This window comes from Beta vulgaris, chromosome 1 (genome assembly GCF_026745355.1).
Source record: "Beta vulgaris subsp. vulgaris cultivar EL10 chromosome 1, EL10.2, whole genome shotgun sequence".
NCBI classification, from domain to species: Eukaryota; Viridiplantae; Streptophyta; class Magnoliopsida; order Caryophyllales; family Amaranthaceae; genus Beta; species Beta vulgaris.
Window position 1 is genome coordinate 63,862,252 of NC_079202.1, and position 71,427 is coordinate 63,933,678.

General features: G+C 35.8%; 6 protein-coding genes across 20 annotated transcripts; 4 read left to right on the forward strand and 2 right to left on the reverse strand.

Moving 5' to 3' along the window:
• The first annotated feature begins 15,117 nt into the window (after positions 1-15,117).
• LOC104887169 (uncharacterized) lies at positions 15,118-29,228 on the forward strand. Of its 13 annotated transcripts, XM_010672240.4 has the most exons (11): positions 15,121-15,507; positions 18,166-18,212; positions 18,315-18,437; positions 19,289-19,340; positions 20,249-20,385; positions 20,521-20,577; positions 20,702-20,794; positions 26,645-26,723; positions 26,822-26,946; positions 28,275-28,424; positions 28,650-29,228. In XM_010672240.4, the coding sequence occupies exons 5-11, from the start codon at positions 20,260-20,262 to the stop codon at positions 28,887-28,889; spliced, it is 870 nt and encodes a 289-aa protein (XP_010670542.2). In that variant the 5' UTR covers positions 15,121-15,507; positions 18,166-18,212; positions 18,315-18,437; positions 19,289-19,340; positions 20,249-20,259; the 3' UTR covers positions 28,890-29,228. The 13 variants fall into 13 exon arrangements, with proteins under 13 accessions (XP_048494782.1, XP_048494853.1, XP_010670762.2 ...); XM_048638825.2 differs by lacking the exon at positions 18,166-18,212 and having other exon boundaries at positions 15,118-15,503; positions 20,259-20,385; XM_010672175.4 differs by lacking the exon at positions 18,166-18,212.
• On the forward strand, positions 15,788-16,420 carry LOC104887081 (glycine-rich cell wall structural protein 2). The gene has a single exon (XM_010671695.3). It carries the CDS (start codon positions 15,788-15,790, stop codon positions 16,418-16,420), a length of 633 nt encoding a protein of 210 aa, XP_010669997.2.
• A 6,991-nt stretch (positions 29,229-36,219) lies between the features above and the next one.
• Positions 36,220-37,771, forward strand: LOC104886865 (30S ribosomal protein S13, chloroplastic). Its single transcript, XM_010671409.4, has 3 exons — positions 36,220-36,418; positions 36,506-36,730; positions 37,441-37,771. The coding sequence occupies exons 1-3, from the start codon at positions 36,311-36,313 to the stop codon at positions 37,621-37,623; spliced, it is 516 nt and encodes a 171-aa protein (XP_010669711.1). The 5' UTR covers positions 36,220-36,310; the 3' UTR covers positions 37,624-37,771.
• A 4,771-nt stretch (positions 37,772-42,542) lies between these two features.
• Positions 42,543-44,402, forward strand: LOC104886923 (30S ribosomal protein S13, chloroplastic). 3 transcript variants are annotated; one of them, XM_010671618.4, is made up of 4 exons: positions 42,543-42,886; positions 43,191-43,330; positions 43,417-43,641; positions 44,053-44,402. In XM_010671618.4, the coding sequence occupies exons 2-4, from the start codon at positions 43,223-43,225 to the stop codon at positions 44,233-44,235; spliced, it is 516 nt and encodes a 171-aa protein (XP_010669920.2). In that variant the 5' UTR covers positions 42,543-42,886; positions 43,191-43,222; the 3' UTR covers positions 44,236-44,402. The 3 variants fall into 3 exon arrangements, with proteins under 3 accessions (XP_010669920.2, XP_057252014.1, XP_010669867.2); XM_057396031.1 differs by having other exon boundaries at positions 42,544-42,886; positions 43,023-43,330; XM_010671565.4 differs by having other exon boundaries at positions 42,544-42,886; positions 43,178-43,330.
• Positions 44,403-50,089: 5,687 nt separating this feature from the next.
• On the reverse strand, positions 50,090-51,913 carry LOC125499337 (protein MEI2-like 6). Its single transcript, XM_048647843.2, has 4 exons — positions 51,265-51,913; positions 50,963-51,070; positions 50,725-50,860; positions 50,090-50,623 (listed from the first exon to the last, which is right to left on the reverse strand). Exons 1-4 carry the CDS (start codon positions 51,813-51,815, stop codon positions 50,423-50,425), a joined length of 996 nt encoding a protein of 331 aa, XP_048503800.2. The 5' UTR covers positions 51,816-51,913; the 3' UTR covers positions 50,090-50,422.
• A 5,199-nt stretch (positions 51,914-57,112) lies between these two features.
• Positions 57,113-58,605, reverse strand: LOC130590301 (protein MEI2-like 6). The gene is made up of 4 exons (XM_057392387.1): positions 57,970-58,605; positions 57,746-57,877; positions 57,431-57,634; positions 57,113-57,269 (listed from the first exon to the last, which is right to left on the reverse strand). The coding sequence occupies exons 1-4, from the start codon at positions 58,512-58,514 to the stop codon at positions 57,125-57,127; spliced, it is 1,026 nt and encodes a 341-aa protein (XP_057248370.1). The 5' UTR covers positions 58,515-58,605; the 3' UTR covers positions 57,113-57,124.
• Positions 58,606-71,427: the final 12,822 nt, after the last annotated feature.

The following is a 71,427-nucleotide window of genomic DNA, read 5'->3' on the forward strand; positions in this document are numbered from 1 at the left end:
TTAATTCGCTAATGTAAAAAAATAAAAAAGGTTGTGAGTAATTGTTAACATTAATTGTTTGTGAATGAATATTGAACAGAAAGAACAAAAATAATGAGTTGGTTTAATTAAATTAAAGAGTATCAAAGGTAGTGAATGTTCAGACTTTTCATGTGCACGTTATGTATGCCATCTTTTTTTATAAGGTATAAATATTTTGTTCATTTAATTTTTGATTGAAGTATTTGATGCATATACCATTTTAAACTTGTTTTAAATGACAAGTTGGAATGAGAATTTTTAAATGATTTGCTTTTGTATTTTTTTTCATTCCATTAATTAGATCATTAAGGGTATTTTAGTCGCTTCAAAAGAGGACACCACACCTCCTCCCTTGGCTTATATAATAGAGATTTGTTATTACCATTTAGATTGGGGAGAGGGCAGGTTTTGTTTTATTCTTATAAATGTCAATTGTTTCCCCCTTTTTGTCTTTTATTTGCCAAGTCAATTCACTTACTTGTACCTCATTACAAATTAAGTATCTAACCATTGCGCGTAAGCTTGATAAGTACTCCCTCTGTTCTTTGTTGGTTTACCCATTTTTTTGCACAAAGTTTAAGGAGAAATAATATTGTAGGATATAAAAAGAAAGAGAAACTTTTATTTTATGTTAAATTTGAATGTATGTGTGACGTAAAGTTAGTGGTCACATTCCAAAAATAAAAACAAAAGAAATGGATAAACTAAGAGCCTGCTCTCCCCAACATATTTTCAGCTCGGTTCAGTTTAAATATTAAATATTATTATTATGTTGGTCTAATTTATTTTACTAATTACTTTTATTATTATTAGTTATTTTTATATCATTATTATTAAGTATTATTATTATTATTATTTCTATATATTATTTTGTTTATTATAGCTTTACTCATTATTGTTACTATTATTATTAGGAGGAACATAGTTTAGGTCAAAAGCATAAATAAACCCACGTTTTTTAGCTCATAAACCATCCAAATCGCGTCAAAATGGTTTATGATACAATTTTGCGCTGTCCGACCCAATCATTATTTTTATTACTAAATATTATTATATTATTAAATCTAATTATTAAAATAGTAATATTAATTCACTTCTTAGATATTATTGTTATTATATAATCATCATCAAGTATTAATATATTAATACAAATAATTTAATATAATAATTATTAATTATCATTATTATCATTAATTATTATTATTATTAATTTATGATTATTAATATTATTTATTTATAACTATCATTTAAAATTATCCAAAATACTATTATTATTATTTCCTTATTAATTATTCATTATTATTACTTATCATTATAATAATTATTTAATATTTATATTCTTATTGTTTAAATATTATTTATATATTTATTACATTTAATTCAATTCAATTCAGTTTAATTTAATTCAATTCAATTTAATTTAATTCAGTTCAGTTTAGCTGTTTTATGCTGAAGTAAACATGCCCTAACAAGGGACATCCAAAAAAGGAATATGAGTACAGTAAACTAATAAAGAACGGAGGTATTAGCTAGTATCTTTCAAAAAAAATGTTTGACAAGTACCGTATCCGTTCATTTTTTATTGCAACAATGAAACTTTTACACCATTTGTCCACCATCTTTTCACTATCTATTGTGATTTTTAATTTAAAGAAAAATATATTCATGCGAGGTCTTGTTAGATTCGCGTTGATATATATACTTTTAGTGCTCGTTTTGTATACATGGAAATTTAAGTCTTGTAATGAAGTTTCATTTATTACTTCCCTATGTTAGGGAATTGTCTAAATTTGTTTGGTTGACATCAAGTAATTTGTAATTCATGTGGGAATTCTAATTGACCAAGGAGGAGTGGGTGATTAAATTCAATTTCCAAAGGAATTTCCATTGCACCCATTTTCTTAACTTCCTGTCAACCAAACAACTTTTCAAATGAGAAAATCATAGGAATTCTCATTGCCTACCTAAATTCCTGTCAACCAAACGAGCACTAAATTATATCAAAATTTTATAACTTTTACTCAAACGTAATTAAACATATTAATAGTTAAATTTGTGCATTAGCAAGCGTGAGAACTCAATTGTTTCAATAACAAATAACGAACGGAGCAGTACATGCAAAGTTGCAATGCTCGTAATGGGGGGGATTCAGGTTCACTTAATGGTACTATTATTAATGCCACTAATTAATTTTATTAGTTGATCTCAATCTGTTTTGCTTTATTTATTTATTTTAAATAAAAAGTTTGTTTAGATTAAATGATGTAGACTAATAATATTAAGTAACACATAGTATATTAATATGAAAAAATAAGACAGGTAATTTAAACTCAGCAATAATTCATATCTAATCAAGTAAAAATGATATATTATGCTATCAACAAACACTGTTACACTAAAATTTAATACTCATTTCCTTTTAGCAAAATTATATGTATATAGACATAGTACGTTAGTACTCCACAATAATAAGAAAAAGTTATTTGGTGCATCACTTGAAATCTAAGTGAATATTAAATTCCAAAGTCTTGGGAGAAGAATCGGTGATTAATTTGAGCAAATATCGTCACCCTCCTAATAAATCTAGCTACCTGTGGGCTGTGGTAGTCTAATCAAATATCCACTAGGTAGATGAATAATGAAATATACTACTTTAAATATTTAGAGACATAGAGTATTAGTCAGTGTTGCTTCAACAGGCAATAACTTGCAAGTGAGTTTTTTTTATTATTATTTTGAATCTTTCTTCATTGTGAAAGAGACACCGGTAAAAAAAAAAAAAAAACGCAAGAGTCGCAATGAAAATAGCTTTAAAAGTTGCGTTTTTGGTCCGCAGTCCTTGTCATAGCAACCCTTCGGCAAAAATGAAGGATTGCGATTTAGGCTTAACACCACAGCCCTTTCAATATGGAAGGGCTGCGATTTTGGGCCTAAATCGCATTCCTTCTTTGTACAAACGGTTGTGGTTTTGACCATAACCGCAACCCTTGCGACCCAAAAAAAAATATTATTTTGCATTTTTTTACTCCTAAATATATCAAAAAATGAGAATGTCACAAATTCTACAAATGAAATTTACAAACAAAATTATTTACAGAGCCTTGTGACCGCATTTTTTTGCATTACAAATTCTACAAACTAATCCCACAACATAAAACAGAGAACAAAAAAAAAAAACACAGCTCTAGATTAAATGATCAAATTAATCCCATAACAAAACGAAATTATAAATTAATGAATCAACAAGAACATCAAATAATTCCACAAAATAAAAAAACTTAAAATACGAGAAAAACAATCACAAGCGGCTTAACTAAACCTAAAATATCACGAGTACCAAATCGATTACAAAAAAAAATGATAAAAACTAAATCTCAACCAAACCCTAGATCTGGATGCAGCGACGGCGAAGGCAACTAACTTTAGATTCCAGTGACGAGACGACGAGTGTTGGTGCGCGCGACGAGAGAGAAACGAGAGTGCGAGTGGTGTGAGCGACGCATTGTGCGCGCGAGTAGAGACGAGGGAGGGTTGTGGTGGTTCAAAACGTGGGAGGGTTGAGCTGGTGGTTCGAAACGAGGGAGGGTTGGGCTGGTGGTTCGAAACGAGGGAGGGTCGGGCTGGTGGTTCGAAACAAGGGAGGGTTGCGGAGATTTGTGAGAGAGGAAAGAGAATGAGGGAGATAAAGGAGATTGTGAGATTTGTTAGTTCGGCAAACCCTAGCGCTCAATATTGAATATTCAAAATCCTGCCCACTAAATTCCTTTCAAAATAAAAAAAAGGCCATCGAAATAATGTTTTCGCGAGTGGTTTAAGGGTTGCGGTTAGCCCAAAAACCGCAACCCTTACACTGCAACCCTTGCGTTTTTTCCACTAGTCAGAGAATCTGTTTATTTAAATAAGACTATATAATAGCTTCATAATTGATTAATTTACCTCACCTTTCTGGTGAAAAAGTACACGAAAAAGAAGCGAGAGAGGGCATTCAATTGCATAGTGCATGGCACATCTATATATATATCTCGCTTGTGAGAGTTTCTAATTGTTGGACCCCATGTTTATTATGTACATGCGAGTTGTTCCATTAAAGAGAATAGAAAGTACTCCACCAGTCCACCACATAATAAAGTAGAGGAGTTACCTTTGGTCTTGTATATAGACCAAACTCGCTTCTTTCTTATTAGGTTGTACAAACCCATTTTTAATACTATCAAATTTAGTGGTTGTTTGGTATAAAGAAAACTATGTAGTCAATAAAAAATTTCCATCATTTTCAGTTTTGGTAGTTGTTTGGTTGATAGGAAGTGGGGAAAATGAGGGAAATGAGAATTCATGGGAATTTGAAATTCCCATAAAATGTAGGAATTTGAAATTCCCACAAAATGTAAGAATTTATTTACCTACCCTCCAATTGATCACTCACAATTCTTACCTGAATTTCTATGAATTACAACTTTTCTTATGACTACCAAACAATTTAAACTAATTCCTAGGGATTTTATAAATGAATCTATCTATTCTAATATATTAAAAGACGTTCATATACGAGGAACTATGCCACGTAGCGCTCTGTCTAAAGCATTTTACTCCATGTAATCCACATATAATAAAAAAAATCAAAAATTGCATAGTATAAGGTTTGATCCCATGACCTCAAGATTACACATGCTAAAGTCTTAAACAATAGACCAAGTGATACTTAGTGTTATCATTTTAAAGTATAATATTAATAAATGAAAATTTTTCTTATCCAAGATATAACACGGATGTAATAACTAGTTAATTTCTCACAAATTTTAAATTTCAATGGTAATTTAGTTCCGGTTGCAACTACATCAACCACTAAGAATAATGTAAGTGGTATTGAAGTAAAATTAATTTGATACCACGAGATGTGTAGGCAATTGAGCATAATTGGACCTCTCTCTTGCAAATTGCACCGAGGCTAAATTTGAACAAAACATGGCCCCGGTTAATTTAATTCAATAACTTCGTTTTGTATCATCGAGATATTTTCTATATCACTTAGATGGATATCTTCATCATCCATTGTTTTATATGTTTAGAACAATGTACGGTTTTTATTTTCATATATTATCTATTAAGCAAACCTCACTAATTAAGTATTAATCAGCTCCACTTGAAGTAATATACACCTTCACCTTCTTTGTTGCTCAGGTCAATGTTATTAAAAAACATAGCTTTTAAAGAACTAATCCTAAGTGCTTAACTTAATATGCCTGCCAGGTGTTTTGAACAAGTAGTAGTACCAAATTACCAATTAAAGAAACATAAGTTCCCACATTAGTAGGTAGTACTGACATTAATTATATAGATCATTAGATGTAATCAAAGAACTAATCCTAATTATACACATAGTGGTTTGATTGGCAATTTTAAGAACACGAACTCTGTGATCATGCCTGTGACTCTGCCATCTTTTTATTGGGGACACTTTACCATGTGTATTTGTGTCGTACAATAAACTTTTAGCAATTAGTACAATAATTTTGTGTAATCATGACAGTTTTATTATAGTCTTAATGTAAACTAATCATTGGGCTTAATTTATATACTTTAACATGTTGACTTTCACAAATACCAATATATATATACTTTCTCTGTTTAGAAATAGTTACACCATTTCGTGTTTTCAGGCCGATGTATGTTTTCAATCATTAATATCTTTGATTATTAATAAGTAAAAATTATTAAAAGTTGATATTAAGAAAATATATATTGAGACGCATCTAATAAGATCTTACAAGACTATATATTTTTTACAATATAAATCATCAAAGACAATCAAAGTGTAACATGTGAATAGTAGATACTATGCAAACGGTGCAACTATTTTTAAACGGAGTAAGTATATTGCATTTATTGTTAATATTCAACTGCTGAATGGTAAAATACTAAAACTTATAAAAAAATGATTTCTTGAAAATACATTTGAAGAGTACTAATCCGATGTTACTTGAAGTGATAAATGGAGGTAGTATTTAAAAATAAAAAAACTCCATTTACATTTTTTTTTACATAATAGGAAAAATAATATCAAAATTAATTTATTTAGATTTTTACAAGTCAAGTGGATAATCGGATCATTCCATGAATTTGAAAGGTTGGGATTCATATAACTACAATGGCATACGACTTTTTGTTGCTACTTAAAGAAGTTTCTTCTATATATTGGATCCATTGGTACGTTAATGCTAAATTTCATCAAAGATTATAATTTATACTGTTGATTTTATGTATTTGAATCTACTAATACTCATATAGTTTGAATTCGATGATGAGTATATGATTAAATTGTCTAAGGTGAAGAAGAAAAGTATAAACTATTGTACTAAAAGGTCCTGACTGCATCGTAAACCTAAAAGTATTTATTTACTCATTTTTTATTTACAGAGCTTCAAATGAGTAAATTAAAACATGAATAATGAGTAAAAGTAAGTATTGGATGTATTATGTACCCGAACATGTATGATATAGGCTTTAAAAAGAAAAGGAAATAGGAGGATCGATGTACATATATATTTTTTCCTAATAATTAAACCACATATATTTATTAAATTTGAAAATATCTTGAAGAGCAAAGGCAACCCTTTTCTTCTCTCCATACAAAATATCTCTAATTATGTTTGTTCGCTCTCCTGTGTATATAGATCGTTAAAAATAAGGATCGTGTTTGGCCTAATGATTGTGAGGTCCTCTTTTCACTTCTTGTAAGAAAGATTCTAATTTCCCCTTTCTTGTAACGAAATTCTCCTTATCTTTATATATACTTCTATATTGTTAAAATATGCAAGAGAAAAATCTTAAGAGTGGATAATCATCTAATAAAATTAGTGAGCAACTAAGATATTATAATACCAAGCTAAACATGGGCAGGTGGAAAGGCGATAACTCAAGTTTAATGTTGGGGTCGGGGTTCAATTATCCCCACTAGCTAGCTATGAGCACTTTGAGAGCACTTTGAGAGATGGGATCCCCTTAGAACTTACCCTTTATCCCCCTCGTCCCTCGTCCCAAAGTGTCTAGCCCACTAACCCTGATCGAGATGATCTATGAGAAGTTCCGACTCAATAAGCCCTTCATCGTATCAATCTAAACCAAAAAAACTAGTGGTCAAAAAGATATTATTGTAGTTGGCAGTTTGCACAAAAAAATCCTCCCTCGCCTCTTTTCTTTATTGCAAGGATTCCTCCTCTGTGATACTATCAAGAATTACAGGGTTGGCATGGTCCATTGCTATTTTAGGCCACCAAATTCCGATACACTTCCTCAAGAGTAGAGAACTCGCGTATCACAGTAAAAAGTGAGACATTGATAATTTCATATAGCTATAAACTATGAACATGTAGAATAGGATGGCAACTAAGTAATGGTATTATATAAAGTATATGTCGAAAAATGTCTCATATAGAGGAGTACAGTTAAAGTAAATAAATTCATTTTCAAACCAATTACCGACTAATGCATAAATATGTTTACGGTACTAGTAATTATAATTATCGCACACATTAGAGACTCTAATTACAATACTAAATAGGGTATTATCATATTACAAATATGTCCTTATCATCATAAGTAGATATTGAAGTATACCTCATTCACAATAATAATATTTCTTAGGATTTTCGCTTTAAGTTGATGAGAGCACTTATTATATGCACTAACATAATAACGTTGTTAATGCAACTGTTGCACTAGATATTTCTTACAATAGGATTTTCCCACTTATTTGACATACATAGTTGTCGTTGTTCCTTCTCTTCACCTGGACAATCAATAATTCAATACTATATAACTGTATATAAAAATTGATGTATATATATCTACCAAAAGAAAGTCATCCTAAGCTATCCAACACGTCGCATGACTACCACAAGTTCATTATAATAATATTAATACCTTACTAGCCTATAATTATTAGAGCCATAAAGTGAGATATTTGAAAAGGATTTTTAGAGCAACGTTTTTCATCATATAAAGCCATTAATGTGATATGTTTCTATTGTAATTTGGATTCTTTCGTCTTTCTCCATACTAGTAGGTTCATCACTACAGTGAGCAATGGTTCGACAATTTAGAAGCCAAAGAAATTAAGTAGGTGGACATGATGTGGGGGATAGCCGAATACAGTGACTGAGTGAATGATATATAGCTAAAAGGAGAACAAACAATCAAACATGTTTAATTACTTCATACTTCTATTTATTGGCCCACATATATCCTCTGTGGTGGGCCTGACCCTAAACATCACAATTGGGCCAACTCTTTTTTCTTTTCTCGATCCTTTTTCCATTAAAAAAGAAAAAAGAAAAAAGAAAAGAAAAAAGAGACCTCGCCTTTTGGCAGTCATGAAAGGGTTGGCTGTTCACTGTTGGTGTGACATTGTTGACTGTACTCTGTACATAACATACTAGTATTATACTACTTTTTCGGTTTCATTTTAATCTACACATAACACATATACATTTTTTACGCATGTCAATGTAAAATTTTGAGGATACATATCTTTAGTTTTGTATTTGTAAAAATTATAAAAAGTACATATTAATAATATATATTATGATGAATCTAACAAGATCCCACATGACTATATTTTCATCCACGTATAAATTACAAATGATGGTCAAAGTCAAAATTTGTGAATAGCGTAAAATATCAAAGTGTATAGATTAAAATGAAATGGAGAGAGTACACTACTTATTACTTACAAATTGGAGTACAATAAATTGTTTATTCTATTAAGTTAATGATATATGTGACCTTAGTAGGTTTGAATGGTCACTGTATGTTTAGTTTCACTTCAGTAGCTAGTTGCCAATTTAATTGCCATATTTGTGTTGCATGCATTCACACCCCATGCACATGCATGCAGTAGGAAATGATTTTAAGTACAGTTTTTGCTATAACTGTCATGTGCTTCACTAATCAGTACCTTATTTAAGGGAAAATTTTAACCATTGTGGGTAATTTTTAAGTATGTAACATGCTATTTCTGTTTGGTTTGCGTGTGTGATTTCTGATTTGTCATTCTTATCACGGACTTCATTGCCCCATTTATTCTTCTCTTAGTGGATGAGTTTTCATTGGTTCATTTAAAGGGTATAGATGTTATGTTCACCTTATCTTCGGTTCTTCTAAATAAGTCCAAATAACTTCAATTAAGTTCTGATAAGGACTTGAAAAGTCTAATAAATTTAGATAAAGTTAGTAAGTTTGAGTTTAATAACACTGTTAAGAATATAACCACATGCGAGTTAAGTATCCCACGTTGAAAATTAAAGAGAGAATGACTAACATATAGATTGGTGGGTTACTCCACCTATCACCAATTGGTTTTAGGATGGATCCCTACCAACCTTGCATGTCGAACAATAAAAATGTAAATGTGACAAGTATCAAGTAATAACAATAGTGAAACTGTACTCCAAAAATCCAAACTAGCAATAATTCTGATATCTTAAAGTATTTGCCCATGCTGGTTCATTGTTCCTTGGTACAGAGAAGTTCCATAGCTTAAATAAAGTCAACATAGATAGATATAGAATGAAAAGACACTAGAGTATAGACCAATTAACCTTGAAGACTCGAAGAGTCAGAGGAAAGATTATATCATATGTTCGGCAATCAACGCTTACACTTTGAAGTTTGGACTGTGCCTATATATGATGCTCTAAAAGTATGTAGAAACAACGTACTTTCTACAACACAAGGTATGAATATGCTCGTACTATATGGAAAGAAAAGACACATGACGTACGTAATTTTGATATATGGTTAACAAATTTTGGTTGATATGAAAAGCCAACTTCATTCGATGAGATTGACTATGTCACTCCCCAGCCCGATACCATAGAGTTCTACAATTAGGATGTTAAACTAACTAATAACCAAATGGTAAAAAGATGGTGCTACTTCTACAATTAAGTATTAGGCACACACACAATCATGGCCGTCTTGAAGATTTTGAGGCCCCGGTTCTAATATGAAAATTGGGTCCCTAAATTTATAAAAAATAAAGATGAAAGGTTAGAGTTCTAAAGATAGAAAGTTGAAAAGCTAAAGATAAATCATTGACAAATTTATTAAGGACGGAAAACAAGGGTGATTTCTTCATATGTGAAGTAAAATTTTCAAAATAATATATTTTGGGGCCTTTATAATTTTGGGGGCCCTGTGCTGTTGGGCTCTTTGCACACCCTCATCTACCCCTCTGCACACAATAATATCATTTTACGCGTTTATTGAGAGCGAGGGATAGCCTAGTGATTATTGGTTCATTAGAGCTTCCCTCTTGGTTCCAGGAGGTCCTGGGATCCATTCTCACCTTTAATTCCCCAACTTGTCAAACTTTCTTTTTACCTTATTAAAAATAAAAAATAAAAAAAATTGCGCATTTATTATAAAAAAAATTAGAACTAAGTATTGTTAAGGTAAAAAAATATATATTTACTCCTTAAAAAAATAATTAAAAACTACGCTCAATTTAAAGAAACTTTTTCCATTAGAATACGTAAACAAAGTTAACTTCCCTAATGGATTTTTTTTTTCTTTTATAACGTTGTATGTGTATCTAGCTTTTGATACAAATAGATTGCCTATGCTTTATTTAATTCTTTATACATCTTGACCTTTTGTATTGGAGTTTTGCTCCTCGTATTTTGGGATAATTGATATTAAAATTTGGCTTTAGTAGCATGCGCCTGATAAGTGCGTTTCTAACGCACTTTATGACCTTCTTTTGGCTTGTTTTAGCTCCCTTTTCCTCCTTTTCTTCCTTCTTTCTCCTCACTTTTCCCTTCTATTTCACTCACTTGATCATACTTGGTCATAGTGACATTTTGCTAGACTTTCGATCTATTTTGATCGAATTTCTAGCACATTTGCTTTCACCATGTTTGCTCGTGTTTCTATTGCAGGTATGACCCTTTTTTGGGGCCGAGAAATGCGAGGCATGGCACGAGGGAACAAGCTAGAGGCTGAGAGTTAGCCTGAGGTGCGTCTGGTGCGCCCGCACACGCTATTGGTGCGCCCGCACCATCAACCAACATTGCAGCACAAAACAGACGACATTGGTGCGCCCGCACCAAGTACAAGGTGCGCCCGGACCTGCGTCTGGTGCGCCCGGACCTGCGTCTGGTGCGCCCGCACCAACACTATGTGCGCCCGCACATTTTGACGGATGAATTCAAGCTGAGGCAGAAGCTTAGGTGCTCCCGCACCTTCACATTTGTGCGCCCGCACCTGAGCATGGTGCGCCCGCACCTACTTATGGTGCGCCCGCACCATGCGTTCCGGAAAAAAAAAAAGTTTCGATCATTAAAGCCTTTTTTTTCTTTTTGAGGGAAGACTTACGCTTTATTCTAGTTTTCACACAACTTTTTAGGGTTTTTTATTAGAGAGAAAACACTTGAGTTTTCATTGGTAATTGAGATTAGAGATCATAGTTTGTGATTCGATTTACATTCAAGGTACTTTTCATTCAATTCAATTCAAAGTTTCAGTTTTTATTATTTCATTCTCTTGGTGTTTGTTTATGTTCTTTATTATTTAAGATCTTCATTCTCTTAGTTTAACAATTGTGTTTTCATTAGTTTAATCATTTCTTAATCATGTTTAGCCTTAGATTAGTCATAGATTCATTGTTTAATTGCTTTAACTCCATGATTATGAGTAGTTTCATAATCTAGGGTTAGGGTGAAAGTATGAATTAGGGTTTTAAATTTGATGTTGATGTGATTGTATGATGGAGAAGCTTATGCATTGATCTTGGTGTTTTGAGACCTTAGGATAGATATTGATCACATTTATACTTTGGTATTTTGATTTCAAATGTTCTTAAATCGGATTTTGAACTCTTTTATCATCCCCAAAATAATTAATATTCTATACCAAGATATTGGATGGAAATTAAGAGATCCTTCATTAGGGGTTTTCCAAACTTATCGAATCTCTTAATCAATTAACTAAAGACCATTCGAGAGAGGATTTAGTTGATATGATTAAGTGATTACTCTTGAGGACCATTCGAGAGAGGACTCAAGTAATTTAGAGGGAAACTAAACCTTGCATAATCGTTTTGTTGCTTCGCAATCGCATTAACAATCATCATCCGTTCCTATTCATACTAGTAGCCTTAACTCTAGTGTCTTTTATTTGATATTTAAACTCATATTAGTTGCTTGTTCTTGTTATTAGTTAGTCTTAATTGATACCAAAACTCTTTCAAACCCCCAAAAAAACTTCTTCAATTAGGCAGTCTAGACTTGTTAGACTTTAACCAATCCCTGTTTCCCTGTGGATCGACCCTTGACTTGCCCTTACTATTCTCTTAGTAATTGCTTGTTAGGACTACAAATATTGTTTGGAAAGCGGTTCTTAGTGCCTTAACGACACACTAAAAACCTCTTATCAGCGCCTATAAATTTATGTTTGAAAATCTAAAAAGGCACAATTCTACAATATATAAATCCTTCAAAAATTAATAATTGATTTTATGGATTCTATAATTTAAAATTTAAACCCTTTAATATGACCCTTAATTCTCACTAATTTTTTGAAAAATAGTCCAAAAAGACTACATCAATTATCATATGGTTGCAACGTAAAATTTCAAATTAATTGGGAAGAATAAGTGTGGATTATGTTATACCTAGATAAGATCATGAATTTTTTTTCTTCTCAAAATAAAAAGTTATATAGAGATCAATTTACATAAACATTAGAGTTTTACTTTGTGATCAATTTATATATGTGTACACTCTCCTCAACCCCATATTGATAAATAATTCATATCAAAATTTAATACTCTTTTTTGAAAGGAGATGGAATATCATTCCTTTATCAAAATTCAATGTCTATAACTCTTTTTTTCCCCACTTCTCTCAAGTTTTTTATTTAATACTTCTAAATTCACATTGGTAAATAATTTAAGGCATTATTTGGATCAACAACTAGTTTTATATCTACAAGGTTAGAACCTAACTCATGTGGTAGAGCACTCTCCTTCGATTTCTGAGGTAATTCCCAATAATAATAAAAAAAAAGTAGTTTTATATCTACAGCGGTTAGGTAATTCCATGTTATAAGGATTTCATGATCTAATTTTTTTTTCTTACATTACTCCGATGACCCGTATGGCCCAATGTATCTTATCTCGATTAGTGATATTGGGCCTCATATTCCACACAATTTGGATAATACACAAACAGGGCTTTGCACTTGTGTTTTAGGCCTATAGCACCACTAATGATTTTGCACTTCTCATACAATATTATAAGATGGGCCAACATATTTGATTTCAACGCAAAACAAAATTGGCCAATGGGCTTACCAAGGTGTGTATAGTATTGATAAATAGGACGTTAGTTAATGATGTTTTAGTCCACCATTGCCTCGTAGAGAGATCATTTACTTGAATCAAATTATTCGGCGCAAGGGGCCATGAATGTAAGCATGACTGGTGCTTATCTGTCGAGCTAAGTCCGAACTCTTGTAAGCTTGGCTCCTGTTTATTTTATTTTATTTGAAATCAAGTTGAGCTCAAAATTTGATGAACTAAGTTGTAACTTAGCCAAGCTTTAATTTGAACAAGTGTTGATTGAGCCGTCATCGAACGGTTTAAGACAAACTTGACCTATTATTTTCTTTAGTCTATTCGTCTTCTTTATATCCCTTTTTTTACTATTTTTGTTTTTCGAGTTTATTTTTTGACAATAAAACTATTAACTTATTATTATGTAATATCTATAATATATATTTATACATACATAATACATAATTTCTATATATACAAAAAAGTAATCGGGTCTGTTCACGAGATTTTCAAGTCGAGATTGTCATAACGCAGCTCGGCTCGTTAAAAGTCTCGAGCCAAACTCGAGTCGAGCCACAACGAGACGCTCTTTGATCGGGCCGAGCTCAAATTGTTCTCGAATAGGTCAGGCTCATTATCACCTCTATTTGGAGAAGAAGTATTGTTAATCAAATACTTTTTTCAAAAAAATGAAAATAATAATTTAAGGTAATAGGACATTTACAACATAAATCAAAACTAATATATACATATCAAATTGGATCAAACAAAATTCTATTGTTCCAATCACGATTATTGATAAAGATCTAACAATTTTGCAAACACTATTTCACATCATTGTTTGACACAACTTTCTACAAGGGGTTTATTGATCTGTTGTACTTGTGTCGTATAAATTGATTTGATTAAACTGATTGTAGATCAAGAATTGACTTCTCTTTTCAAATCGCACAAATTTTCATCAACAATTCAATTAATAAAAGAAACACTAGAAACAAAAAGTCCCATACTATTAGTATAAGAGAGATAAAACTTAACATAGATAAATATAACTTAATACATGTATAGAATGATTCTCCACTAAAGAGAGACTGGAGGTTTACTATAACAAGACCTTAAAAAAGAATAAACGAGTCTTATCACGCCAAAAAAGTGATGGTACTAGATACCCCTTAGATCGAAAAAGAGAAGTAGGGTTTTTAGAGAGAAAAAAGAGAAAGCGACTATGACTATTAGGTAAACAATAAATTACTTATATATATACTATGGTATTATACTTTCTTTCTTTTTTATAATTGCACTCCTTAACACTACTCACACATTCTTTTTAATTCATCTTTATAGCTAATATGTGAAGAGAAAATACAAACATACAAATCTTACCAGATTCATTTCAAATAAAACTTTCAAAAGACATATCTTATATTAGTTTCACAAAAAAATTAATAAAGATATGAAAGGTTTAATTTGTGCAACTTTTTAAGGGAAAGTCAGGCAAACAATACATCAAAGTAAATACACTTTGGGGAAACGATCTCATACAAATTAATTTAGAATCATCCTGAGTATCTCATCTTGCCACTAAATAAGTAAGATGTGCAACCAAATTTATTTCGATTCAAACATGAAACATATCAATCGGCGCTCACGGGGATGACAATAGATCATGGACCCTCATTGTTGCGGATATGGGTCCTAAATTTCAGGACCCGGATCTTGCTGCCATATTGCGGATTCGGGTCTGGATTCGGCAGACCCTTTTTTTTTTTAAATTAAAAAAAACAGGTGGGTTGCTGGGCTTCTAAGTTCTAACTCTCTCTAAAGTCCAAACATTAAATGTTGCATTCACGCATCCCCTGCACGCCTCTTTTCACACTTCCCTAAACCGCCTGTTCAACGCTTCGCGCGCACAACTATCCAGCCACCGGCGTCCAACTGCACCACCATCCACGGTGGTCGAAGCTTCCAGAGCACCACCGTCCAACTGCAAGTGATTTCAAGCGAGGAACTTCCGGCGAGATATTTTTTATCTCTTTCCTGATTATGCTTTCAATTTATATCAAGTGAAAAACTCCCACATCTACTCTACAATAACAACAACAGCAGCAGCAACAACATAATCAACATTTCATCAAAAACTCCCAGCTAAGTAGGTATGTTTTAAAATTCCTTCTTGCTATTTGTGTTTCCCAGTATTGTTAAGTGCCCACTATGTGTTTGTTAAAATGCGTGAATGGATTTTACTAACATGTGGATTCTCGTTGTAATTGACTAAGTGGTTAATACTCATATCGTAATCCAAATTCAATAACTACATGCTTCTGCCCACTTAATTCGAATGAAACCATACACTTTGACTTTGATTTATAAATTTAACCTATGGGCTAATAATACTATTTAAGATAACACCCAAAGGCTTACCATTTGACAAAAATGATACTTTTTAGGATAAGCATTAACCCACTTACTAGGGCGGTTGTCTTTGGTTTGATATTGAGCGTGTTTTTCGTATTCACTTGCTCTTCATCTTCATCCAAACCCAGTTCTAAACCAACAACACCCCCTGGTATGGCTAATCACCAAGGCAATGATAACTCTGGTTCAGGAGGTCCAAACACGAGGTGGGGCCATGAAGCTGCCCCGGATGGCAGCTGGGAGTACAGCTGGAGAACTAGTTCAGTCCCTGGAGGCTCTAGCTTTGCTTATGGCTCAGCTTCGGCAAGATCGTCTGGTAGTGGTGGTGGTAGTAGTAGTGGGTTTGGGTTTAGTTCGGGTTCTGGAGGAGCGGGTGCTGGTTCAGGTTCTGGAGGAGCGGGTGCTGGTTCAGGTTCAGGTTCTAGAGGGGTGGGTGCTGGTTCAGGTCAAGGTCGAGCTCGAGATCGAGATCTCCTGCAGAATCAGCATATGTTTGGGCAACCTCATATGCATATGCCACCCTATGGGGCTGGGTTTTATTATGATATGCCATTTCCTGCTTTTCCTATGGGGCCAATGTTCGGACCATATGGCACGGATGATAATGGTGGACGTGGTAGAGGGGGTGGTAGTGCTGGGGCTAGTCGCTAGTTTAGTTACTAGTTCATGACTTCATAGGATGTATGTGCTGAAGTTGTATGAAAACTTTGATGCTTTGTGTATAGTATAAATAAGATGTCATGTTGGAACAATCATATGATATATGTACTATTTCTTTGTTTTCATTTTGGTTTATAATATGGTGTTGCAATCTCTTTCCCCATGAATTGAGGTTGGCTATATATATGTTCCCGTAAGAAGCGATTTGTTTGGTCTGTTATGTTCTTACATCTAAAAGTGGAAATTGTATACTGTTCACTACAATAGTGGAATGGGTGATAAAAGGTTGAAGTTTACAGTAGATAAGGAAAGCGCAACTTGAGCCCTTCATCTACAACCTGATCTCAACCGTTGAGAATTGACTGAAAACTTCCTCTTTTTCTGTCTTTCGTCTTTTGCGTTGTTTTTCTCTTCTCAGCCCTGAGTCTCTGACTCTCACTCCTTCCTCTATCTCTCCTCTTCAACTCCCTCCTAATCCTTCACTGAGATGATCTTAATTTTTATTGCTTTTTGTTAATTATATTTAGTGTCTTGCTTGCTAAACTTAACTGTTCATGACACTGGTATTGATACTGTACTAAAAGTGGAGTCTTCTAAATAGTTGGGTACTTGGGTTCACTTTTTAAAGGTAATGACGAGATAGTATACTGCATAAATGTTGGGTGACAGGATAGGACTGGATGTTGTTGATGTAACTCCTGCTGTTATCTTGCATTATACATCTTTCCAGCGAGGATTAAATGTTGGTTATTTCTTTGCACCAGGTTGCTTTGAAATCTTGGTCACTGCAATTGTAAAGGCTCTTTGAAATTCTTTGCGCATTTGTAAATTATTTCATGTTAATGAATTAGTGTCCCTTTTTGTGTTGGAATTCTGTGGATGCATACATCAAGCTAGGAAATTCTCTTCTTTATCAACTGACTAACTGAGTATTGCTAATCTTGGTCTTTGTATGTTAACTTAAATTTCAAATTGGGCACCTACTATGCTTTCTTTTGAAAAAATAGTTTATTGAAGTGAACGATTAATGGGTTTTGGTTGAAGAATGTCTTTTGTGTGAGGTATACACCTGCATCATACTTGTATTCTATTGTGACTCACGCCTTAAGTCTTATGAACGTAGTTAGGAAGACGGATGAAAGCATGAAAATGATCTCAATGATGTGGTTTAGTAATGATAAGAAAAGACGCCAATAGAGATATACAAAATGTGTCTTCCCTAAAAAAATGTGCGTTCAGCTTATTGACACCAATATGCCTCCACAAATGAGGTTCATGTCCTTTATAATAAGATCAAGAATCTAATCAGTCTATCTTTCTGTTTTATATCTTCTGTTAGCATTAAATGGGTAGTTGAAGGCCTAGATCAGTGTTATATAAGTTGCGGCATTAGAATGGATATGGGAACGTAATTGCTACCTGATCTTGTTGAAGTCCACAAGTACATCACTTTCATGTGTCAATCTGCCTTTTTTATTTTAGTTAGTGGGAGCCTGGGAGGTTTTGTGAGTTGGGAAATGTTGGCCTACATACACTCTCAAAGAAGGATGACTTTTGTTAGCTTTTCATTGCAATGGAAGAAGATAAAAAGAAGTAAGAGTCTAAGAGAATATTAACATTGTTTGGAGTTTAAAACTCTTATTTTTCCTGCCAAAGTTTTTTTTTTCCCCTTATTTTGTTTTTCTACTGCCAAAGTGGACTTACTCTAATGCCACATTCTTTTCTCTTCCCTCCAGGTTTTCATCTTCATCTCCATCTTTATCAGTGATAAATCCCCCTCATTGTCTCTCTCCTCTCTTCTTCAGTTTCTACCAGGCCCTCCGTCCTACTCTCCCCTCCATTCTCACTTTCTCACCATTTTTTCTCTCTTCTTTTTCTGTTTTAGCCTTTGGTTCAAGAAGCAATTCAAGTGCCCACTCAGCCATCGCCGGCCACTCAGTCTCACTTGCCAGCCTCCGGGTTCCAAACAAACCAAACCCACATTCCGCTCCAATCTCTCTGTCTTCAGGTATTCTTCTTCCATTTTTAGGTTGAGTAATTTTCGGTATTTAGATTTTTTTTTTTTTTTGATGTCTGATTTAATCGCATGTAAAAAGAATACAGAAATCGAAAATAGAAGGTCAAAGATATCATAACATCAAAAAGAGAAAGGGGGTGATTAATGTGGGAAAACCCTAAGTTACATTCTTGTCTCACAGATTTCAGCAACAATTGAGGTTTATCAACAATAAAATAATAGTCTTGGAATTGAAAATTTTGGAAATTGAAAAGCAGAAAAAGGAAAAAGGGGTAAATGAGAAGGTAAGCATTGAAGAAGACTATATCCTCATCTCCCTCTTCTTCTTCTTTATTCTGTTTCCCACCAAAATGATAAAGTTTGGAGCTTTATCAGATTCAGAGCAACGATGACACAGGGACACCTATCGACTGCTAACTGAACTGTAAAGTGTAAACTGTTTTCTGCTTTCTTTCTCCTTTTTTTTTTTAATTGCTTTCCTCTTTAGATTTTGAGATCAAACAAGTAAGGCCTTGGTATGGGTCCAAATGTTTTCAAAGTCCATAATCAGCCAAACATGTCTGATTTAGGGAATGTTTGCTGGGAGGGCATAGTATCTTTCGAAGAGTTCTTCGGCTTGGTTTAGGACAGGTTTGAGTCTATTCAAGTGGGATCACTTCTTCTAGATAATTCATCTATAATGATAGACTAACCGATATTAGTCACAATATTATGCAATTACGAAGTTTGATAATATTTCCATTAAAAGGAGGTTTACTGTTGTTTTTTTGTCAACTTATTTAGTGTTATGTAGTTGTATGTTGAGGTTATGCAATACTGAATGGTCATTGGTTGTATTGTAGATTTGCTGTTGTGTGACCAACCATTCCCAAATTTCTAGAACTGCCACTGACTGTAAGTTACTCTTCATTTTGACAATTTTTTCCCCTATTTTCAGATGTTTTTTATTGCTAAATTATTGGACATGTGGGAAAAAATCAGAGTAGATATTTGAAAAAATTGAAAAAGATGCAATCTTTGGGCATTTCTCCGTGATTTACAGAGAAATATCTGAAGATCTAAGCTTTGCTGGTTGTTGGTTATTTTTTTTATTTTTTTTTGAGTGATATCAATATGAGAAATGATAGGAACGTAAGCACTGAATGATTGTCTTCTAACAGAATACAGCAACTTTTCCCGTCACTTGTTGTTGCCTTTCTCTCCTTTCTTTTTGCGCCTTGAGTATGTCAATCTGACGGGTGGGGTTGCTTGATTCATCACGTAATACTTCTTATATTTTGTAAGGGAATAAGACTTCTATCCTATTATTATTCAAGTACTTTTCGATATCTGTAAGTAATTTTTCTTTTCTGACTACAATACTCAAGCTACATTTCATTTGGCTTCAATATCACATCTCTATAGTTTTACCTTTTGAACTGATAATTAACAAAAATGATCATAGATTCTAGACTCAAAAAGCATACTTTAGGTTGATGATTAGGATTCGGTTAATTTTTTATGAAGATGAAACAAACCCTTTTACCAGTTTACCACTATCACTCTGTAGGCAACCTCCTACATCAAACACCTCTTGTCAATTGATTCTTTCTGCTTTCCTACTCAAATTCAACTTTGAAATATTACACCAGAGCTTTCTACCATTTTCTGATTTCTTCACACTCACTATTGTAGCACTCTCACCCAAGGTTCAGTTTTACCTCCATTGTTCTCTCTCACTCCCTCTCTCTCTCCTACTATTCATATGTAATCATTATTTTTCAGTCCTGAGATGCTAAGCTTTCGTTGTAATTAAATTTCAGTTGTTTACAGCATGGTGGGACTGTCAATAGGAGAACAAAACTTCATACAAGGTGGTATTGCTCAAGATCTTCGCTGTGATGGTCGGAAACGTTTATGCTACCGACCAATTCATGTTGATACTGGGGTTATTCCACAGGTTTGGATTTTATATTTCTTAATGTGGAACATTTAAGAAATCAAAGCCTTGTAACTAAGAATATTGTCTTTATAATTTGGCCAATTGGTGAGCCTTCAAAATGAGAAATTGAGATGATTATTTGGTTTATGATAGGCAAATGGCTCAGCAAGAGTGAGGATTGGGGGAACAGATGTTATTGCGAGTGTCAAGGTATTCTAAAATTCATTCCCTTTTTTTTTTTGGGGGGGGGGGTTGGCGGTGGGCATGTCCGTTTTCTTAAAGAATAAAGTTCTCAACTTCTCATTGTTTTGTGTGTGTGTGTGATCACATGCAGGCTGAACTAGGTAGACCCAATTCGTCTCAACCTGATAAAGGAAAGGTCTCTATACATATTGATTGCAGTGCAACAGCTGCACCTATCTTTCAGGTAGCTTTTCTCTTTCTAGTTCTTTCTCTTAACCATGATGTGCTTGGACAGGCCATTTTTATTGGATAGTGTATTTGTTCACCTGAATATACTATTGATTTTACATGTTCTATTGCATTTATTGAAGTTTTGATGATTCATTCAGAGAGAATTGTAGACAGAAATAGAAGGGAAAGAAGATCTTATTTCAGAATGAATGAAGCTTTGTACAAGATAGCACTTTATATAGTGTCTTAACCAATACAAGAGGGTTTAATAACCGCTTTCTAACTAACTTGTAACTAACATTCTTTTGACAAACTTTGTTAACTGCTGGAACTGCTGGACACATCAGCATGATGATGATTGATAGAATGGTGATCATGATCATCATGATCACCGACACCCCCCCTCAAGCTAGGAGTGACTGCTCAGAAGGCATTCCTAGCTTGGAAACTAGCTTAGTATGATGGGCATAGGGTAAAGCTTTAGTCATAACATGAGCAATCTGTTTTGAAGTAGGAAGATGATGCAGCTCAATAAGGCCATCTAGAACCTTTTCTCTTGTAAAGTGGCAATCAATTCGATGTGTTTTGTGCGTTCATGGAAAACAAGATTTTTTCCAATATGAATAGCACTTTGATTGTCACGGTTTAAAATCACAGGTGCAAGATTGGAAAGACCCAACTCTTGAAGTAACCTGACCAGCCATGTAGTTTTTGATGATGCAGTGGTTACCATGGCCCTGTATTCAGCTTCACTTGAGCTTCTGGAAATAGTAGACTGCTTCTTAGATTTCCAGGATACTGGTCAGTTGCCTAGGAGGAGCACATAACCAGTAATAGAACGTCTAGCACTGGGACAAGAAGCCTCGAGGGTAAGTTGAGTAGTAGCTCGTAGCAATATGCCCTGCCCTTCGGTGAGAGATACATAAATGAGCACATGAGTGAGCTTTGACATGAGGCAAAAATGGATGATGCATAAACTGAGTGAGGGCCTGTATTGCATAGCTAAGATCAGGTCTTGCATGAGATGAAATTCAATTTCCCTACAAGACACCTCAGGATCATGATATGGATCACCAACATCACTATGTAACTTGAGTGTGCTGGGAAGAAGAGTTTTAGCACTCTTAGAAAGAGATAAAGGACGGTCTAGTAAAGCTCTCTTGTAAATTTCTTTGGAGTCATCAGAATTCCATGAGATAGATGACTGATTTTAATGCCCAAGAAAAAATTTAGCAAACCAAGATCCTTTATGCTAAAGGTGTGGTGGAGATGTTGTTTGAATGAAGTGATACCAGATTCATCAGAGCGTGTGAAAATTATGTCATCTACATAAAGAGCAACAATGATGACATGATTGTCCTTTCTTTGAATGAACAAAGAGTAATCATTCTTGGATTGAACATAACCAAGCAAGTGTAATTCTTCATTAAGCCTAGCAAACCACTGCCTTGAGGCTTGCTTCAAGCCATACAAGGATTTAACCAGTTTGCATACCAAATGTTCCGGATTGTGAAGCCCTTCAGGAGCTTTCATGTAGACCTCTTCATTAACCCTTCCATGAAGAAAAGCATTGTTGATGTCCAGTTGGTGCAAAGGCCAATGATGATGAGCAGCAAAGGACAATAAACATCTTACTGTTGCCATTTTTACAAATGGTGAGAATGTTTCCAAATAGTCCAGGCCATATCTTTGAGTAAAGCCCTTAGCCACACTAAATCATTTGCCTTTAATTTGACCTTTTATACCCATTTACACCGAATGGCCTTTTTACCCTTGGGAAGAGGCATCATGATCAGGTTTGATTAGCAACTAAGGCATCTAAGTTCTGTATCTGGGAGGTGTGTGTAATAAGAGCCTTAAGAGACAAAGGAAGAGCATTGAAACTGACAACATTACACTAATGATGTGTAATAGAGTCAGCTACACAGACATAGCTATCAAGATAGGCTGGTATAATGGAAGGTCTCGAGGAGTGTCTGGTAGGTATAGGATGAATAGTAGTTGTGGGAAAATGTTTAGAAGAAGAAGAAGGAGATGGGATAAGTGAAGATATTGATGAAGAAGAAACAGTAGTAGAAGGTGAAGTTAGAGTGAGAAAGGAAGATAAAGAAGTGGAATCAAGAGTTGAATCTGTGTCTAAAATGAAGGGTTCAGGAATGTCAAAAATAGTATCCATATCAAATGGAGTGTCAAGAGGTAGAAAATAGGAGATGGTGGTCTAGACGTACTTGTGTCATAGTGAAAAGGCAAATGTTTTTCATAAAACTGAACATCCCTGGAAATAGGATTTTATTTGTCTCTAAATCAAGAACTTTGTAGGCCTTTTGGTGAGGTGGATAGCCTAAAAAAACACAAGGTGAGGCTCTTGAATCAAATTTGAATCTAGTAGTTTTGAGGGTGAAAACATAACAGAGAGATCCAAACACCCTTAAATGAACTAGGCTTGGTTTAGTACCATTCAACTTTTCATAGGGAGTAGAATAGCTTGTAATTTTTAGTGGCATTCGATTGATTAAATGTGTAGCACACTAGGTTGCACGAAAATGGATACAGAAACGAGTATGGGTTCGGGTATAGGGACGGAAAACGACAAGATTTTCAAATTTTAGAAATAGGTACGCGTACCTGTAGAGAATACGTATCGTATCGGGAATGGATACAGATACGAGTACGTGACCTAAAAGAAGTACCCGTGCTACATAGGTAGCACATAATAAGCACTCTCCCCAAAATCTTACAAGAACTCTTGACTGAAAATATAAGGCCCTTGTTGTCTTTAAAAGATGTCTATGCTTCCTTTCAACCATACCATTTTGCTGTGGTGTGTCAGGACACGATCTTTGATGAGCAATACCACTGGTATGAAAGAACTTCAACATTTCTCCTTCAAAAAGTTCTTTTGCATTGTCTGTTCTAACACCCAAAACTTTGCTGTTGTATTGAGTATCTACCATAGCAAAGAAGTTAATCATAATAGCAACGGCATCATGCTTATGTTTCATCAAAAATGTCCATTTCTTTCTTGAACAATCATCTACAATAGTAAGAAAATAACTATAGCCATCATGTGTTTTGAGTTTATAAGGACCCCAAATATTTATGTGCAAGAGTTCAAAACATGAAGTAGCTCTAGATGTACTTGTAGGAAAAGATAGCCTAGGTTGCTTGGCTTTGTGACACACTTGACAGATTGTATCACAACCAACTGAGCTACTAAAACAAGGACGAAGAAAATGCCCTTTATTAAAGGGAAGATGGCCTACCCTTAGATGCCATAGCTTTGCATCCTCAACCTTGGCTTGTGTAACACTGGCCACAATATTCTGCTGACCATTTGCTGAACCATCATCCACTGCATATAAACCAAAAGACAAGCTACCAAGAACCAGGGAATTAGGTGAAGCTGGTCCCACAAGTAAACACTTGTCATGAGTAAAGGTTATTTCACAATTTAAATCCCTACACAATTTACACTTGTCACGAGCAAAGGATATTAAATTGAATTTGAAGCCAGATACATACAAAACATTCTCCAAGATTATACCATTGTCAAATTTCAAAGTTCCCACATGCTTTACCACAACTTGCTTCCCATCAGCAATAGTAATTGTATTAGGGTACTGTTTAAATTCTTGCAAACTATCAAATAACTCTATATTGGAGGAGTATGGTCGTAGCACCACTTCAACTATCCAATTAGAATTTGAACAAAACAGAAGACAAGTACCTGCGACATTCACAGTGGATTCCTGAGTGGAAGGAGAAAGTGATTGTGATTCTGCTGCCTCAGTTGAGTCCAGAGTCTGTGTTTTGAGAATCTTCATGAGATGATCATATCGATCTTCAGATATATGAGTGATTTGAGTTTCTGGTGCTGAAAAATCAGATTGATCTGCTGTGCCTTGCACTATAGCAGCAACTTTCTTGCCTTTCCCTTTATGAACAAAATTTGCAGGATAGCCATGTATCCTAAAACACTTGTCAATGGTATAACCGGTGTATTTGCAATGTTCACAATACAAGCCACTAGGCTTCTTGTCAGTTACCACCAGCTTATTTGCTCCTGACTGTAATATCATTTGAGAATTATTTCCGTGCTGCTTGTATCCTCCTCCATAACCACCAGTTCTTCTAGTGTCTACAACAATTGCCATGAGTTTATTCTTGCTTTCTATGTCTAATAAGCTGGATTGTCTTTGTTCTTCTTCTTGTATCAACAGTTTGTAAGCAACAGAGATAGCTGGTAAGGGTTGCATCATGAGAATATTTGATCTCACATCTGCATACTTGTTATGTATCTTCATGAGAAGAAACACAAGTCTCTCTTCTTGTTGTTGCTTAAAGAAAACCTTAGAGCATGTACAAGTTGCACTTGCACAAGTTGGTATAGGATTCATTTGATCCCATAGAGCTTTAATATGAGTAAAGAAATCAGCTATTGAGGTATTATCATCTTTGCTTTATCTCTGAAAGAGCTTGCTGCAAATTAAACAATTGAGGACCAAAGGTTTGTACATATCTTTCTTCTAGATCTAAATAAAACGCTTCTTGCTATAGATGTATCAAGAGACCTCAAGATGTAGGATATGATAATGGCATCACACTTCTTCCAAGCAGCAAAATTAGCATCAGTTGAAGATGGTGGAGTGATAGTTCCATCCACAAAACCTAGCTTGTTCTTAGTAGCAAGAGCAATTATCATGCTCCTTTGCCATTCACCAAAAGCATCACCATTATACTTCTCAGATCCAATAGGCAGAGAAGTGTTTTCAGAAGAATTGATAAAGTATGGACTAGTAGGATCTTGACAGGGATTTCAGGATTTTCAGGCATTTTCTTTAATTTGACGAAGAAACTGATGAATTGAATGAAATCAAAACTCAAATCTAGCTTTCAACAGATTTGATTGAGAATTCTTGTGAAAGATATTCACAGATTATAACTAAACTCGAACAATTATAGAGTTCAGAAGTAGGATTTATGAAATTTGATCAAATTCTTTAAGAATTTGATGATTTCAAAAACTGAAATGAATTCTTCAGATTAAGGAGAAGAATTACTTACAATCTTTTGCATGAAAGTATACTGAAACGATGATCAAGAAATGCGGAAATATCTGATCTTCTGATTTCGGCAATTGCGATGAGAAATTCAGAATAATTTGAGCAGGATTGGAACTTGCTCTGATACCATATTGAAGTTTTGATGATTCATTCAGAGAGAAATGTGGAGAGAAATAGAAGGGAGAGAAGATTATATTTCAGAATGAATGAATGAGCTGCTTAGTACAAGATAGCACTTTATATAGTGTCTTGAACAATACAAGAGGGTTTAATAACCGCTTTCTAACTAACTTGTAAGTAACATTCTTTTAACAAACTTTGTTAACTGGTGGAACTGCTGGACACATCAGCCTGATGATGATTAGACTAACATTCTTTTAACAGCATTGCTCAATTGACTAGCTGTCTTTATTCTGGGTTTTGTGCTTTTTTTTGGTTGGCATCATTAGACGTGTACGTGTGGGATGAACCAAATCCTCATTGAATTGGATTTTTCCATTAGATGGGGCTCGTACATGTTCTGCAGTACCCCCTGTAAATACTCCGTCTGTATGAAAAGTTCTTAATGTTAGTTGAGTACCAGGTTCCCCGATGTAAGACAGACATCCAAATAATCATTTGAAGTTCAACCTTCTAGTTCTATTTGTTTTTTGCGCCTTCTTGCTTAAGTTTCACTCTGTTCAAATGACTCTTGTACTATTTGTACTAGGAACAAGTGAACTTACTTATAGTTGTTTACTGTAATTGAATTATAATAGCAAGCAAATCAAATGGTTAATCTCAAGTTTCTTTTGTCACAGGGCAAAGGGGGTGAAGCATTATCAACAGAACTCGCAGCTGATCTTCAACGCTGTCTCCTAGGCGGTAAAAGTGGAGCAGGTAGAAAATTCTGTTAAAAGAAACATAAACTTGCTATTCTGATGTTTTATTTAGGTGAAAAAACTGTGTATCCACCCACAAATAACATTTTGTTTCAGGAGCGGGAATCGATCTTTCATCTCTCTCTATTGTGGAAGGGAAGGTCTGTTGGGATCTTTATATTGACGGCCTTGTGGTTAGTTGTGATGGGAATTTGCTGGATGTCTTAGGTGCAGCAATCAAGGTATTCCTTGTTTTTTTTAATCTCCTGACTGCCAACTTTGGTCTTATATATATGATGTCTGTAATGCGTGTTAGTTCGAAATTCAGGGACCTTGTTTTGTTGTTCCATAATCAACTTTAATTTTTGTTATGTAAACTTAACGATGAGGTAACAGGGGGGAAGAAACTACAAGAAAGAAATGTATTTATAACTTAAATTCCATCTAGAAGGATTGAACTTCATAGGTTCAGGCCAGATTTCGGGATCCAAGTGACAGGTTCTAGACAGATTTCACACAACAATAGAGCAGAAATTAACAAGCAAGATAGTCACTCAGATAGTAGTTGTATTGCAGATTAGTGTAGTCAACAATTACAACCCCTCACATTCGAGAGGTGAAGGTTCTCTCCCACTGCAACAACCGCACTCAATTTCTGGGTAGATTTTCCCTTCTACCTTCTAGCTATTTATTACAAAATATTTACTACTGAGTGGGCCTTAGTGGCCTGCCAAGTACAGGTGGCATAACAAACTAACAGATTCTTTCCCCCAATATTCTCTCCCACCAGGTACATCTCCCCTAGTGATCACCCCAGTAGATAAGTTCAGTTACTTATCATTTCCTGCTCTCTTCTTTCTTCTGCTGTACGTGTAGTAAATGGGAGGTTTGGGCTGGGCCTTAGCAGTTCAAACCATACCAAAACTTTCCATCCTTGAGGAATTGTATAACCTGAAATCATGACCAACTTTTATGCTAACTTTTATGCTAAAAGCACACAAAACCAAACTACTGATTGATTATTGAATGACTTGTAAAGAGCTGATGTCTGCATAATTTGTAAAATAGTGACTAATCTAGCTCTTTTGTAAATCAGAAGACATGGAGTGAATAGCAAAAGGTTAAAGATTTGATGTAGTACTGACCATTTATCCTCACATCTGAGATTGCCTCTCCGAAGACGACGAATGAGAATGTTAACCACCAAAGTGTTTCATCTAAATGTCATAAAGTAACTCCATCAATTAGCAATCTGATATTATTGAACTGTTACTAATATAACAGATTAGTCACAAATTTCAAGCCAACTTTGATATTTTGAGCTGCATTTTCTTGGGTTTATCTTCATATGGAAGCTTTGCATGTTAACTTGTATCCATACATGATGCATGAGTTGGAAACTAAAAGTTTGTTTATTTAAATGGGGAAGGAGGATTTATCGGTAGAGTGTCCTAAAATTTACGGGGACATTAGTGCTGCTGCTGTGGTTTTGGGACTGTTGGTCTTTAATTATCATTTTATTGCCGCTACATAATGTATTTGGTGGCCTAATAAGAATTTCTCCCTACAGGCTGCTCTGAGTAATACTGGCATTCCAAAAGTTAATGTCATCGCTGCTGATGCGACATCTGCTGGTGATCAGCCTGAAGTTGATGTTAGTGATGAAGAATTTCTACAATTTGACACTGCTGCTGTCCCTGTCATTGTTACGTTAACCAAGGTTTGGCTCCTCGTATTTCTTTTCTTCTTTTTAGGGGCAGTGGTTCATCGGCACCTTTCACCGTGACTTTGTTGTATGTACTACAAGGCATACATGGCATTAGTAATAACTTGTTTCATGTTGGCTAGTTTATCTACCATGTGGTTGGAATGCATTATGTTCAAGTCTCAACCTAGTCTCATAAGAACTGGATGTTTTTTAGTGACAACTCTCTACGTTACGCAGGTGGGAAAACACTACATAGTTGATGCAACTGAGGAGGAGGAATCTCAAATGAGTTCCGCGATGTCTATCTCTGTCAACAGGAAAGGCCTTATATGTGGTCTCAGCAAGCGTGGGGGTGCAGGTGTAGATCCGAGCATAGTCCTCGATATGATCTCAGTCGCAAAACATGTGACCGAGAATTTTATAAACAATTTAGACTCTGAGATTGCTGCTGCAGAAGCTCGTGAAGAAGAATCTTGAAAATCATTTAGCATGTCTTACGCTGAAGCTTAATTTGTTTCCAAAATTACTGGCTTTGACATAGGGTATTATAATCTAGGGTGTTCAGTCAATTAACTGTCATAACAGTTATAGGAATTCACTAATCTTTAACGTAACCGTTAAGAACCGGTTGTTCATTAGCGGTTAAGTTGTTTTTAACCCGGTTGAGTTGTATTGACTTTGTATTTTTTTATTTTTTTTTGAAGAATATACACTTATCAGACCCAGATATTGGATGTAATCCTCAAAAACTAAGAAACTCCACATATTTTGACCAATCTATACAAATATATCAAAAGGTGTGTGTGATAATGTATACACGTCATGTGTTATTTCTGTTACTCCATTAAAATTGTTCAATGTGTACGTAAGTTATGTCGATTAACAAAAGTAAAATTAGCTGGTAACAAGATTTGAACCCGTGACCTTTTATTATTATAACATGACACAATTACCATCTCAACCAACTTTTAATAATGTTTTAAGTGTCCACAATAAAAATTTGAATTACCATCTAGGAAAAGACATAATACAATAAGAAGCCATCAGAGAATCAACCCTCTTGGTAAAAATAAACTCGGAGGCCCATCGCTTTGCACTATGGAAAAAGAAAACCTCAACTTACAGAATTGTAGAAGTAGAAGTAAGGATGTGTACATCAATAAACATTAAAAAAAAAATTAAAAATCTATTTAGCATGGAAACTCTCATGAAGATCATGTTTTCCATTTTCGAAACTCAAGAGGACAAAATTTATTTGAAAGACCAGCGAGTTTCCTGCCTTAATGATCTTCAGTCACAAAATGATATTTTCCCAACTAAAAATCTCTATAGTCTATGCCCTATTATATAAATCTTTTGTCGGTAATAAACGAAACTACAACAGATTTCTATGCAACAATAGTTAATTAATCCTAAATTTTGAGTTTCACAAGAACTGACCAAATGAGGTGTTCAAAGGTTTTTTCGAGGCAACACAAATGTGTCAAGTACCTACGCAACGTTACAAGTCACATCGACTTTCCCGGGAACGTTTCAGGAGCAGATATGACCAGGCTATGAGAAGTCCAAAAATGTTCGAAAAATACCCAAAATTGAAGGTAATAATACACTCTTTCTGACTTATTCCGGGGCCCGAGCTCCGAACGCCACGAGATGCGTCCTAGGCACATGGGAGGTCATTGGAAAGGAGTCATGTGACTTGGAACGCATACATAAATGTTTGTATGTTCATTTTGAGACAATTTTGGGTTTCACGCGAAATAAACAAATGTGTTGTTCAGATGCAACATAAATGGTGCCAAGCACCCGCGCAACATCACAAGTCACATCAACTTTCGTAGGAATGTTTCGGGAGCAAATATGACCAGGCCATGAGAAGTCCAAAAATGTCCCAAACACAAACAAAATTGAAGGTTATAATACACGCTTTCGGACTTTCTCGGGACCCGACCCCCGAACACCATGGGATGCCGCATAGGCACATGGGAGGTCATTGGAAAGTAGTCATGTGGCTTGGAACGAATATGTGGATGTCTGTATGTTCATTTCGAGACAATTTTGGGTGAGAAATGAACAAATGGGGTGTTCAGATGCAACATAAATGGTGTCAAGCACCCGCGCAACATTACAAGTCACATCCGCTTTCCTAGGAAAGTTTCAGGAGTAAATATGACCAGACTCGAAAAACTCCAAAAATGTCCCAGAAATAGCCAAAATTAAAGGTTATAATACACGCTTTCAGACTTTTCCGGGGCACGAGCTATAAACGCCATAGGATGCCTCCTTGGAACATGGGATGTCATTGGAAAAGAGTCATGTGGCTTGGAACGAAAGTGGATGTCTTTACGTTCATTTCGAGTCAAATTTGGGTTTCACGAGAAATGAACAAATCGAATGTTTAAAGGCTTTTCGAGGCAATGCAAATGGTGTCAAGCATACGCGCAACATTACAAGTCACTTCGGAATTCCTAGGAATGTTTCGGGAGAAAATATGACAGAACCCGGAGAAGTCGAAAATTGTCCCAAAAAAATCGAAATTGAAGGTTATAATACACGCTTTCGGAATTTCTCGGGGCCCGAAGTCCGAACGCCACGGGATTCCCCCTAGGGCCGTGGGAGGTCATTGGTAAGGAGTTATGTGGCTCGGAACGAATATATGAATGTCTTTACGTTCATTTCGAAACAATTTTAGGTTTCACGAGAAATCAACAAATAGGGTATTCAAAGGCTTTTCTAGGCAACACAAATGGTGCCAAGCATCCGCGCAACATTACAGGTCGCGTGGACTTTCCTAGGAACGTTTCGGGAGAAAATTTGACCAGACTCGGAAAAGGCCAAAATTGTCCCAGAAACAGCCAAAATTAAAGGTTATAATACACGATTTCAGACTTTCCCGGGGCACGAGCTCAGAACGCCATAGGCTGCCTCCTTGGGACATGAGAGGTCATTGGAAAAGAGTCACGTGGCTTGGAACGAATAAGTTAATGCCTTTACGTTCATTTCGTGTCAAATTTGGGTTTCACAAGAAATGAACAAATATGGTGTTCAGAGGCTTTCTGAGGCAATGCAAATGGTGCCAAGCACCCGCACAACATTACAAGTCACAACGGCACTCCTATGAATGTTTCGGGAGAAAATATTACCGGACCCGGAGAACTCAATAAATATTCCGAAAACAACCCAAATTGAGGTTCGCGAACTCCACAGGATGCCTCCTAGGGCCGTGAGAGGTCATTGGTAAGGAATGATGTGGCTCGAAACGAATATATGAATGTTTTTACGTTCATTTCGAGGCAATTTTAGATTTCACGAGAAATCAACAAATAGGGTGTTCAAAGGCTTTTCGAGGCAACACAAATGGTGTCAAGCACCCGCGTAACATCACAACTCACGTCGATTTTCCTAGGAACGTTCGGAAGAAAATATGACCAGACCCGGAAAAGTCCAAAAATGTCCCATAAACAGCCAAAATTGAAGGTTATAATACACGCTTCAGACTTTCCCGGGACACGAGCTCTGGACGCCATAGGATGCCTCCTTGAGACATGGGAGGTCATTGAAAATGAGTCATGTGGCTTGGAATGAATAAGTTGATGCCTTTACGTTCATTTCGAGTTAACTTTGGGTTTCATGAGAATTGAGCAAATAGGGTGTTCAAAGGTTTTTGAGCCAATGCAAATGGTGTCAAGCACCCGCGCAACATTACAAGTTACATCGGCACTCCTATGAATGTTTCGGGAGAAAATATTACCGGACCCGGAGAAGTCCAATAATGTTCCGAAAACAGCCAAAATTGAAGGTTATAATACACGCTTTCGGACTTTCTCGGGGCCCAAGGTCCGAACGCCACGAGATGCCTCCTAGGACCGTGGGACGTCATTGGTAAGGAGTTATGTGGCTCGGAACGAATATATGAATGTCTTTACGTTCATTTCGAGGCAATTTTAGGTTTTCACGAGAAATAAACAAATAGGGTGTTGAGAGGCCTTTCGAGGCAACACAAATGGTGCCAAGCACCCGCGCAACATCACAAGTCACGTCGACTTTCCTAGGAACGTTTCGTGAGAAAATATGAACAGATCCGGAGAAGTCCAAAAATGTCGCAAAAACAGCCAAAATTGAAGGTTATAATACACACTTTTGGACTTTCCCGGGACACGAGCTCTGAACGCCATAGGATACCTCCTTGGGACATGGGAGGTCATTGAAAAAGAGTCATATGGCTTGGAACGAATAAGTTGATGCCTTTACGTTCATTTCGAGTCAAATTTGGGTTTCACGAAAAATGAACAAATAGGGTGTTCAGAGGCTTTCTGAGGCAATGCAAATGGTGCCAAGCACCCGCGCAACATTACAAGTCAAATCGGCGCTCCTATGAATCTTTCGGGAGAAATTATTACCGGACCCGGAGAAGTCCAAAAATGTTGCGAAAACAGCCAAAATTGAAGGTATACACGCTTTCGGACTTTCTCGGGGCCGAAAGTCATAACGCGACGGGATGCCTCCTAGGGCCTTAGGAGGTCATTGGTAAGGAGTGATGTGGCTCGGAACGAATATTTGAATGTCTTTACGTTCATTTCGAGGCAATTTTAGGTTTTCACGAGAAATAAATAAATAAGGTGTTCAGAGGCTTTTCGAGGCAACACAAATGGTGCCAAGCACCCGCGCAATATAACAAGTCACGTCGACTTTCCTAGGAACGTTTCGTGAGAAAATATGAACAGACCCAGAGAAGTCTGAAAATGTCGCAAAAACAGCCAAAATTGAAGGTTATAATACACACTTTTGGACTTTCCCGGGCCCGAGCTCCGAACGCCACGAGATGCCTCCTAGGGACATTGGAGGTCATTGGAAAAAAGTCATATGGCTTGGAACGAATAAGTTGATGCTTTTACGTTCATTTCGAGTCAAATTTGGGTTTCACGAGAAATGAACAGATAGGGTGTTTAGAGGCTTTCTGAGGCCATGCAAATGGTGCCAAGCACCCGTGCAACATTACAAGTCAAATCGGCGCTCCTATGAATCTTTCGGGAGAAAATATTACCGGACCCGGAGAAGTCCAAAAATATCCTGAAAACAGCCAAAATTGAAGGTTATAATACACGCTTTCGGACTTTCTCGGGGCCCAAAGTCATAACGCCAGGGGATGCCTCCTAGGGCCATGGGAGGTCATTGGTAAGGAGTGGTGTGTCTAGGAACGAATATAGGAATGTCTTTATGTTCATTTTGAGACAATTTTAGGTTTTCACGAGAAATAAACAAATAGGGTGTTCAGAGGCTTTTCGAGGCAACACAAATGGTGCCAAGCACCTGCGCAATATCACAAGTCACGTCGACTTTCCTAGGAACGTTTCGTGAGAAAATATGACCAGACCCGGAGAAGTCCAAAAATGTCGCAAAAACAGCCAAAATTGAAGGTCATTGGAGAAAATAATACACACTTTTGGACTTTCCCGGGGGCCTCGAGCTCCGAACGCCACAGGATGCCTCCTAGGGACATTGGAGGTCATTGGAGAGGAATCATGTGGCTTTGAACGAATATATAGATGTCTTTACGTTCATTGCGAGGTAATTAATTTTGGGTTTCACGAGAAATCAACAAATAGGTTGTTCAGAGGCTTTTCGAGGCAACACAAATAGTGCCAAGCACCCGTGCAACGTCACAAGTCACATCGACTTTCCTAGGAATGTTTCCGGAGGAAATATGACCAAGCTCGGATAAGTCCAAAAATGTCCCAGAAAACAGCAAAAATTGAAGGTTATAAGTAGTAAAAACTAAAGGTGAACCAATCCGGTTAAAATTTAGTTGAGAGCTAATACTACCTCCGTTCTTTTTCTATTACAACAATGTGTTTGGACACAATATTTGAGGATTTGGAACAAATGAGTAGTTTAGCATAAAAAGTAACTCTTTAATTAACTAGAGTAGGAGAAAAATCATCCTTATAAAATAAAAGCAATAATATAAAGCAAAGTGAGTATTTAATGATTGTTTTAATAAGATAAAGTAAGGGCAATATTATCAATTAAAGTTGCTTCTTATACCAAAATTGGAATTGTTACAATAGATGTGAAACTACCCAAAATAGTAATTAATTGTAATATAAAAATAACGGAGGAAGTATATTGTAACCTCATCTCATGTACGAATCTATAATATGTAAAATTTTGTGTATTATAGGAGCTTTAGTTCTTTACCATTTAATACTATTGTACATCATCTATTTTAAAATAAGTAAAATGTTGATGGAGACTGTGGAATTAAAGAAAGCAAAGAGATAGAAACAAAACAAATTGTGACCTATGTGCAGAAAGAGTTGGTCTTATAAGATACCATCTAATTTTAATTTAAAATTATGCTTTTTTTTTTAAGATGAAGGGGACTCACTTGAGGGGGATATGGGAAATTACTCAAACGAGTCCCTATGAGGTTTGATTCCTATACCTTCAGGATAACATATGGGAAGCGATACTACTCCACCACCTCAACCTCAATTAGAATAGTTTAAGCTATCCCAATTAACAAAAGTAAAATTAGCTTGCTACAAGATTTGAACCCGTGACCTCTTGCTATTTATCATGGCACAATTACCATCTCAACCGACTTGTAATCATGCTTTAAGTTGTCCACATTATTATATTTGTATTTTTTAAACGTTGAGTTTTCCTTAATATATTTTAGTGGGAATGGAAAAAAATGAATATCAAATTCGAAAACACAATACTAACCCGGGACAACGTCAGAGCCCAAATACTAGTTCAAAATAAAAAATGGGATTACCCCTTTGGCAGAATTGGGATAAAGTTGAGTGAAAAGATTCCAATTCAATAATAATTCATTATTAAAAGGATATTTATCTAAGGTACAATCTACTAAAATAAGAGCATTGGGTTCGGGGTGGGTGAATGTGGAAAATATTGGAAAATAAATATTTGAAAAGCTTTGTGCTATAACAGTGAAATAAAGATTAATAACTAAAAAAAAAACCCTAGCCCTCTCTCTTTTTTCTCTCTAAAATCCTAGCCTCCTCTGCCCCTTCTTCATCAGTTAGGGGCTGCCATGGATGATTTCATCTATGGTAAGCCCCTTTTCCGCTTTTATTTTCATTTTTTATTTCATTTTCTTGTTTTGTTGAGTAAATTAGTATCTCTTTTTGAGATTTCTTCAAACCCTATCATGGGGTTTTTAGTCTCTGTTGTGGAGATATCCTTCTCCCCTATGGGAGTTGTGAGTGTAGTTTTTTTATTTTTAGGTATGAGAAATTGTTCTTATTGGTTGAAGTTCGAGACTCAACATGAAGGTATTGGAATACACAATCACGTCAACACTATAACTATCAATTATGATAATTTTGTGTAATATACAAATAAATTACACTATTATTTCAAAATACGCTATATCATGTCAAGACACACTATATCATGCAACACTGTCATGCTAAAAAACCCAGCAAAACACTATCATGTTCAAACACACTATACTATTTCAAAATACACTATATATCATGTCAATATATAGTATATCATGCAAAATACTCGTGCCAAAAAACTCAGCAAAAATTCTATCATGTCAAAATACACGATATAGATAGAGAAATTATCAAAGGAGAGAGAAGTTATGGGGAGAGAGAAAGAGTAGAAGACTGAACTCGACAAGAATTGAAAGTTATAATCATTACAACTCAAGTGAGATGGATCGGATGCATACCAAGTTAGTGTGCATCGTGGTGATATTAGTTTTTTTTTAACTGTCCAGACATAACTTGGACTGGGCCACATCAACAGTAGACGATAAGGGTACCCATTACCAACATCTCTCTCTCAAAATTACCATTCAGAAGCAGATAAGAGAAGTTAGCCATAGTTCATCTTCTTCCTCTTTCTCTCTCCTCTCAAAAATGGCGCATACTCTCGCGACGCCAGTGACACCATCACTCTCTCTCATATGCAACACTATGTCCTCTCTTTCTCTCTCCTCTTCCTCCCTTTCTTTCCCTTCTTCCAAGGTTCATTCTTTATACTTTTTTCTTCAACTTATTAAGCTAATTACACCAATTGATTGATGAACTATAAATTGTTTTGGATATTTTCAGGTGGGTGGACTAACCATAAAATGTGTGCGTGTTGGTAATGTTGAAATCCCAAACAACAAGAGGGTTGAATACTCTCTTCAGTACATTCATGGCATTGGACGTTCAACAGCTCGTCAAATTCTGTGTGATTTGAGTTTTGAGAACAAACTTACTAAGGATTTATCTGAGGATGAGCTTATCCAAATTAGAGATAAAGTTTCTACCTATATGATAGAGGGTGACTTGGTAATTCTATTCTTCCTTTTCTTTCAATTTAGAGATAAATTGCTAGTACTTATTTTTGATAATTTCAGAAATGTGGAATTGTTTTAGAGAGAGCTTAAATGTAGAAGAAAGGAAATGAAGTGTTTATTATGATTAATCTCAGTGAATTACAGCATGATTGATATATATACAAGAGCTAAAAAGAGAGGAATGTAGGAATTACAATAGAGATTTCTAGAGGAAGTTAGTGAATTAACTAACTTATTTATAACAAACTTGTATAACTTAGTAAGCTCCAGTTGCTGAGGTAGCAGGAAGAATTTAAGCTTGAGTATCTTCAATAATTTTGGTGTTTTTCTTGCTCAAAAACCAAATTCTATTATCCATATCTATTAATTCAGGGTTTTTTGAGCTGGGTTTTCAGTTTTGGGTATTGTTTCATTGGGAGCAATGATGTAGCAGGAGAATTAAGATTAGTTTCTGAATTTTGGTCAATTTTTACTTTGGGTATTAATCAATTATGTTGTTTGATGGCATATATTTCATTCTTGCAGTTCGGACCCATTGATACATGTTTGATGGGAGATTGATGGATGAAATTTTGTGTTAAACATTTGAGTTATGAGTCTACAGTATGTTTTTTAAAAGATGGAGTGTATTGCTGTTGTTAATGGATTGTGATAGATTTGAGTGATGGTTGTTGATGATATGAATTTGGGATATATATGCAGAGGCGATTCAATCTATTAGCAATTAGGAGATTGAAGGAGATTCAATGCTACAGAGGGGTGAGGCATATTCAGAGCTTGCCTTGCCGCGGACAACGAACCAAGAACAACTGTAGGACTTTAAAGGCTAAAAAGAGTAAGAAAGTGCAAATTCCTGGCAAGAAGAAGGCCCCTGGTCCCAAATAGTTGAATTAGGTTTGCTCCCTTTTTCGTCCTGTAATTGAGTACAATATGCACATTCAGTTATTCTGTTTGTAGTTGTATTAATGCATTGCTTGTAATTTTGTAATCTTGATATCTCTAGCACTTATTACTTCAAAGTTATAGTACTTCATTTTTCCTGTGTTTTCCCCAAGTTGTGGCATAATAGTTAATACACACCGCTCAGGAAGGTCTGGTTTTAATCTTTGCGAAATCAGAAGTGATGCTCAATAATGATTTAAAAAGCTTATTTAGATATGTATGCACCAAGGTACATTTTGGTGACTCCATTAGTTGATGGAGAGTTCAGATGTAACTAGTAGGTCTCTAAGTTTGGGTTATACTCGATCTCTCAAAACGCCTGACCCACTCTGAGTTGCAGCATTATGCTTGTGTTGGCAAGCAGGGAGTCACATGTAGATTTTCTGTTGGCAATGTAGCTTCTATCCAATGTGGTGTTTTGGGGGAATGTGAGTCCATCGTGATATAAAGGTCTATCTGAACCCAGGATAACCAAGCTAGTTATCTAGCCAAGGGCAACAAATATGAGGATCGACACCTGAATGTCGGGGTGGATGGTTCAGGGAGGACCATCGTAGGAGTCAGCAAGTGGTGTATCTCATTGTTATCTACGCTCTTGGTGGCCACTGTATACTAACAGAATCCAATACATTCAAATTTTGCATCTAGCAATTAGCAAGTGATCCCAAATAGCATATTTTGATTATACTTACTGGTGACTGCAAGCTGAAGACCCCTCTATTTAGTTTTTCGGATCTTTCAGACGCAATCTCCCACGAAGCATTATTGTCCACAACAATAGAAGCCTCCTGTTTCATATGGTGTCTCATCGACCTTGTTCAAATACTCTTTTCAGCCTGACACCTCTTTGTGCTTTCTAGCAATGTCACCAGTCACCACTCACCAGCAAGCAGCACTAGGAGGTCTTTCGGGCAACTTAAAGCATAGTTCTATGATCTACTACAACAACTAAGTTGCTCTTAAACTTGATAGAAAAAGTAAATTAACTTTTAGATATAACATCAAGAATGTATATATATTTTAGTTGTGCCATAAAAATCATAGCTCACTTGGATCAAGTTTGGTATGGCAGTATGGTGAAGTGCTTAATCGATCTGCTTTTTTCCGACTCTAGTCTATTTTAACTTGGTTTAGCATGAAAACCGATTACTATTTATCTTAATTAATTTTTGGCATTTTTAAGCGTGGGTTGTATTATTCGAGTCCTCTTGGTCCTACCAAGTCTACTAATTATACCCTTGTAAAGAGCAATCTTGTGGCCCAATTCTATCGAGGATAATAAAACTTCAACTAATAGTTGCAAAGGTAAACTAATTGTAGCATTTTCTATCAATATTGAAAGTTGCATTGGATGTAAGATTCAATTAATGCTTCTCGGGGAATCATCATTTGTTCATTTCTCGTGAAACCCAAATGGTCTCGAAATGAACGTAAAGACATCCACATATTCGTTTTGAGCCACATAACTCTTTTCCAATGAACTACCATGTCCCTAGGAGAAATCCCGTGGCGTTCGGAGCTCGGATTCTGAGAAAGTCAAAAAGCGTGTATTATAACCTTCAATTTTGACTATTTTTGAAACATTTTTGGATTTTTTCGGGCCTAGTCATATTTTCTCCCGAAACTTTCCTTGGAAGGCCGATGTAACTTGTAACGTGTCGCGGGTGCTTGGCAAAATTTGCGTTGCCTCAAAAAGCCTCTGAACACCCCATTTGTTAATTTTTCGTGAAACCTAAAATTGCCTCGAAATTAACGTAAATGCATCCGTATATTCGCTCCGAGTCACATGACTCCTTTCTAATGACCTCCCACGTCCCTAGGAGGCATCTCGTGGCGTTCAGAACTCGGATTCTGAGAAAGTCAGAAAGCGTGTATTATAACCTTCAATTTTGGCTATTTTTGAGACATTTTTGGACTTTTTCGGGAATAGTCATATTTTCTTCCTAAACTTTCCTTGGAAGGCCGATGTAACTAGTAAAGTGTCGCGGGTGCCTGGCAAAATTTGCGTTGCCTCAAAAAGCCTCTCAACACCCCATTTGTTAATTTTTCGTGAAATCTAAAATTGCCTCGAAATGAACGTAAATGCATCACTATATTCGTTCCGAGTCACATGACTCCTTTCGAATGACCTCCCACGTCCATAGGAGGCATCTCGTGGCGTTCGGAGCTCGGACCCCAAGAAAGTCCGAAAGCGTGTATTATAACCTTTAATTTTGACTGTTTTTGAGACATTTTTGGACTTTTCAGGACATAGTCATATTTTCTCCCTTAACTTTCCTTGGAAGCCCGATGTAACTTGTAACGTGTCGCGGGTGCTTGGCAAAATTTGCGTTGCCTCAAAAAGCCTCTCAACACCCCATTTGTTAATTTTTCGTGAAACCTAAAATTGCCTCGAAATGAACGTGAATGGATCCGTATATCCGTTCCGAGTCACATGACTCATTTCTAATGACCTCCCACATCCATAGGAGGCATCTCGTGGCGTTCGGAGCTCGGACCCCAAGAAAGTCCGAAAGCGTGTATTATAACCTTCAATTTTGACTGTTTTTGAGACATTTTTGGACTTTTCCAGGCCTAGTCATATTTTTTCTCGAAACGTTCTTAGGAAAGCCAACGTGACTTGTAACGTTGCGCGGGTGCTTGCAAAAATTTGTGTTGCCTCAAAAACCTCTAAACACCCTATTTGTTCATTTCTCGTGAAACCTAAAATTGTCTCGAAATGAACGTAAATGCATCCATATATTCATTCCAAGCCACATGACTCCTTTTTAATGACCTCCCACGGCCCTAGGAGGCATCTTATGGCGTCGGAGCTTGGACCACGAGAAAGTTTGAAAGCGTGTATTATAACCTTCAATTTTGGCTGTTTTCGGAACATTTTTTGACTTCTCCGGGTGCGATAATATTTTCTCCCGAAAGATTCATATGAGTGCCGACGTGACTTGTAATGTTGCCCGTGGGCTTGGCATCATTTGCATTGCCTCGAAAACCCTCTAAATCCCTCATTTGTTCATTTCTCGTGAAATCCAAATTTGCTTCAAAATGAACGTAAAGGTATCTACATATTCGTTCCAAGCCACATGACTCATTTCTAATGACCTCCCATGTCCCTAGGAGGCATCTCGTGGCGTCCGTAGTTCGTTGCCTGAGAAATTCGGAAAGCTTGTATTATAACCTTCAATTTTGACTGTTTTTGGAACATTTTTGGATTTTTCCTGGTCTGATCATAGATTCTATTGTAGCACTAGTTATGGGAGAAAGCATGAGAAACACAATATTATATTTAGCAAACGAAATTGTTTGTTTTGTGGAAATGAGTTGTATTATTATCAAATATGAGTTAAATTGGGTTGAGTTTAAGTATGAGTAAGTCTTATGATAGAAGGCAAGTTATATATCATTGAGAAAGCTTTTATTAAATTTCAAGTTCTTGGAAGTACCAAAGTTTCACTTCTAGTCAAGTGTAGGCAAATATTTGCTAGTTTTTAAAGGACTTAATAAAAGTACCTTATTTGATCACCAAGTATGTTACGATAAAAACAAGTATACGTGTGTTCACATGTTTTTCTCTTCAATATACATGTTTCTAATCTATTAATCACATAAAGAGAGAGAAAGTTGGTAGTAACACTCGTAGTTAGGATCCTGTATGAGCAACGAACATAAGGGGAAGTTTCAACCGCGCGTGTTGTATACTTCTTCGTGGGATCTACATGACGATATAGATGACCTTGTTAGTTTAGCCTAAAGCGCCGAGATGGCAAAGGTTTTTGTTTTCATGGGAGGCCCTTGGAAAGCACATTTGGACTTGGAAGGGGCATGTGATACAGTTCAGAGGCCCTTGCCAAGGCAGTGCCAAGCGAGCCAAGGGAAGGCAAATATGGGAAAGGAGGCAAGGAATAAAGGTCCGAGAGACGCAGAGGAATTCTTTGGCACCCCGAGGCCGCTAGAAAGCTCTGTTACGAAAAAAGTTATCGGACCAAATAAGTCGAGAAATGGCTAGAAAATGGAGAAAACTGTGGAATATAGTCCACAGCTCTGGGCTCCCACATGACCCAGTGACCAGACTGACCACATGGTGCACACAACGGCCATGAAACGGGCATGCGATGCTATCCGGAGTCCCTTAAAAACCTAGCAATGGCGGTGCCAAGCGAGCTAAAGGATGGAAAAGTGGGAAGCGAAAGAATAACAAAGCACCCATAAGTATCCTAAGGAACTCCGAGGTAGAGATGAAAATTATTCATGGGTGAATAGATTTTTCATCCACCCGAGCCAGATTAATGGGTGAAAACCCGCAATGAGGCGGGTGGCGAATAGAGTAAATGGTGGTGCAGGTGTAGGTGCCAAACGAGCCAAGGGTAGGCACAAGTGGCCAACGAAAGAAGATGTGAGGCACTCGGGGGAATCCTTAGGCATCCCAAGGATCCTAGAAAGGCCTTGGACAAAGACAGTCGTCGGACCAGAGAAGTCGAAAATGTCCCGAAAAACTGTGGATTATAGTTAGTGGGGTCTGTAGTCCCACGCGCATATCAAATATAAATTTCCTACGCTCTTATAAATTAAATATAGTAAGGTTCGTCTTCATAGGGAGGTGGGGGACTCATTCACTATTTAACTTATGAAAATACCTAGACTACCCTAGATATTCGGAAACCAAATGAGGTGTGTTTTTTTTGTAATCTAAGAGCCACTATACAAACTCTGCGAGCTAAGTAAGGTTAAGACCGTAGGGGTGTTCAACGGATCGAGCCTTGTATACAATCTGGATCCGGGCCGTTTTTAAGAGGGTTGAGTGTGGATCGGCTTAAAAAGGGCCATATAGAATATACTAAGGGTTGGTTAAATGAGGGCAAAACTGAAATGAGAGCTTAAAATGGCTCCGTTTTTTGGAGGACTGACTGGTAAGCCACATTTCAGATTTCACTCAAGTCACGTTTGTTTTGCTCTCTCCTCTTCTTTTTTCCCCTCAGCTCCTTGTTCATCTAAAATGTCCCAAATTCCAAATTAAAAACCATAAATTTTCCCCCAAATTAAAATCTTCCACTGATGTAAAATTTCCTCAATTTTCTCTGAAATTTCGACTCATCATTCCCCGAATTCAGCGAAATCAATCTTCATCGGCTTGTTCGGCGAGGTTTGCTATGGAAATATTGTGCAGTAGTTTCCAACTGCTGCTACTTTGCATAATCTCAGCAAACATATGGTTAGTTTGAGCGTTCCTCAATTTTATGATGATTATCGTTTGATTGTATTTTTCATTTGTGCAATTGTGTGCTGCAAACTTCATATTCGTTTACTAGTACAACTAATTGACTTAATTACATGATTGTGTGCTGTAGATACTGTGCAGTAGAATGAATTTTGCTTAGTGAGTAGTGACCATAATTCGGGTTTGCAGGCGTCGATTGGGGAGAAAATTAATGGGTTTGTGTTAAAAACTGGAAAGTTTAGTGATTTATGTATTGGATGTTCACTGATTGATTTGTATGTGAAGGGAATGAATGAAGACAAGTCTCAGGTTTGATTAGCATTCAGAAAAATGGCGCATACTCTCCTGACACCAGTGGCACCATCACTCTCTCTCATATGCAACACTATGTCCTCTCTTTCTCTCTCCTCCTCCTCACTCTCTTTTCCTTCTTCCAAGGTTAATTCTTTATACTTTTTTCTTCAACTTATTAGGCTAATTACACCAATTGATTGATGAATTTTAAATTGTTTCAATATTTTCAGGTTGGTGGACTATGCATAAAATGTGTGCGTGTTGGTAATGTCGAAATTCCAAACAACAAGAGGGTTGAATACTCTCTTCAGTACATTCATGGCATTGGACGTTCTACAGCTCGTCAGATTCTGTATGATTTGAGTTTTGAGAACAAACTTACTAGAGATTTATCTGAGAATGAGCTTATCCAGATTAGAGACAAAGTTTCCACCTACATGATCGAGGGTGACTTGGTAATTTCATTCTTCCTCTTTATTCTCAACTGCTACTAATTTTGATGTTTCTTCTTGCTAAAATACCAAACTCAACGATCAATGTGTATTAATTATAGGGTTTTTTGACCTGGGTTTTGGGCATAGTTATATTGGGGTGATGATATAGGAGAATTAAGATTAGTTTCTGGGTTTTGGTCAATTTTTAGTTTTTTACTTTGGACAATTATCAATTATGTTGTTTGATGGCATAGAATCATTCTTGCAGTTCGAACCCATTGATAGATGTTTGATGGGAGATCTATAGATGAATAACCATATTTTGAGTTATCAGTATGTATCTAAAAAGATGGAGTGCATTGTTGTTGTTAATGGATTGTGATAGATTTGAGTGATGGTGGTTGATGATATGTATTTGGGGTATATATGCAGAGACGATTCAATCTTTTAGCGATCAGGAGATTGAAGGAGATTCAATGCTACAGAGGGGTGAGGCATATTCAGAGTTTGCCTTGCCGTGGACAACGAACCAAGAACAACTGTAGGACCTTAAAGGCCAAAAAGAGTAAGAAAGTGCAGATTCCTGGCAAGAAGAAAGCCCCTGGTCCCAAATAGTTGAATTAGGTTTGCTCCCTTTTCGTCCTGTAATTGAGTACAATATGCACATTCAGTTATTCTGTTTGTAGTTGTAATAATGAATTGCTTGTAATTTTGTAATCCTCATATCTCTGGCAATTATGGCTTCAAAGTTATAGCACTTCATGTTTCCTCTGTTTTTCTAAGTTGTGGCATAGATGGATGCATGGTATTTAAAGAGACCTATGGCTTAATAGTTAATACACACCGCTCAGGGAGGTGTGGTTTTAATCTTTGTGAAACCAAAAGTGATGATCAATAATGATTTTAGAAGCTTATATAATTATGTCGTGAAAGTAGATGATAGTATGCACTAAGGTACACTTCCCTTGATGACTCCATTAGTTGATGGAGGGTTAAGATGTAACTAGTAGGTATCTAAGATCGGGTTATAGTCTCTCAAAACACCTGAATGTCGGGGTGGATGGTTCAGACTTCGGGGAGGACCATTATAGGGGTCAGCAAGTGGTGTATCTCAGTGTTATATACGCTCTTGGAGGCCACTGTATAATAACAGAAGCCAATACACTCAAATTTTGTTTTGCATCTAGCAACTGTTCCCAAACTTAGTGCCTTGAAGGCTTGAATCTCACAATACAGCATATTGCGTCTATTTAGTTTTATGGATCTTTCAGACGCAATCTCCCATACTCCTACTAAGCATTAGTGTTCACATCAATCGATATCTTCCGTTTCATATGGTATCTCATCAACCCGGATCACATTGGCTCTTCAAGTTATTCAATTGACAATTAAATTTGTCCCAGCCTCACAGCCCTCTTTCGGCTTTCTAGCAATGTAACCAACAAGCAGCACTAGGTCTTTTGGAAAACTTAAAGGGGTCATTTTTCCGTCTATAGCCCCTAAAAGTGTCAAAGCCTTGGCAAGTCGATCAACATCTATGATTTACTACAACTAAGTTGCTCCAAACTTGATAGAAAAAGTAAATTAATTTTAGATATAACATCAAGAATCTATATTTCAGTTGTGCCATAAAAACCATAGCTCTTTCTGATCAAGTTCGATATGGCTATATGGTGAAGTGCTTAGTCAGTTTGTTTTCTCCAACTCTAGTTTATTTTAACTTGGTTTAGCATGAAAATCAATTACTATTTATCCCAATTAATTTAGGTCATTTTGTAAGCGTGAATTGTATTATTTCGAGTCCTCTTGGTCCGTCCAAGTCACTAATTACACCTTTATAAGGACCACCCTTGAGCCCAAGCACCGGTGTAATACTTCGTATTTTAGAAAATCCGTTTATCGTATTTCTTTTATTATAAAAGAAATATTGCATATGTAATATTATACTAATTCCTCTTTTATCCTCACTTTTTATTATTTCAATATTTATTTCTTTGAAAATAAAACAAAACTAGTAGCTTTTTTAGCCCATTGTTTATGGTTATTTGAACCCTATTTCTTTTAAACCCCGACATTTAATCTATGGACAAAAAAATTAAACCGATTGCAAATCTAGTTCCCACGGGGTTAACCCTAGGGCCGTTGGAGTCCTTTCGAATCCACACTATTGCCTTGTAAGGGGCATGTGATGCCATTCACGAGCCCTTTGGAGCCTAACTAAGGTGATGCTAAGCAAGCCAAGAGAAGGTACATGTGGACAATGATGGAAGGTTCGAGGCATCAAGGAACATCCCAAGGAACCCGAGGGCGCCTACCGAGCTCGACTACAAATTCACATAGAGTGCACGCGTGCCTTGAAAGGGGCAGGTGATGTACTAGAGCTTATGTGAGTCTAGTGAAGGAGATGATAAGCGAACCAAGGCAAAGGAAGCATAACCAACAGAGGAAAGTGAAGCACCCATGGGAATCCATGGGGCTTCGGGGACCCTAGGAAGGTCTGGACAAAAAATGTCGCTTGGCCCACAGAAGCCGAAAAATGATCCGAGAATTGGTAAAAGTGTGGTTTATAGTCCTTGGCTCCAGGAACCCACAGGTCTGGTACCAATTCCCATAGGGGTCCCCCTAACAGGCATGCAATGACATCTAAAGCCCCTACAAACCTAGCGAGCCAAGGAAGGCACATGTGGGGGATGAAGGAAGGAATGAGGCACCTGGGGCTAACCATAAGCACCGTGGGAACCCTAAGAAGGTGCGAGACGAACAAAATTGGCGAGCCAGGTGAAGTCGAAAAATGGCCTGAAAATGAGTAAAAGTGTGGATTATAGTCCACAACTCCCGGCGCCCACGGAGTCAAGGGCATTGTGACCATGGGGTGCACCCCAAGACCGCAGGAAGCCATTCGGAGGCACACTCGTGCCTTGAAACGGGTATGTGATGTCATGTGAATGACTTTATGACCGTAGCGAGCCAAAGGAAGGCACACATGGGGAACAAACGAAGTTTTGTGGCACTTGAGAGCATTCTTAGGCACCCAGGAGATTGGGGAAGATGGGTGACGGAAAAAAAGTCAACATGATCTTAAAAGTCGAAAAATCGCCCGACAACGTAAAAAGTTTAGATTATAGTCCAGGACTCTAGAGGTCCACGAGGCATGAGCACCGGTTCCCATGGCACCGCAAAGCCATGGAAGGCCCTTGGGGGCACACTTGTGCCTTGAAACTGGCATGTGTTAAATATGTGGAGGACATTTTGAGCCTAACGAGAGTGGTATCAAGCAAGCCGAGGTTAGGTAAATGTGGGAAACAAGGGAGGTCCAAGACTCCTAGAGGCATCTTTAACAATCCTTGGGCCCTATGAAGTTCTGGGACAAAAAAAGTCATCAATCACCCACAAAACCTAGTGACAGGTCCCATGGGTTGTACCCACATGGCCTTGGGAGGCACATTTGTTCCATGAAATATGTGGAGGACATTTTGAGCCTAACGAGAGTGGTATCAAGCAAGCCGAGGTTAGGTAAATGTGGGAAACAAGGAAGGTCCAAGACTCCTAGAGGCATCTTTAACAATCCTTGGGCCCTATGAAGTTCTGGGACAAAAAAAGTCATCAATCACCCACAAAACCTAGTGACGGGTCCCGTGGGTTGTACCCACATGGCCTTGGGAGGCACATTTGTTCCGTGATATAGGCATGCGAGAGTCTTCCAAGTCTAGAAAGGGTGGTATCAAACATGCCAAGCGAAGGCACAAGTGGGTAAAGAAAGGAAGGTTTGAAGCACCAGGAGGTGTACTTAAGCACCCTAAGGCCCTTAGGAAATTCCGAAATGAAAAAAAGTCGTTAAATTTAGAAATGTCGAATAATAGCCCGAAACGAAAATTTGTGGATTATACTCTCTTTGTTTGGCTTCATTCTCACTCTTATCGTTATCTTGTGCTTATGTATACTCTCTCTCTCCTCTCTCCTCTCCTCTCCTCTCCTCTCCTCTCCTCTCCTCTTTCAACCGTTCGTGTCTCTTCGCTTTTGCAGAGTTACTTTTCTCAACGAAAATTCTTAGAATATATAGCACAACTAAAATAAATTTTCATATTATTGGTAGCATTATTTTCGTAATACAAGTGAAAATATGCATATAACTTTTAACTAGTCATCCAAATTATATATAAAAAAAAGTAAAGTAAAGAATGCTTGACTTGGGTCAACACCAAAGCCATCTCCCTCAACTCTGAAAAAAGCACAACTACACTACACAACAAGCGGAGTTTTAGGTCTGAACCTGGTGCAGTACTGAGCCGGAGATATTAGGGTTTTAGTGCTAGAAGTAGCTTTTTAGGCTTCCACAAAGGTGATAACTCACCTTCCTGATCACCAATCACGAAGGTTTCTTCACTAACTTCTTATGTTACAATTTCGTTGCTGTCCTAAAGAAATAGACAAAGAAAGCCTATAAAATCTTTTCTTTTTGCTTTTTAGCTCCAACATACATGTAGATATACGCATTGGTTTCTTTAATTTCCATGCATAAAAAAACAGTAGTTCCAGAAAGAAGACTATTGTTATTCCCTAAACTATTAGGATGCACTGAAGTATAAGACAAACATATGCACTTATCCAATGAACTTTCACCGATCTTAAGCCTTAGAATAGATAAATCTCAGAATGAATCCCCAAGAAGGCAAGAAAATATAATGCCTAATCATGTAAATGTCATCGGGATCAAGAATAATTCAAGAAAAAGCTGAGTTTGTTTTATTGAACATCAATTTCTATAATATTGCCTCTCTCACTAATACTCCCTCCGTCTTTTTTTATTTGCTACAAGCACTTTTTCACAAAGACCAAGGAGGGAGTGGGGACCATTGACATAAATGGAATTAACAAAAAAGCAAATAGGTAAATTATGGGACCTATGTATTATATATGGAAACATTTACAAAATCAAGAAGGGAGTGATGGCAAATTTGTAAATAAAGTGTGAGACCTATGTACTATATATGGAAATGTTTGCAAATGTAGCAAATAAATTGAAACACCCCTAAATGGCAAAATGTAGCAAATAAAAAAAGACGGAGGGAGTAAAACGTAAAGTCAAAACCTAACTGTGGAAACCTGAAGCAACACTTTCCCTTAGGAATACTATCTCATAATACTACTTAAAGATGGCAATAGAAAAGGTTGCACTTTCCATGAAGAAACTTCAAAAAGCATAACTAATAACACTCATTGACACTTCAAAAAAAAAATGACACTCGTTGGAGCAACACCAAGAGGACTATTGCAAATAACATAACAACTCCTCCCTCGGTCCCAATTTAGTTATTACATTTGCTTTATCACAGTTTACGAGATACAACTTCAAACACCCATATCTTAAGTTACATATATGAAAAAATTATATATTTGGAAAACACAAATTGGGATGAATCAAACAAGATCTAACATGACTATGTTTTTTCTTATGCATATGGAGTAAAAGATAACCAAAGTTATAACGTGAATAGTGCCTACGGTCAAAATGTAACAACTAAATTGGGATGAAGTGCGTAACAAGTATATGAACCTTCAAACAACAAAAACACTTTTGATTAGAATGAATTCTTTATGCTCCCTTTATCTCAAAATCTTTTCCCCATTTTCATTTATATGGTCGCCAACATACATCCTTAATGGTTACTACCTTCCGTTACACATTATGTAAACAAAATCATAAAAAGTTATATTTTGAAAAAACACATACACATAGAAATGAATCTAACAAACTTGATGATACTATTTATCCTACATACTAGTACTAAATTCACAGTCAAAATAAATTAGTTTTGGAATTGAGATAGGGAGAAATTCCTAACAAGTGGCAATAAATCATATTGATTAACAGCTTTATACACTATGCCTCTTTTTCTAAACAAGGTAAGCTACTTTCTACATTCATGATACTCAAACTTTACAATTACTCCATCTTTCTTTCCAAGTACAAGTATTATTTCAACCAATAACCACTCAATACTATATAGCCTACATTATTCGGACTCTTCAATTTACCTCAAAAATATGTGTTTAAAGTTAAAATGGTATGTACACTTGGCGAGTCATTTAGGACCAAAATCATGGAAAATTATTTTCATGATATAGGAGATTTGATGTTGTGTACAACATGTGTATCTAGGTCCAACTCCCCTAAAAAAAAGTCCAAGTAGCAAAGCCTCTCCAAAAGAAAGTTTAAGTAGCACAGCATAAAACTATAACAATCAAACAAATATACAACAATCCCCTTCAAAAAAACAAATTACAATAACCAAAGCTCGTCAAGGATTTGCCATTCCAATTGACCTAAAAGAGTTTATTTTTGCGTTAATGTTTCTACCATGTCATGTAGTTGGACAAAAGATTTGAGTTGTTCAACCAGCTTTTACAAGAAGATTAAGGATGCAGCAACAACAATAGATGTAAGCTTCATATAGAACCATCACTAAAAGTACATGATTAGCATTACAAACTAGTGTACACAACATTTAGCAAATGTTACCAGTGCATATATGACACCATTTAATCTAATCTTAAACGAAATCCTTAAAACTAAAAATCAAGGGTTAGACTTAAACCCATGTTTCCATTTCACCCCTAGTCAGATACTCAGATCAATCTCAACCACAAGGGAGAGAACGAAAACACGGTTCTTCCACTTATTGAAGAAAAAGGAACAACCTAAGACAAATCTACTACACATCAGTACATGATCAATTAAAACACAACATGATAAAGTAATAAGCAGAAAGAACGAGTGTTAAGGAAAGATCAGTGACTTAGCCTAAACAGTTTTAACCCTCCACCTCTTGACACTTGAGTTAATAGTAGCGTCGTTGAAATAAAGCCATTCACCTATTGCAGTAATCTTGCAAACATCAGCATTAAAACCATTACGAGGCGGAGAGAGTTCCACCGGCAGATAGTCTTCCGACAGGCACCGGAATATAGAACGACGGAAATGTTGCTTATTCATCTCTAACCCCTAATTATTATTTCAATTATCATAAATTAAATCAAATTAGGGCCTTACTAAAATTAGCAACAACATTATAATCTAATAATAGAATAAAAGGTTTATTTCACCTGTAATTTAGCAGGAGTTATTTGTCTTGTTTTTGATGAATGTGTCCAGCCCTCTCCATTCCAGCATGAATGCAACTTAAAAGCACCTTCCTCAGTAGTAAAATTGACAAAAGCATACCCCAAATTTTGCTTATATCTGTTCAATTTTTTTTTTGCATAATGTACAGAATTTAGCACAAAAATTAGCCTATATAATAAAAATTGTTGACGAGTAAAAAAAAAAAAGGGTTAAACTTACTTAAAATCGAAAGGAAGGTATACAAAATTATATTGAGAAGAAGATGAGTTTGGATCTTGATTTTGTTGACGGCAATGTTGATCCAGCAGATCAATCAATTCTCTTCTACTGAAACATATTATAAACCAATCATTAAATACAAATATGCATAACGTGTCTCATTAATTACCATATTTGCATTTATTAACCAGAAGTCGAATTTAACGTAAGAACAAATTATTATGAGCATCCCATTTGTAGAAAAAAAAAGTACCAACTACAAATAATAAGACATGAAAGAAAAGTGAAGAATATAAAAAGACCTGAGAAAGTTGGGAATGTTTTTAACCATGACAGTAGTACAGTCAGCCAAGTGGGTGGATGAAGGTGGTGGAGGAAGACGAGGGTGTGAGTACTGGGACCCACTTCCACTTGCATGTCTTTCCGATTTCCTAGGTTTCACTTTCTGTTTAGGTTTCCACTCACTCCACTTTACTGTCCGAGGATTCTTCTGGAATGTTCTTCTCCGATAATAAGACCCTCTTGTCGGAGCTGATGAAGGCGGTGGTGGTAGAACATGGAGGTTTTCCGGCGTGTCAGCGACCATTGATGGAAAGTGGGGACCACCGAGAAACACGGTGGTTTGTGGGTAAAAGTAAGAGTAAAAAGGGTAAAAGTAAAAAAACATGGTTTGCTGTAAATGATAAGGAGTAAAAGAGGTTGAAGATGAAGGTGGGTATAGAAAATGGGGTAAAATGGGAAAAGTTGTATTGAGAGGAGATGTTGGAGAAGTAGAAGATGGAGTGCTAGATTGTTCAGAAGGAGTGTTGTTGCTGTTAATACTGGGAGTTGAGATGGGTTGCAAATCCACCATTGTTGGTGCTTGAAAGTTGAGGAGAGAGAATTAATGGTTTGTTTTTGGAGGATGAAGATGAAAGGAGATGAGAGAGAAAGACCGACAAAGGAGCAGAAGTAAAGTTTATGGGACAGGGTTTTATCTTGGCAGACCCTAACTTGTACACGTACTAAATTTAATCTTTATTTTGAGAGAAGTAAATTTGGTGATGGTTTGTTTTCCTCTGTTATAAAAACATTACTTCACCACTTATATTATCGAATCAAATTTCAGATAATTGTTCTGGTGGTGTCTATTTGTATCTAATAATATACAAAATGAGAAAAAAGATTGGTAATGTAGGAAACGCAACATCAAAAAAAACACTTGATTACACCAATTTTAGCCTCCAAAAGATATTGATAACTTCTCTTTTGAGAAAGAGATGTAATTACCAACACATTTTATATAAAAAATTATATATTACTGAATAGAATTTTAATCGTGTGATCTTGTCTTAGATTTTTCGAAAATTATTGCAACTTGTTTATATCTCCTAGTTAGTCTTGTTTTCTCCAATTTTTCGATCAATCTCATCTACTCCCTTCGTCCCAAAATGTAGTTCCGATTTTCATTTTGGATGCCCAAAATATAGTTCTCATTTCCATATTTAATTCCACATTTTTCTCGTAATTTATTTAGAAAAAACCGTGTCCCATCATTTATTTGCTTATTAAGTTTTGTTTTTTCCTTTATTTATTCAACCAAAATGTTTTTTTTTGTTTGACGACAAGGACAAACATACAGACTTTAAGTAACTACTTTACCTTGTCTAGCTGCAATCGCTAGCACATGGGCTGGATCAACTTTCGAACGACTAACCTTACGAATTACACAAAAACTAAACTTACTCCGGATGGCTTTAATGTCCTGTACTAGGGTGGAAATATCGAAGGGTTGATGTTGGATGTTGATTGATGCGCAAACAACCCAAATGTTACAATTAATGTTCTTTCACCAACTATTCTCCATTCTCTCTCCTAAAATCATTTTTTCCCATACAACATTTATTTAAATAAACAAAGAATCTTTATAATCTGTCTTAGATTCTACTTGCATAAATTACCGTGAAAAAAGGAAAATGATAACTATATTTTGGGACGGAGGGAGTACTTTATACTAATATTTGAATGCACTTTCTACCTTCTTTTTTCGGCTTTTTATTTTCTCTCTTATATATTTGTACTTCCTCTTTAATTCTTCTCCAAAATAAAGTGAATTAACTAAAAAAAATAAAGGGAGTACCATTTAATTTCTAAGAAATTTACATTTATAGCATCCACAATATATTCTTGTTATATAATTTTAACGACAAAGAGTAAGAAAAGTTTATACAAATTATATGTAATGATTTAAATTAAAATATTGTTACATCAAGATACAATATAAGGCTCCGAGCTAATGAGAATGAACATAAACTGATAAAGGGGTGTACGTCGGTTTAATTTGTACTAAGATGTTGCTTTTTTAAAGAAATGCAATACTTACAATTTCTTAGAAACATTTTTTTCTCTAGGTTATTGTGTTTTAAGTTTACAAGTTTGTTATAAAAAAAATATGAATTGGAATAAAAATGAGAGAATTTGTGATTTATTATAGTTTAGAGCCTAAAGTTTTATTTTCTATATCATTAAGGACTTGATCTAAATTTTATTGACGTCATTATAACTTATAACTTATATCCAATTTGAAGCCTTCACGCGATTTACGAAATTTTAGGTCCTTAAAGCAAAAGTACAAATCTCAGACTTTAAGCCCTTATTGTATAATTAACCCAATTATGAATTATATGAAAGGTCATTATTACTCTTAAAAACATATCTTGATATTTTTAGAAACAAAAAGAACTTGAATGAACACGATTAAGAACTTATTGTTCGTAGGATATCATATGATATAGTCGATTTACATTTGATATAATCAACTTGTATATAGTCAGTTTATGTATGATATATAAACACTTTTTATGTAGCCTATTTTTGTATGACATGGTCAATTTTTTAGTGATATAAATAATTGTTTGTGATACAATTAATTTTAATTTGATATAATTAATTTGGATTAACGAAAAATTATTATGAATCCTCAATCGACCCAAGACTTTGTATTTTAGAAAATGGTTTTTATCTAACACAATTCTTGATGCTAATAAAGAGAAAGAGCAAGCCACAACGAGGCGTAAAAAATGACCCAAGAAAAAGGGTCTGCTACTTTGGCGCAGAAGTTCAGATACCTGTATTACGCCTCCCCAAGATTAACTATCGTAATCATTAGCTAATAGCTATATGGATGAAGGTGTAATAATTAGTTTTATTTTTTCCATTGCACTATCCTGACTATGTTCACTTCACCTAATTTTTGCTTATTTCAGATCTAACTAGATCAGATCAGATCAAGAAAAATAAGTTCAGATCATATCAGTTTAGATCATGCTTATATTTAAAAATCATTATTGCTACTCCCTCCGTCTTTTTTTATTTGCTACAAGCACTTTTTCACGAAGAACAAGGAGGGAGTGGGGACCATTGACATAAATGGAATTAACAAAAAAGAAAATAGGTAAATTGTGGAACCTATGTATTATATATGGAAACATTTACAAAATCAAGAAGGGAGTGATGACAAATTTGTAAATAAAGTGTGGGACCTATGTACTATATATGGAAATATTTGCAAATGTAGCAAATAAATTGAAACACCCCTAAATGGCAAAATGTAGCAAATAAAAAAAGACGGAGGGAGTATTAAATATCATTCATTACATATTAGTAAAAATTATAATAATTAAATATTAATAAAGTATTCATTAAGACGAATCAAACAAGACCCCACATGACTATATTTTTTCTTATATATTGACCCCACGTGACTATATTTTTTCTTATATATTGACCCCACAATCATAAGGTAGAGCATCCGCTACTTGTTTTTTTTATATATAATTTTATATTTTTATTTATTCATTGGACCCAAAGAGAGGCACAAGGTGTGTACTTAAACAGTCCGAACTCCCAACTAATGAAGTAGTACAAATGAGATAATAAACTAGATACAATCCACTACTAATTCCACCAGAATTAGCAAATAAAAGATATTGAAGACATTTTTTAGCCAACAAGTCCACCTGGTTGGAACTTCTACCTTGATGAGTTATAACAAACGGTGGAGATCCAAGCCTCGCATTTCTAATGAAGTTTAGCTGGAAATTCAGATTCCATGGCCAACTGTTCTGATTGTTACAAAAATTGATAACGTCTGCTCTATTTAATTGTCCTTCCTTCTAACAAACAATAGTCTGATCTCTTAGAAGTAATGTTGCAACTCCCTGCAATTCATAACAATGTCACGGTAAAAATCAACTCAATCCAAGTTTCAGTTTGCATTGCTGATCATGTGACGAACAATGTCAATATTTATACTTCCTCCGTTTCTTTTTACTTGCAACGATTTGACTTTTACACTATTCACTAACTCTATTTAGTTTTTGTTTGGTGATTTACAGTTAAGGAAAAACATATTCATGTGGGATCTTATTAGATTCGTCTGAATGTATATTTTTCGAATATATACTTTTATAATTTTTATTTATCGATATTGATGGTTGAAATTATGCATTGACAAGCCTGAAAGTCAAACTGTTGCAAGTAAAAAGAAACAGAGGAATTATATAGTAATCTCACCATAAATGTATACATATACTCAATCAAAAATGCATATAACTTGATGGAGTAGTATTCATCTACTCTTTTGTGCTCTTTGAAGTCAATATATGAAATGCACTAATGCAGTGTAAAGGAGCTTTCAAGTGAGGAGGTTACCGTGAAATGGTTTACATAAATAAGGAAACGAGACACCCTTATTCTGCAGCTTTCGTATTTGCCATGTTATGACAAAGCACTGTTTCAGAAAATTTTTTGTTTGTCCTTGCTAGCTATTTTCTGCACCCACACTTTCTTCTTTATAACCAAATTGAAGATCTTAGATTGACTTTTTATAGCAAAGTCACTCTTACACTGTAGAAAAATCACCTACAATTTACAAAGCTACACTAAAGTCTCATTGTCATTTTGCACGCCCAAAGAAACGAATCTCTAACCTTAAACAGAAGCATTGATTAACATTGACCTATAAAAATGAAGGAATCCATCCAAAACTCCTCTGTTTATGTCCTTCATCATGTATCTCAAATTGGTTTACACATTTTAATTTTCTTGTAAAAATTTCACAAACTTATAGACCATTTAATTTTGCTAATAACGGGAATACTCACAAAAGTATTACTCCATCCGTTTCGTTTTAAATGCAACAAAAGATATAATTTATGAGATACAAAATATTCATTTGTTGCATTTAGGGTCCGTTTGGTAGAGTGTAAAACGTTTTCCTTGAAAACTATTTTCCTATTTTACATTGTTTGGTTTGGTGTAAAATATTAAAATGTAAAACTTGGGATGGAAAACCATTTTCCACCCCATTGAAAACATTTTCCCCCAAAATTGGGAGGAAAACATTTTCCACCACTCCTCTTTGTACATTCCTTTTACTACCTCTTTCATTTTCCTTGTTTTCCATCATTTTTCTTACATCGAACCAAACAACGGAAAACTAATTTTGGAATTGTGTTTTCCATTGTAAATTGTTTTCCATGAAAATCATTTTACACTGAAAATGTTTTACGCCCTACCAAACGGAGCCTTAAAACGTAATGAAAAAAATATCTTAAATCAACAATCACATATACTCGTTTATTATCTTAAAACATCCACCAAGAAGTTAAAAGTGATGATTTGTAACTGAACCTTATCCTAAGTACTGTATTATGCAAACATATATAATTTCTTTGATGAAAACAAAAGAACATACAAAAACACAAAGAAGAGTACAATAAAAGCATGGTTAAAGTCACATCATCAGAAAAAAAAAAACATAAAAACAAAGAGATAAAACAACGTAGTAAATAAATAAACTAGTAATGATAATTACAAATACAGTTTACACAGTGAATAGAATGGAGAAGGGATTTTGGTTACAACACTGCTACACTCCATCAGTCCCACTGCTTTCAGTTAACCATCGTACAGTACTCTTGACTATACTACAAACACTACTAGTACTACAGTCCTTACCATTCCCACTCCCAGATTATATGACACGTAAAATCTTATCAGGGTATATGTATATCAAAGAAATGATTTTTGCACTCCTAGCACATACATTATTCTTTCTCTTGGAGTGTTAAAATCATTTCTAAAAATTATACAATTTAACCCTCTCATCTCACATCTGAGCTAGAAAATACGAGTACCGACTGTGATAAGTTTAGTACGCTCGCCGTTGTTTCCATCTCGCGCAGGCGATATCTTAATCGGAAGATATTCGTCAGATTCACACTCGAATTTCGAACCCTCGAAGTGCTTTTTCAGCTGTGTTCCCTTTTTTTTTTTATTGCAGACAAAAAAAAAAAAAAATAGATCACACTGATTTCATGTTTATTTGGAAGAAAGTATTAAAGTAACATTTGTAGGTAAAAAGGATTATATGATATTTTACTAGTCGTACGCCTATATTGTGAATACTATATATATATTATATACCAGGTTAATCTTAACACAATTATTCTCCCTACACTTGTGAAGGATAGAAAGAGTACCTGAAATTTGGCAGGATGAAGTTCACATATCTTCTTGGTGCGAAAATAGCAATTCCCCCAATTCCATCCCTTCCATGAATTATAAAGTCTTGATGCTCCTTGCCAAGTTGTGAAATTGACAAACGCATATCCCAAATTCCCCTTCCTCCTACATTTTTTTTTTTTGAAAAGAAAATACTATAAATAAAATCTTAAAAAAAAGTTGAAATTTCTATAAGAATGATTTAGATTTTAGGGTAGTAATGGAACGATTACGCACTTAAAGTCAATAGGGAGGTACAGAAAATCAAACATCGAAAAAGGTTCAGATATATCAGTAGGAGAAGAGAGAGAAAGCTTCTCATTTTCATGGCGGCAGTGTTCATCTAGCAACCTCATCAGGTCCCTTCTACTGCATTTTTCCAAAAAATTAGAACTTTTAGAGAAATAAATAAAGACATACATGCATAAATAATAAGAAAAAAGAAGATGAATACTACATACCAAAGACGAACAGGGATGTTCCGGATCATCAAGGAAGTAGAACCGCCGAAAGGATAAACAGACAAAGGAGCAGGGTTTGGGTCAGGGTTAAGTAGTGCAGGAAGTTGACGCTTTTTTTTCTCAACCCATAAAAATCGATCACTTGACTTGTGAGATTTGCGGGTGATACGGTGAAGTTGCGGTGGTGCGGTGGTGGTGGTGGTGGTGGGAGGAGTAGGAGGAGAAGAAGGAGAAGTAGGAGAAGTGATAAGACCAAGACCATAATCAGCACGAGGTAAGATTATGTGATCAGATTTAGGGAAGTTAAAGGGAGGGAATGATTTGAAAGGTGGGAGAGGAGAGAGAATGTGGTGGTGGTGGTGAAAGTAGACCATCATTGGTGGTTGTTGTGGTGGTAGTGGTGGTGGAGGATAGTATCCATAAGGTAGTGGTGGTAGAGGAAAAGGAAATGTAATAGGAGTAGTAGGGTTGGAGATGTAAGAGGGTTTGAATTCTTCTGCATTAGGGTTTAGTGGACCCTTTGAAGCTTCAATAATGTTTTCCATTTTTTTGGTTTTTAAGGTTAAAGTGAGGAGTTGAGGACTGAGAGATGATGACAAGAAAGAAAGAGAATAAAGAGGTTGAACTGATTGTAAGATTGAGTTGAGTATAAGTGTGTATTTATAGTGGACATTTATAGATACAGTTTTATTTCGTCATTTCTTTTATTTTGGAAATATTTATTATATTTGAGTGTGCAATTCTGCATTTACTACCTTCTACTCTCAATAATCAAAATTATTATGCTTCTAAAGAAAAAACACTTTTTCTTTTTGTCAACAAGTTAATAAAAGTACATGGTTTCTCATTTGTTGTTTTGAGCTATGTCGAAGTGAACGTAGACCTAAAATTAAAAAACTGAACATAATAAAATTATAGTAATAATGTGTCCAAAGGTGCGGGCACACCTCATCAACTGGTGCGGACGCACCAACTTTTTTGCTTCGATCATACAGTTCAACTTAAAACGCTCATAACTCTTTCGTGTTAGATTCCCAAATCAGGCTTATGACCAATCTTTGGAAAGCTATCGAAACAACATTTCACCTCCAACTGGAATTACCTTCATCTGATTTTTGGTTTTTGAATGTTATGTCCATTTGAAATTCTTTGTATAATATTTTATTTTGTGCAATGTGCTCCTTTGTGATGCGAGCGGACATGAGGCATGGTGTAAGCACACCATTTCTCAACGTGAACTAAATTTTCATTGTTTTCTTTTGTCGACTCTACAACTCGTAGCCGTCTTAGGTAGTCCCACCTATATTTAAAACATGGTAAAATAGGGTGAAGCAAATTATACTAGCAATTCAATCAAAAGTGATCGAAAATCTAGCAAAATGTCACTATGATCAAGTGAGTGAAATAGAGAAAAAAAGAGAGAATATAGAGGATCAAACCAGGCTAAAAGGAGCCCGTAAAGTGCGTTAGAAACACACTTATCAAGTATCATGTTGAATAACTAGGTTTTTAACAACTTGCTTGGTATTTTCATAGTAAATAATAAAAGAAAGAGGAATAAAAGGAGGAAAGAAAAAAGAAAGAAAGATAAGAGAAATTACCTTTTTCATTGTTTAATTGATGGAAATAGTCAAAAGAAACCCAATGAGAAAGAGTATCTAAATTTGAAGCATGAATTGAAGACAAAGATTGACAGATCTTCAATAGTTAGATGCATCTAACAAAGTTTATATACATAACAAATAATATTTGTGTTTGGGTAAATATAACAATACTTAGATTCATATAACAATATTTGTGTTTTGAGGAGGACTTGCAAATTTGGGCTCCCAGTAAAGCGAGTCAATTCTCAGTTAAATCTGTTTCCTTTGAGTTAGATAAATCCTCTTGCTCATCAAACCCATAAACTTTCAAATGCCTCTGACGAGGCCTTATTCCCTACAGAATTGAAGTGTTCTCATGGTTGGTCCTTATAGAGAGAATCAACTCCAAAGAAAATCTGATGCGCAAAGGAATCGTAGCACAATATGAGGCTTTGTGTGTTTTTTGCAACTCACATATCGAATCGGTAAATCACTTATTTCTTCACTGTGAATTTTCTCGTCTCCTATGGTATTGGTGGATTGATATGTGGAGTCTCCAATGGATTTTCCCTCTTCGCATTAAAGAAGCTTTTTTTCAATGGAGACCCCAAAAAAAGCATGGTCTATTCTTTGAAAATGTGTGGAGTGCCATCTTCTTCATAATCATTTGGTCAATCTGGAAGGAAATAAATGCTTGTGTATTTGGCGGAAAATCATCTTCTCAATTTAAAATTCGGGATCTGATTCTCCTCCGATTAGGGTGGTGGATTAAGGGTTGGAATGACCCGTTTCCTTTCTCGGCTGATGAAATTGTTCGAAATCCATGTTGTCTCCAATGGCAGCCTATTGACATTCTCAAGTCAAAAAATCCGTTGCATTATGTAATCTCGCCAAAATCATGGGAGCCTCCACCCATTGGATGGGTCAAATGGAATGTGGATGCCTCATTTGATAACCGTCTAAGCCACACAGCAGTTGGAGGTGTTTTAAGAGGAGCAGATCAGCGCTTCATGGCTCTTTTCTCAAGCCCAATATCGAAGATGGAGATTAACTCTGCTGAAATATTCGCAATCCTCCGCGCAATTAAAATTTCTCTCAGTAGTGAGTCAATCAAAGGATCAAGCATCATCATCGAATCAGATTCGGCCAATGCGGTTAAATGGTGCCTCGAAGAGTCTGGGGGGCCTTGGAACTTAGCCTTCCCGCTAAACTTCATCAGAAACTCTAGGAAGGCATGGCCTAACTTATCAATAATTCACAAAGGAAGAGAGACCAATCAAGTAGCATATTGCCTTGCAAAACAAGGGCTTCGTCGTGATGCGGAATTCATAGCATGGCTTTAGTCTAGTCTCTTTGATCCAAAATCTGATGTATGATGTAGTCTCACTATTTCAATTCATGTTTAAATGGATTCACTGTAAGCCCCTAGTTGATGATTATTAATAAAAACCTCTAAATTATCAAAAAAAAATATAACAATATTTGTGCATAACTATTTTTGAAGTCTATGTTTTTGTATTATTAATATCTTTAATTATAAAATTATAAACAATTTAATTATGTATTAGTAAAAATTAAATAAATTTGATTTTTCAACTATAGATAATGAAACGAATCAAAGGCTTTACATGACTATGTCTTATCTTATAAAGTGAAATGATTTTTTAGGATTTTTTTTTTTTGCCAATAAATAGTTTCCAATTTAGAAGTGGAAATTGTATTAAGATATAGAGGGAGTAATTAATAGTACTTGCAAGTTCTAAGTATTACCAAAAGCAAAACTTTAATGTTTTAACTATTCTTTTACTTGCAACATTGAGTTATGGCACAAAAATTTAGGAGACTAATGATTTAATATAGAGATAGTAAAGGACTCACATGTGCTAAAGACTGAAATAAATAATAATTTGTCAAAAATATCAAAATTGCAAGTAATATGCAACTTTATAAAATAGAAAACATTGCAATTAAGAAAATACTTATTTATCTGATTAGGCAAACTACCATTTTTTTTGTATTTTAACAACAAGAAGTCAAATAAAGTACTCCTTTTGTACAAAATTAGTGAGTGTCTCGGGCGATGCTCCAGATTATTTCTTTTTGTAATTTTTTGTCTTGTGAGAAAAAATTGAATTACGTCTAGTTTTATTAATTAAGTAAGAGTTTATGTCTACAATGTCTACTATCATTACCATTAATGTGTTAGGTATCCAACTACTTGTGTAGTCTTTTAATGAGATATAATTACAAGACCTTATTATATTTATTTTGAAATATTAAACAATGATGTTATGTTGGTTGGATTAATGGTTAAGTTTTCATTTTATGTTTCAAAGGTTACGTGTTTGATACCTTCTAACCACATGACATATTTTTTTTAGTTGAGAGATTTGACATGAAAATAGAGTATTTGCATTAGAACCTTAGAGGAGAGTGTCACATGGCACTTAGACATTCTTATGAACGCCTTTTAATATATTAGCATAGATATAGATATACAACATGATTTACAAAAATTTGCTTAAGCCTTTGACAACATATATCTATTATAATATAAGAAATAAAAAATTAAAATCATACCATTTGATTGGTCTTGAAAAACAATACATAGGAGAATGATATTTTTAAGCCAAAATGAAAAAGCTGATTGGAGCAACTTTTTAGATTGGCTTTTGGCTTGTTAGCCCCAAAACTCTCTAATAAACAACCAACAACCACAATTAATTTTGCCAAACACTTTTGCAAACACCTGGCTTAAACAACCAACTTAAAAAGCCAATACATGCCGTCAATGCTCCAAGTCAGTCAAATACTCCCTCCGTCCCAATTTATTTGCTACATTTGCAACTATTTCCATATATAGTACATAGGTCCCACACTTTATTTACAAATTTGCCATCACTCCCGCTTTGGTTTTTGTAAATATTTCCATATATTGTACATAGGTCCCACAATTGCTTTTTTGTTAATTCTTGTTATGGCAATGGTCCCCACTCCCTCCTTGGTCTTTGTGATAAAGCAAATGTAGCAAATAATTTGGGAGAGAGGGAGTAAGCCAACTAAACCTGTCAAAAACCAACTAAACTAGTCAAGAGTCAACAGTTAACCGTCAATTGCCAAACAACTCAAAAGAAATACTCCATCCGTCCCAAAATATAGTTCTCATTTCCATTTTGGGTGTCCCAAAATATAGTTCCCATTTCCATATTTAGTTCCACATTTTTTCGTAATTTGTCTAAAAAAATCGTGTCCCATCATTTATTTGCTTCTTGAATTTTGTTTTTTCTTTTATTTATTCCACCAAAATGTTACAATTAATGCTCTTTCACCAATTATCTCCATTCTCTCTCCTAAAATCATCTTTTCCCATATAATATTTATTTAAAATAAACAAAAAAATCTTTACTATCCCAACTTGCATAAATTACCTTGAAAAAAGGGAAATGACAACTAAATTTTAGGACGGAGGAAGTAGAACGACTTCTTTTACCTTCCTTTTCCCTATAAACAATGAATAGTTCAACCGCATGTACTACTCTAATTGAAATGAATGAAGTATAATAAAACATGAAAATAATCATTTTACATATTTTTTTCTCTTGGGATGAAAGCATGAAACAGTAAAAATAGCATCATCACTGATCAATTGGAAAAGAGAGGTAAAAAAAAAAAAGGAGATAAGAGAGTGTGAGCAATGATGACAAATATGGAAAAGAGGAGAAATGAAGTACATCCTCATTTAATGCCTTGCCTCCCAAAGAAGACAAACAATCTTTCTCTGGCGGCGCGCATCTTATGACAGAGATGTGGGGATTTTAATCTTCAAGGAATGGGCCATGGGGGAAAAACTGAAAAACCCAACCCAATACGAACCTCTTCTTTCCTTCACACTTCCTAGTTCCTCGTTGTAGATTTCATGGTTTATTTTTGTGGTGAAAATTTCTGAAATTTTTTAGGAATTTTTGGTTTTGGTGCAAGCTTGGTTAATATGAGAAGACAAAAGTTAATGGATGTCTTGGAGGCGCTAGATAACAAATATATTGTAGTACGTAATTACTCATATATATATGTAAAAAACAATATAATAATATATAATTTGTATTGAAATTATATATTATTCTATTATTTTGTATAGATATGAGTAATTAAGTAGAACATTATATTTCTTATCTAGCGCACCGGGACGTCCGTTAGCGGGATCGAAAAAGGCAAATGCATAAATTTTTTTTTGAACTAAATTAATGTGAGGTGTTTGGTTGGCAATATATTAATTGTGCAAACTGAATGAAGTCGCTTACAGATGATTGGTACGTAGAGTTTCTCATAACCAAACCAAACAACTTTTGTTACTTTTAGGAATTGAAATTTCAATGGAAAAATAATTTTCTAGGAGATGTTGTATTGTTTGTTCTTTCTAGTTGGAATATTAACACTAGTATTTACAATTAGAGAAATTTTTTTAAATTTATTTTCAATATATAAGAAAAAAATTTATAGTGATTTGTGTTGTTTGATGATTCGACTCAATGTCATGAAAGATATATAAGTTTAAAGAAGCGCGTTGATGAAGGTGTGCAATTAAAGTTAACAATGTTTAAACTTAAATATATTAGTAGCGCGTTGGTAATCGTTATAAGCGCGTTGATAATAGTATTCTACTAGTAATAAATCTCTATTAATATATTAAAAAACATTCTTAAGAACGTATATATGTCACGTGTCATCATCTCTCATTCAATAACATTCTATCTACGTCTTTCTCATAAAGTAAAAAAAAACATTTTTTGAGGCGATTTTTTTTTTTGATCATTTCAATAATAATATCCATAAGGGAATATTACAGTACTGTGTCAAGCCACAGCTCATTCAGACATTATGCTAGTGACATTTACAATGCTAATCTCTATCAAACTCCATTCTAATTCCCATGGGATTAGTGAAACCATACCACAAATTCAGAGGAGCGAAAGAGGCCCATATTTGCTATCATTTGGGCCGATGACAAAGATCTTGAATGAGGAGTTTGGATCGAAAATTTGAGACCCTTAGTGGGAGCAGTTCTAATGAAATTGAGTATGAAGGCCAGATTCCAGGGCCCTCCTGATGAGTTGGTGCACCATTCTACTGCATTGTGGGATCCAGATTCAATTCTCAATTGATGGTCTTTGAATTTCGAGTTGTTGAGTGAGATTTGGATTGCTCTGTGAATAGCAAGCACTTCTGCTGCGCAACCTTCCATAGGAGGTATTGGGCATGAGAAGAGACATTGAATATCTCCCTTTTCATTAAGGAGGAAACCTCCAATGAAAGATCTGGATTGGTTCAAACTTGAAGATACATCCACTGTCCATAACAGTTGGGGAGAGATTGAAGAGGAAGATTGGTGGAATTTTCTGGGTCCAGAGGTCTGGTGTGAGAAATTCCCTAGTAAGCATCTGGGATGCCTTATTACTTCATTTGGAGCATAGGGGAAGGGTTCCTTCCATTTCTTTATCCACCAACATAGACGAAGAAGTATCAAATTCTGAATCTCATGAGCTGAATTCTCTGAGTTGTTGAAGACTCTATTATTTCTCTCTTTCCAAAGAGACCAAATAATCACTTGAAAGGAAGCAATCCATACTTTCTTGAAAAATTTGTTCTTGCTTGGGAAGAACCATTGACTAAAAGCCAGTTCTAGTGAGTGGGGCCATACCCATGAAAGATTCCAAAGAGCGCACCACCAGTTCCAAATTGATTGCGAGAAGGAGCAGTGGAGTAATAAATGGGAAACATCCTCGTGTTCAAGTGAGCAGAGAGGGCAGAATATCTCTGATGGTGGAATGATGTTGAGATTTGCCAATTTCTTTTTCGTGTTTAATTTCTCTAGGAGTGCCAGCCATGAGAATACTTCTATGCGGTATGGAACCAACCCTTTCCATAGTTTCCCAGAGGCGCTTTTTAGAATGGGCATATCATGTTTAGAGAGTTCAGCATAGATGGACTTTACTGAGAAGATACCTGATTTATTTAGGGACCAAACCAGTTTATCTTGTTGATCCTCTCCGATTATTACTCGCACTAATTGAGCGTGGAGATTTTGCCAATCCAGAAGATCTCTAGATCTCAATTGTCGGGCCCAGGGGATCACCCATATCCATGTTGAGTTGTTCCTGATTCGCATAGATGAAACTGAGGCAAGGGGAAGCAGTGCAATTCGGAACAACCTGGGAAACTTCAGTTTTAAGGCTTCATCATCAAGCCATATATCATGCCAGAACAATGTATCTCTCCCATTCCCCAATTGCTTCCTAGTTCCTTTTTTTAACAGAGCAGACGAATCAGGATGTTTGAGAACAAGGTTGCAGATGCCCTTCCACGGCCCGCCATTTTTTAGGGGTGCCAAATCTGCCATGATGAAAGATGGAGGGTAGTTGTATTTTATTTGGATTATTTGCTTCCACAGAGAGTCAGATTCGTGGACCAATCTCCACACCCACTTGAATAAAAGACTCATGTTTCTCTTGAACAGATTGCTGACGTTGAGGCCTCCCATGCTTTTAGAGAGTTGCACCACCTCCCATTTGACCAGTGCCAGCGCTTTTTTATCCATACTGCCACCCCAAAGGAAGTTCCTTTGTATGGTAGTTATTCTATCGATCACCCCCTGTGGAAGAGGATAAAGGGACATATAGTAGATAGGTAGGTTAGAAAGAGATGCTTTAATCATGGTGAGTCTACCTCCCAGAGAGAGCAGTTTGCTTTTCCATGTTGCGAGTTTTTTGGACATTTTAGCAATCAGAGGCTCCCATGTAGCTAACCGAGAGATTTGACCTCCAATGGGGAGGTCGAGATATAAGAGTGGGAATTGACCCACTTTGCAGCAAAGGAGTCTGGCAAAATCTCGAAGCTTGTTATCCGCTACGTTGATGCCTAGAAGTTCACTTTTGTGAAAATTAATCTGCAAACCAGAAGCTAGTTGAAATAATATTAATATCATTTTAATATTTTTGAGAGAGTGAGAATCAGGATGAGAGAAAAGTACTGTATCATCTGCGAATTGCAGATGTGAGAGAGATGGGCCGATCCTAGAGATGTCAATACCAGACCAGAGATGCAATGATATGGCTTTTTTTATCATAAGATTCATCACTTCAACCACAAGAACAAAGAGGAAGGGAGAGAGGGGGTCTCCCTGCCTGAGGCCCCTCTGGAGTTTGAAGGCCATTGTAGGGCTGCCATTTATTAGAATTGAGGCCGCGGCTGAAGACACACATGAAGATATCCAGGAAATCCAGATGGTTGGAAATCCCATTTGTTCAAGAGTCCATGATAGGAAGTTCCAAGAGACACAGTCGAATGCCTTGTGGAAGTCCAACTTGAGAAGGAGGGCTGATGATTTTTCTTTTTTACATGTGTCAAGGAGTTCTCCAGCAATGAGAACACTATCTAGTATTTGTCTACCCTCAATGAAGGATGATTGATGAGGGCCTACTAGATAGTTCATTACTCGCTTGAGTCTTCCAGTCAAAATCTTTGCTATAATTTTATAAATACATCCGACCATACTAATTGGTCTGTAGTCCTTGAATCCAGAAGGACTTTCTACTTTTGCAATTAGGGCAATGAATGCAACGTTGCTCCCTTTAGGTAAGGACCCCGAACTCCAGAATTCCTGAATGACAGTATACACATCGTGTTTTATGGTTTCCCATGAGGATTTGATGAAATTGAAATTGAAGCCATCGGGCCCCGGAGATTTTGAGGGATTACATGAAGCCATGGCTTGGTCAATCTCTGCGTGGGAAATAGGTTCTATCAGTTCCGCTGCTTGAGACTCGGAAAGTTTTTTGAAGTCCAGCCCATCAAAGACGGGCCTATTTGAGAACTCCTCTTGAAAGAGTTTCGAGAAGTAATTCACTGCTTCCTTCTTGATGTCAGTAGGTTTTTCTACTTTCTTCCCCTCGATATTCAGAGATATGATGTTGTTTCTGTTTCTCCTGATTGATGCATATGTGTGAAAGAATTTAGAATTCATGTCTCCATGTTTCAACCACTGAATCCTAGAATTCTGAGCCCAGTAGATTTCCCTCTTTTTAAGCCAGTTCCAGAGGTCTAGTTGAGCAGAAGATCTTTGTTTCACCTCTTCTTCATCAAGGGGGCGGATATTGGCTAGGTTGTCTAGGTTGTGGATTTCTGTTTCAAAGTGAGCAATTCTAGAGTCAATATTACCAAAATCATTGGAGTTCCATGTTTTTAGCCCATGTTTAACCTTCTTCAATTTTCCCATAAGGGATAGCCCTACTGCATTCTTCCAGGATTGGTTAATAATTTCCAGGCAACCTTTGTGAGTAAGCCAGGCGTCCTGAAAGCGAAAGGGTCTAGGTCCCCAATCAATACTACAGGATTTCAAGATGATGGGGCAATGGTCTGAGATATTTCTTGGAAGGATTGAAGAATTGAGAAGGGGGAATTTGGTTATCCATTCAGACTGGACAAAGAATCTGTCCAGCTTGCTCATGGAAGAGCCTCTAAACCATGTGAATTTGCCATCTGAGGGTGGAATTTCAATAAGGTGGAGGTTGGAAATAAAGTTTTTAAAGAGTTGTGAGGTGTTTGGGTCAATCACTCCGCTGCCTCTATCATTGGGGGATAATATTTCATTGAAATCTCCAGCAATTAAGCAAGGGCTGTGGGAATCATAGCAGTAGGCAACAATCTCCATCCAAGTGTCAGCCCTCACCAATGGATCACAAGAATTATAAATATTGACCAGTGTACAATGAAAGGAATCAAGAATCAGAGTACCTTCAATGGCTATCCAATTTCGCTCAACTCTAGTGAGTTGTGGGTTGAAGAAAGGCTTCCTCCATAAGGTGATTAGACCACCAGAAGTCCCTAGTGAAGGGCTTGCACAGTAATCAATATCGTCGCTATTCCATAGGGTTTTTGATGCTTTGGTTGGTAAGGATTCTAATTTTGACTCTTGGATAAAAACAATCCATGGGTCCTGTGAAGTGAGAAGTTTTCTAAGAACTCTGCGCTTGATTTTAGCGCCAGCTCCTCTGATATTCCAAGAGAGGATGATCATTGGAAGTTTTGGTGAAATGAGATGGGTTTTCACTGGCCTGAGGACCAGTTTTGATTTTGTCGAATTAGTATCTCTCGGATTTTACAGTGGAGGTCTGACAGAGGGCCATTGAAGTTCATTCCCATTTTCAAACCTAGCTCAATGATTTCAGAAGCAATTGAGTCAAAAGATCCTTCATTGGGAAGAGGTGGAGGAGAATTTGGTAGGGAGGGAGGTTTTAGAACTGAAGAGGATGAATGAAGTCGTCTTTCTTTTTTCTTCTGCATTTTCTTGATTCTTTGCTTCTCTCTTTGGGATTTCAGAGGAGTTGAGATGAAATTTTCAAAACCCGGAGGGATAGAGGGTCCAGAAATGGAAGATGATGATGAGTGAGGTTTAGAGCTGGTTTTTCTTGACAGTGGGCTGGAGGTGTTTTTTAGGTGAATAGGAAGATTCTGGTATGTGAGGTTTTGAGGTGATCCAGTCTGATTTTTAATTGGGCTGGAACTGAGGTTAAGATTGTAGCCAGAATCCAGATTGAGTTTGGAAGGAATGGTTGGTTTGGGGATAGGCGAGAAAATCTGTATATTATCAAGGGATGGGAGGGAGGTTTTTACTTTAGAGGAGGGCCCAATTGGTGAGATGGGAGAGTTTTTGGAATTTTTCGGTCCACTGAAAGGAGGTTTAGAAGGGGAGAGGATTTGAGGGGTTTTAAGTACTTTTAGGACGATTAATAGAAGTTCAATAATGATATGTGTCCATCTTTTACATCAACTCATCATCATGTATATTTTAGAAAAAGAATTGTACCCTCATGTTGCAACTTGCAACTAATATGGAATAGAAAAGGTACATTATATAATTATGTTTAAACACTTTGGTCATGTTTGATATATAGATAGAGGTTTGGGGTAAAATTAGAGGTTTGAACCCATATAAAATTATTTGATTAGTTAATATTTTAATTTGAGTGTTTGAAAAATAGAGGTTTGAAATATAATATAATAGGACCTGAAAACCTATTTGTGTAGAAGTTGGGGGGAATTAAAAGTTTGGGAATGAGTGGATTATGTCCTAAAGTTTGTTAATAAAATTACTACCTTTACCACGATATCCCGAAACCTGATAAATTTCGCTCCTCCCTCATTCATTCTCTACGTTTTTAATTTAATGACTCATGCTTCTCCATTTATGCTCCTAATTATCATTTCATATGAAGTGCAATATGCATACTAATTTATGTATAGTCTAGCTACAACTTATAAATAGCCTAAATTTATAATATGGCCACAACAAGTAAATATTATATAGGTATATGCACAATAATTTAAGTTTAATATTTCGCAAATCATGAACTCATAAATTTAAAATTTAAAATAATGACTAATCTTGAATTTTATAGCTGTGGTTATATAACTCTTTATTAGTTTATCTTATTTTCAGTATATGTTTACTAAACATATCCATCTTATAAATTATAAAAAGTATAATATTAAATTATGTCCATTTTTTTATTGATCATTTTACACAATCAAGGATAAACAATTAGCTACTCAACAAACAATTAATCAAACCAGTTATCAACTATCCACTAATAACTAGTTAAAGCATGTGGGATTTTAACAAAAGTGTTTTAGCAAGAGATAGTCGGAATTGTGATGATAGTATGAATTTAAGTAGAATGTTCATCTACATTTCTAGTTATTGCATGGAGTACTATTTTATGTTTGATGGTAATTAACCATTTAACTTATGGATGCATGCTTCGAATAAAAAAAAAGGAATGTGGAGTCTTGTTTGAACTCGTAATCTCTTGCTATTATATACTTCCTCCGTTTCTAAATAAGTGCAACATTTGCATAGTGTTTACTATTCACAGTTCAAACTTTAATTAGTTTTGGTGATTTACATTTTAGGAAAAACATAATCATGTGGGATCTTGTTAGATTCGTCCGAATGTGAATTTTTTTAATATCAACTTTTTATAATTTTTACTTATTGATAATTGAAGATATTAATGGTTAAAATAATGCATTGGCAAACGTGAAAACAAGAAGTGGCTGCACTTATTTAGAAACGGAGGGAGTATGACATAATTACCATTTCATGTTTTTAGTCTCTATATTATTATATTTGTACCTTTTAGATGTTGAGTTTTTCTTAGTATATTTTAGTGAGAATGCGAAAAAAATACATATCAAGTTCGAAAACGCGATACCAACCTCGGACAACGCGCAAACTCAAACTAGTTTTATTAAAAAAGGAGGCTTCTAAAGATTAGGTGGGCAGGCAAAAAAATATATTTTCCACTGTGTCACACCAGTAAGGTAAGGATTAGGTCAGAAATTATGCATGAAGATGGGATGTTGGGGAGCTGCTTCTGTGGAAGTTCAGAAATGAGTAAGACTAATAAGGTATAAGTGTCAAAAAGCTGTCTTTTCCAGTTGATGAGGGAGTAGGGAGCCATTTCTATTGTCTGTCAGTTCTTTAATTTCTTCTTTGATTGAAATTGAAATATGTTGTTTCTCCACAAAACTGCAAACTTTGATATTATTTTCTTCTTTTTGCTTCTGTGCACACTATTCTTTCAGCTACCATACATAGGAATTGAAGTGACTTGGAGTGACTCCCTTTATTTAAGAGTAGGCTTTTAGGTGCCCCCTATTTAAATTAGCCTAACCTTTTTAATCATTAACTTCACCTTAGCCTTCGTTTTTCATTTTCATGTCAGATTACAAAACCATCCAATTCCAAAGGCTGGAATGAATAGTCATTCTTTCTCTCTTAGACTCTTACAGGGAAAAAAAATACTTCCTCTGTTTCTAA

Excerpts from the sequence above, each read along its gene's own strand:
- LOC104887081 (XM_010671695.3), top strand. The coding sequence starts at position 15,788 with ATGATACTTTTTAGGATAAGCATTAACCCACTTACTAGGGCGGTTGTC.
- LOC104886923 (XM_010671618.4), top strand. The coding sequence starts at position 43,223 with ATGGCGCATACTCTCCTGACACCAGTGGCACCATCACTCTCTCTCATA. Across the intron at positions 43,331-43,416 it reads TCTCTTTTCCTTCTTCCAAG|GTTGGTGGACTATGCATAAA; the intron begins GTTAATTCTTTA and ends CAATATTTTCAG. Across the intron at positions 43,642-44,052 it reads ACATGATCGAGGGTGACTTG|AGACGATTCAATCTTTTAGC; the intron begins GTAATTTCATTC and ends GTATATATGCAG.
- LOC104887169 (XM_048638631.2), top strand. The coding sequence starts at position 18,003 with ATGGAAGAAGATAAAAAGAA. Across the intron at positions 18,438-20,248 it reads TCCAATCTCTCTGTCTTCAG|TTGTTTACAGCATGGTGGGA; the intron begins GTATTCTTCTTC and ends ATTAAATTTCAG. Across the intron at positions 28,425-28,649 it reads TCATTGTTACGTTAACCAAG|GTGGGAAAACACTACATAGT; the intron begins GTTTGGCTCCTC and ends TACGTTACGCAG.
- LOC130590301 (XM_057392387.1), bottom strand. The coding sequence starts at position 58,514 with ATGGAAAACATTATTGAAGCTTCAAAGGGTCCACTAAACCCTAATGCA. Across the intron at positions 57,635-57,745 it reads TACCTCCCTATTGACTTTAA|GAGGAAGGGGAATTTGGGAT; the intron begins GTGCGTAATCGT and ends AAAAAAATGTAG. Across the intron at positions 57,270-57,430 it reads ATTGTGTTAAGATTAACCTG|GGGAACACAGCTGAAAAAGC; the intron begins GTATATAATATA and ends TAAAAAAAAAAA.
- LOC104886865 (XM_010671409.4), top strand. The coding sequence starts at position 36,311 with ATGGCGCATACTCTCGCGACGCCAGTGACACCATCACTCTCTCTCATA. Across the intron at positions 36,419-36,505 it reads TTTCTTTCCCTTCTTCCAAG|GTGGGTGGACTAACCATAAA; the intron begins GTTCATTCTTTA and ends GGATATTTTCAG. Across the intron at positions 36,731-37,440 it reads ATATGATAGAGGGTGACTTG|AGGCGATTCAATCTATTAGC; the intron begins GTAATTCTATTC and ends ATATATATGCAG.
- LOC125499337 (XM_048647843.2), bottom strand. The coding sequence starts at position 51,815 with ATGGTGGATTTGCAACCCATCTCAACTCCCAGTATTAACAGCAACAAC. Across the intron at positions 51,071-51,264 it reads AACATTCCCAACTTTCTCAG|TAGAAGAGAATTGATTGATC; the intron begins GTCTTTTTATAT and ends AATATGTTTCAG. Across the intron at positions 50,624-50,724 it reads TAACTCCTGCTAAATTACAG|GGGTTAGAGATGAATAAGCA; the intron begins GTGAAATAAACC and ends AATAATAATTAG.